The 72,089-nt window shown below is 45.4% G+C and overlaps 1 gene segment (V, D, J or C); it reads left to right on the top strand.

Moving 5' to 3' along the window:
- Positions 1 to 56,056: 56,056 nt before the first annotated feature.
- LOC138250141 (Ig kappa chain V region Mem5-like) lies at positions 56,057 to 65,077 on the top strand. The segment is given in 3 exon segments: positions 56,057 to 56,160; positions 56,326 to 56,658; positions 64,537 to 65,077. Coding segments are annotated over 3 exon segments (711 nt in total).
- The last annotated feature ends 7,012 nt before the right edge of the window (positions 65,078 to 72,089 follow it).

Raw genomic sequence — 72,089 nt, 5'->3', positions numbered from 1 at the left:
TTTTAGAAATCACAGACCTGCTTATAAATGTAAATACTGAAGTGTTAAAGCAAAATCTCCTGAAAATACTATCTATACAGAACTCATCACTTAAAGCAAACTCATTGCAACTGTTTCATACTCTCTCCGACCTGCACCGAAACATGCTCCCTCTGGAACAGTGAGGTGAGGTTGTATTTAGAAGTGGGGCACTGCTCATGGAGACGCCATCTTAGATAGCAGTGCTCTGGTGGGTTCAGGCTCCCAATACACCTCTACAAAAGGATGGTTCCAGTTTGGCGCGCAGTGGACGCACGCAGCTGGTGCACTCCTGGCACGGCAATGGTAGGCCGAAGGCAAGCCCATCTGCACCCATCCACATCCTAAATGCGACCAGTGCCAGGCACCATGCTGGTAGGAACACAGAGGTTAGTTTCCTAATCACATACCAAGACATATCTACTGAAGCTGAGATCCTTAGATAAGCATTGCAACGGCCCTGAGCTCATATATGCTAAAGATCCAGTATGCTGCCACTCCTGTAAGACAGTGATCTACCCTTTAAACCTTAAAGTCAAAGATAAAAGGGGGCAGCTGAACATCCAAAGAAAATTGAAAGCTATATTAATAAATGTCGGCTCTTTATCTAAGGGTGCCTTAAACATCTACAACCTGATTAAGTGGGGTCCAATTAACTGTCCTTCTCATGATGGAAACTTGGTTAAATAAGGACTCCTGTCCTGACCTACAAATGGTGCTCCCCCAGAATACACCTGCGTACACATAGACCCAGTTGCTTTTAAAAAATCACTAAAATGCACCACTTTCCAGGGGGAGGACCCAGTAAACTCTGAGGCCCTAGGTTTAATCAACTCACCCTCTGTCCAATGCTCTTTAGTGGAGTCCTATTATATTCTTCCCCGGGCTATGCAGGAGATTTTATTTACTCCATCTCACAAGCATTGGACCATTAAATTATTCACCATGCTCATTTTACCGTCTTGGGTGATTTTGACATCCAACCAGACAACCCTTTGAACAACGCTCTAATAAAACTGACTGAGGCACTGGCTGATGTAGATCTCTCTACGACTTTAGAAGGACCAACTCATAAAGGTGGCCATACTATTGATCCCATTTTCAGTAACACCTCATTTGACCTAAATAGGCATAAAGAACTCCCATGGTCAGACCACTTCGTCTCACCCTTCTCCTGGTCTTGGTCTCCCACCAAGCCTTCAGGAAGATTGGGACCCACCACTAGAAATCTTGCATGGAATAAAGTCAATTTTCCCCTATGGAAGGAGGCCCTTGCAGCCACCAAACCCAGGCTAATAGGCAATACTCTGTCTGATACAAGCAAGATTAACAATTGGCTTGTAGAAGCTGACTCTATAGCAGCCCCTGCAGCTAATAATTGGATGCCTAGAGTTAAGCCATCTGCCTGTGGTTCACTAGGGAACTAATGGTAGAGAGGAAACACTGTAAACTGTTTGCATCTACCACACCAACCTGAAGTGTGCTCACTGCACCTTTTACGTTAATATCATTAAAAAAGCCAACAACAATGCAAAATAAATTTTTAAACCTGTATCTGACTTCACAGATCCTAAAAGCTCTGCACCTCCCATTGAACATAGCACTACCCTATGCTCTCAAATAAGCGCTTTCTTTGAAGTCAAAATTCAGAAAATTCAGAGCACATGGAAGCACAAGCTATTGGGCCATTAAGAACTGAATGCCACTCAATGCCCCAGGCCCAGGGCAAGCTCACACAGTCCCCCCACCAACAGTCAAAGACATGGAATGCTTTTTCGCTAAATGTAAAACTGGTGCGCTCCTGGACCCTATTACCCCTCACATCACAAGCCTCATAGGTGACTGTTTAAGATCTTTTTACTAACTCTCCACACTCAGGGATAGTACCTACCTCATGGAAAAAGCTAAATGTCACCCCCCTGCTAAAAAAAAAAAAAAGATGCAAATCCTAATGTCCTCTGGAATTTCAGACCTAAATCTCTGCTCACCCGGAACCCTAAGATTATTGAAAAAGATAACACTCAATTAATGCAATTCCTGGACACAAACAATCTCTTACATCCCTTTCAATCAAGTTTTAGGGCCCTCTATAGTATGGAGTCCTTATTGATGGAAATCACAGATTCCATCAAAGTCATGCTGGACACTGGTCATAATGTCACATTGATTTTATTAGACCTTCTAGCAACATTTGACACGATCTCACATGGGATCTTACTTCACCGTCTCACCCGTATTAAAGTGGAAGGGAAGGCATGAGGCTGGCTAAGGTACTTTCAAGAGGATAGGGAGCAGGCAGTTTGGCTTAAACCCTAATACTCGAATGCCCAATAACTCAAGTATGAAGGGCCATATTTATACTTTTTGACGCAAAACTGCGCTAATGCAGTTTTGCGTCAAAGAAATTAGCGCCGGCTAACGCCATTCTGAAGCAACATGCGGGCGCCGTATTTAATCAATGACGTTAGCCGGCGTTAGCCGCCGGCGCTGCCTGGTGTGCGTGGAAAAAAACAACGTACACCAGGCAGCGCCGGCGTAGGGGGATATGGAGCTTGGGCGCCAAAAAATGGGGCAAGTCAGGCTGAGGCAAATTTTTCGCCTCAACCCGATTTGCGCCATTTTTTTCGACTCTCAACCCCCATAGAAATGACTCCTGTCTTAGCAAAGACAGGAGTCATGCCCCCTTGCCCAATGGCCATGCCCAGGGGACTTCTGTCCCCTGGGCATGGTCATTGGGCATAGTGGCATGTAGGGGGGCACAAATCAGGCCCCCCTATGCCACAAAAAAATAAATAAAATACTTACCGGAACTTACCTTAATGTCCCTGGGATGGGTCCCTCCAGCCTTGGGTGTCCTCCTGGGGTGGGCAAGGGTGACAGGGGGTGTCCCTGGGGGCATGGGAGGGCACCTCTGGGCTCCTTCCGAGCCCACAGGTCCCTTAATGCCTTGTCCAGGTGCTAAAAAACGGCGCAAAAGCGGCAGTACGTCATTTTTTTTGACCCGCCCACTCCCGGGCCTGAATTTTGCCCGGGAGTGTAAATACGGCGCACATGCCTCGGAGTAAATTTTTTAGACGGGAACGCCTACCTTGCATATCATTAACGCAAAGTAGGTGTCCACGCTAAAAAATGACGCAAACTCCATGGACTTTGGCGCTAGACGCGTCTAACGCCAAAGTATAAATATGGAGTTAGTTTTGCGTCGGAATTGCGTAAAAAAAACGACGCAATTCCTGCGCAAACAGAGTATAAATATGCCCCGAAGTACCTTAGGGCTGCTCTGAGCCCCACCCTTTGAAAGATATTTATGACACCACTGGCATACCTAATCAACACATTTGACATCTATGCCATGTCGCATGCAGATAATACGCAACTTCTGCTGACTTACAATAACAATGAGTCAGAGACAAAAAACACATTTTGGTGCTTCTGTGACAGCAGTGATGGGAAGGCTTAGAGCAAATTCCCTGCAAAGCAACCCTGATAAAACTGAGGCCCTGCTGTTTTGTAATAACCCCCTGCCTGGCTAGTTTGAAGCTTATCCTACCACCTTTGTGGCACCCTCTCCCCAGCCAAGGTGGCTAGATACTCAAGAGTTGTTTTTGGTACAAACCTATCCCTTAAGCCTCAGATCTCATTTGTGTTTAAATCGCGTGCTGGATCCTTGGAATTTGGAATGGTAAAGAAATTCCTTAAACTCCTGCCTTAGGAAACTCAGAAAACCGTGCTACTCTGGTCTCATACTATCCAGACTCAACTAAGTTAACATCTTATACATAGATATCCCAGACTATCTCACTCAGAAACTACAAAAGGTCGAAACATGACTGTCCGCCTCTTGTTTAAGCTTCCTAAAACATGCCTCAATATCTCAGTTTCAAGAAGAGAGTTATTTTTAAAGTTCAGCTGCCTACACTGCTGCTTTTCCTGCAACACCGGCCCAGCAGTCCGCACAGGAGCCCGCACCACTCCTGCCCAAAAGACCAGTAACAAGCTGGAACTGCTCCACTGCATCTTTATCAATGCCCGATCCCTCTGCAAGCACTCCACAGAAGTCTGGGACACCATCACAACCCTCGTCTCTGACGTAGGCATCATCGAAATCTGGCTCAGCCCTTCCTCAAACCCTGACATCACCTCAGCAACGCCCGCCAGCTACAAGATGCTACACCGGGACCGCGCCAAGAAACATGATGAAGGTATCGCCATGGTCTTCAAGGAAACCATCCGATGTATCACCACTGATGATGACCCCACACCCTTCATGGACCACCTCAACCTCCAATTACAGACCAACTTCAAGTCAATAGTAAGAGGCACACTGGTATACAGACCCCTGGGACATCAAAAGGATTTTTACAACACCATCTCTAACCTCATTGCTCATCTAGCCATCAATTCGAATCACTACATCCTACTCGGAAGCCTCCATTTCCACCTTGACAACCCAACAATGCAAACTTGACCACTAACCTTGAGAACATGAACAACATTGGCCTCACCCAACTGGTCACCAAACCCACGCAAAAAGTTGGACATACACTTGACCCTATCATCACCTCAAATGTGTAGGAAAGTACCATCTTGTCTGGAATGTTACCCCATTTTTACTTGTGTTTCAGTTTGTTTTTGCCTGTGTCACTGGGATCCTGCTATCCAGGACCCCAGTGCTCATAGTTTGTGGCCTATATGTGTTCCCTGTGTGGTGCCTAACTGTATCACTGAGGCTCTGCTAACCAGAACCTCAGTGTTTATGCTCTCTCTGCTTTTAAAATTGTCACTACAGGCTAGTGAGCATTTTCACCAATTCTGATTGGCACACTGGAACACCCTTATAATTCCCTAGTGTATGGTACCTAGGTACCCAGGGTATTGGGGTTCCAGGAGATCCCTATGGGCTGCAGCATTTATTTTGCCACCCATAGGGAGCTCAGACAATTCTTACACAGGAATGCCACTGCAGCCTGAGTGAAATAACGTCCATGTTATTTCACAGCCATTTTACACTGCACTTAAGTAACTTATAAGTCACCTATATGTGTAACCCTCACCTAGTGAAGTTTAGGTGCAAAGTTACTAAGTGTGAGGGACTTTGTGAGTGCGGGGACACCATTACATGCTTGCACTACATATAGGTCAATACCTATATGTAGCTTCACAATGGTAATACCGAATATGGCCATGTAACATGTCTAAGATCATGGAATTGTCCTCCCATACCAAATCTGGTATTGGGGTGCCAGTCCCATGCATGGACCCTGGGTACTGCCAAACTAGCTCTTTGGGTTTTTTTCTGCAGCTACCGCTGCTGCCAACCCTCAAACAGGTTTCTGCCCTCCTGGGTTCTGGGCAGCCCAATCCCAGGAAGGCAGAACAAAGGATTTTCTATGAGAGAGGGTGTTACACCCTCTTCCTTTGGAAATAGGTGTTAAGGGCTGGGGAGGAGTAGCCTCCACCAGCCTCTGGAAATGCTTTGAAGGGCACAGATGGTGCCCCCCTTGCATAAGCCATTCTACACCAGTTCAGGGATCCTCCATCCCCTGCTCTGGCGCAAAACTGGACAAAGGAAAGGGGAGTGACCACTCCCCTGTCCATCACCACCCCTGGGCTGGTGCCCAGAGCTCCTCCAGTGTGTCCCAGGTGTGAGGGCACAGTGGAGGCCTCTGAGTGACCAGTGCCAGCAGGTGACATCAGAGACCCCTCCTGATAGGTGCTTACCTGGTTAGGTGGCCAATTCTCCTCTGAGGGCTATTTAAGGCCTCTTCTGTGGGTTTCTCGTCAGATAACGAATGCAGGAGCTCACCACTTTTTCCTCTGCATCTCTCTCATCGACTTCAGCCAAGGATCGACCGCTGACTGCTCCAGGACGCCTAAAAAAGTGCAACAAAGTAGCAAGATGACTACCAGCAACATTGTAACGCCTAATCCTGCCGCCTTTCTCGACTGTTTCCTGGTGGTGCATGCTCTGAGGGCTGTCTGCTTTCACCCTGCACTGGAAGCCAGGAAGAAATCTCCCGTGGGTCGACGGAATCTTCCCCCTGCTAACGCAGGCACCAAACTTCTGCATCATCGGTCCTCTGGGTCCCCTCCCATCTTGATGAGCGTGGTCCCTGGAACACAGGAGCTGGATCCAAGTGACCCCGACAGTCCAGTGGTCCTTCTATCCATATTTGGTGGAGGTAAGTTCTTGCCTCCCCACGCCAGACAGTAATCCTGTGTACTGCGTGATCTGCAGCTGCTAGGGCTTCTGTGCACTTTTGCAAGGATTCCTTCATGCACAGCACAGCCCAGGTCCCCAGCACTCCGTCCTGCATTGCTCAACTAGCTAAGTTGACTACCGGCTTCGTGGGACCCTCTTTTGTTGTGTTAAGATGACTGCTGTGCTCAGATTTCTTGAACGCCTGTTCAAGTGCTTCTGCGGGTGCTGCCTGCTTCTGCATGGGCTCTCTCTGTTGCTGAGCACCCCTGCTGTCTCCTCCTCCAAGGGACAACCTCCTGGTCCTTATTGGACCTGGGCAGCAACCATTATCTTATACCGTGACTCTTGCAGCTAGCAAGGCTTGTTTGCGGTCTTTCTACATTGAAACAACTCTGCATCTTCCAGCACAGTGGGACATCTTCTGACCAGAGGAGAAGTTCCTGGCACCTTCCGTTGTTGCAGAATCTTTGACTTCTTCCACCCAGAGGCAGCCCTTTTGCACCTTCATCCGGGGTTTAGTGGGCTCCTGCCCCCCCTGGACACTTGCGTGACTCTTGGACTCGGTCCCCTTCCTTTGCATGTCCTCAGGTCCAGGAATCCGTCTTCAGTGCTTTGCAGTCAGTTGTTGCCTTTGCAGAATCCCCTATCTCGACTTTACTGTCTTTCTGGGGTAGTAGGGTAAATTTACTACTACTTTTCAGGGTCTTGGGGTGGGGTATCTTGGACACCCTTAGTGTTTTCTTACACTCCCAGTGACCCTTTACACACCTCGTTAGGCCTGGGGTCCATTCGTGGTTCGCATTCCACTTTTGGAATATATGGTTTGTGTTGCCCATAGGCCTATTGTCTCCTATTGCATCCTATTGTATTCTAGTGTTTGCACTACTTTTCTAACTGTTTAATTACCTGATTTTGATTTGTGTGTATATTTTGTGTATTTTACTTACCTCCTAAGGGAGTATATCCTCTGAGATATTTTTGGCACATTGTCACTAAAATAAAGTACCTTTATTTTTAGTAACTCTGAGTATTGTGCTTCTTGTGCTATAGTGCTATATGATATAAGTGGTATAGTAGGAGCTTTGCATGTCTCCTAGTTCAGCCCAAGCTGCTCTGCTATAGCTACCTCTAGCAGCCTCAGCTGCTACAACACTACTAATCTACTAATAAGGGATAACTGGACCTGGCACAATGTGTAAGTACCATCAGGTACCCACTATAAGTCAGGCCATCCTCCTACACAATGACAGAGTCAAATTCAGTCATGTCACAGAACCCACCTGGTCCGACCATCCCATTGTTCACTTCACCATCCTTGACTCGCACCAAGCACCACAGCTCTTCCCACCACAGATAAAGAAAGGTGACAGAGACACTGTGGACTCAAGGCCCTCAGCACCACCCAACCCAAAGCCTCATCAGACCTGAATAAGCTGTCCACAACTTCTCCACCAGGGTCACCGAATGTGCCAACAGCGTCACCCCAATGAAGCCAGCAAGAAGCAACAAAACCTCAAGACAAGCATATGGTGGACCACAGAACTCCGAATCACCATGCGTGAGTGCCTCCGACTTGAGAAACATTGGGGCTTCACCAGGAATCCCTCAGACAGAGGCACTCACAAAGCAGCCCTGAACAACTACCACCTGCTTATCAAGGAAGCCAAGAGCGCAGCCTTCACTGCCCGCATTGATACAGCAGCCAACCACGCAAAGCAACTAATCAAAATAGTCAATTAATACTTCAACCCGGCACCAACAGAAAACACAACCCACCCTTCCCAAGAACTCTGCAACACCCTTTTGGGCTATTTTCACAGCAAGACTGCCACCATCTACAACAACTTCGACCTCCAGCTCACAGTTCTCAACCTCAAAAACCTTGGCCAAACTAGACACACTAGCCGTACGATCATTGAGTGGACTCTGGTCACCACACAGAGCACCATTGCCATCATGTCCTCCATCCACTCCAGGGCACCCACCAACCCATGCCCCCACTATTTCCTCAACCTTGGAACCAATCAAATCAGCACAGAACTCACCAACATTTTCAACACATCCATCACCATGGCATTATCCCGGAACAGATAGAAACACGCAGACCCTCCTAAAGAAACTCTCCTCGGATCCCAGCAAACCGATCTCTCAGCTCCCTTTCCTGGCCAAAGTACTCAGGAAGGCAATTAACCAACAGCTCACCAAATATGTGGAACATAAAAACCTGTTTGATGTCTCCCAAACAGGATTCTGAGCCAACCAAAGCATTGAAACCGCTCTGATCACAGTCACAGGCAACACCAGAACCCTCCTAGACCGCAGGGAGACTGCAGTCTTGTTCCTCCTCGATCTCTCTCGCTGCATTTGACATTGTATCTCACCACACCCTCAACAACAGACTCCACAGCATCAGCATACAGGAGAACTCCCTCAAGTGGATTGCCACCATCCTCACAGGATGCATGCAAAGCATCCGTCTGCCTCCTTTCACCTCTGAACCCAAGAACATCATCTGCACATTACCACAACAATCATCCCTCAGCCCCACTCTGTTCAGCACCTACATGACCCCCCTTGCGGACATCATCAGATCCCATGGACTCAACATTATATCCTACTTTGATTTCACAACTCATCCTCTCGCTCCTTGAAGACTCCACCACCACCAGAACAAACGTCAGTGATTCCATGACCCATGTAACCAACTGAATAAGAGCCAATTGCTTCAAACTCAACTCCAACAAGAAAGAAGTACTGATCTTCAGGAGAACCACATCCATATGGGACTACAGCTTGTGGCCATCTGAACTCGGACCCATATCCACGTCAACAGACAACGCACACAACCTCAACATCATCCTCAACAGCGAACTGACCATGAAGCAACAGATCAATGCAGTCACCTCCTCCTGCTTCCACATCATCCACATGCACTGCTGAATCTTCAGATGGATCCCTATATGCACCAGGAAGAACATCACCAAGGCCTTAGTCACCAGCTGCCTTGACTACAGCAACGCCCTCTGCTCCGGCATCTCCACCCAACTCCTCAAAAGACTCTAGACCATACAGAACGATGCAGCCATAGTCATCCTGGACCTCCCCAAATGGACCCACATCACCCTCATATCAGAAACCTCCACTGGTTCTCCATTCAGAAGAGATGCCAGTTCAACATCCTCATGCATGCCTACAAGGCCTTTCATGATCAAGGACTAGCTTATATCAACCACCGACTGAACTTCCATCAACCCCCCTGATACCTGCACTCCTCCTCATTATCCCTTGCAAGCACGCCCCTCATCCATTATAGCCGCAGTGGCGGCCATTTCTTCTCCTATATTGCTGCAAGACTTGGAATGACTTCCCTCTCAACATCCAAACAGTACCCTCCCTAGCATGCTTCAGAAAGAAACTCAAGACATGGCTTTTTGATGGAGAGACCGCACCCCAGCGCTCAGATATCCCTAGGGTGACATTGCTGCAATTGATTGATTGATGACTGAGTGATTGATTGATTGACTGGAGCATGCAGTCATCTACAGGATAGGTCCTAAATACGTATGGGACACATTGACTGGGTACTGTCCTAAAGATCCTTGAGGTCACAGTCAGCTCATCTGCTGTCTATTCCATTTCTTGATGAAAGAAATGGGGCAACTCGGCCTGCTCAGTACTGAAATAAACTTCCTTTGACCCTCAGATGTATTTCCAACAAAAAGATTTTCTGCAAACTACTGAAACCCAGCTGTTCAAAGACTAAGCTGTTTTTCCCCTCCTTCAGCTTTATGCCTAGTGCTGAGACTCTCCCTTAGTAGCTGTGTGCTTTACAAATTCCATTATTAAACTGTTATTCAACATGGAATGCCTCCCTTGCACAGAGTAGGCCGATGCAGTGATTTGCACTGCCTTGCCTTACCACACATCTATGAGGCCATTTAAAGTGAACTGGTTGCAAGGTCTGCACTGCCATTGCATCACAAAAAGTGATGATACAGTGGCACAAGGGGCTCATAACCAACGTTCCCTCTAATTAAATGTGTCGCTGCACGGCATGAGACCCTCAATGTATATGATTCCCCTAGCCATGTGCAAACTTTGTTTCCCTAAGCTAGCTGTACACTTGAGAGCAAGATAGAAATGGTCTTACTAAGCATTTCCATTCTTCATTTAAATAGTACAATTGTAAGGTGCTCTCACCAAACAATTTAAAAAAGCATAGTTTTTTTTTAACATGAATATCTTTATGCACCTCAAAACAAGCACAACTTCCTTCCAGATTGCCAAACATTTTTTGATTCTCTGGCTGCTTTCTAGCTACCCAATAAATACGATGTTATTTTAACACGTAGCACTAACTCAGTTACCAAATGGGAATATTTTCCACTATGGCTTGCTAAAAGTCAAGGAAGTACAAAAGATGCTAAAATGACAAACACAGCAGAAGCAGGCAAGCCTTTTTGATATAGCCTACACTGTGAGTGTTGTGCCTCAAATCTAGACAGCTTTGCTGTGTAACTTACTTGGGGTGATATATTAAAGGAGTTTGTGCATCATGCCCTTGGTGAAGTGTGTGAGAAAGTAGCCTCTTTCTTGCCTTGTTACCCCCACTTTTGCCCTGTTTGTGAGTATATGTCAGGGTGTTTTCACTGTCTCACTGGGATCCTGCTAGCCAGGGCCCAGTGCTCATAGTGAAAACCCTATGTTTTCAGTATGTTTGTTAGGTGTCACTGGGACCCTGCTAGCCAGGACCCCAGTGCTCATAGGTTTGTGGCCTATATGTATGTGTTCCCTGTGTGATGCCTAACTGTCTCACTGAGGCTCTGCTAACCAGAACCTCAGTGGTTATGCTCTCTCTGCTTTACAAATTGTCACTAACAGGCCAGTGACCAATTTTACCAATAAATATTGGCATACTGGAACACCCTTACAATTCCCTAGTATATGGTACTGAGGTACCCAGGGTATTGGGGTTCCAGGAGATCCCTATGGGCTGCAGCATTTCTTTTGCCACCCATAGGGAGCTCTGACAATTCTCACACAGGCCTGCCACTGCAGCCTCAGCGAAATAATGCCCACATTATTTCACAGCCATTTTACACTGCACATAAGTAACTTATAAGTCACCTATATGTCTAACCTTCACCTGGTGAAGGCTGGGTGCAAAGTTACTTAGTGTGTGGGCACCCTGGCACAAGCCAAGGTGCCCCCACATTGTTCAGGGCAAATTCACCGGACTTTGTGAGTGCGGGGACACCATTTCACACGTGCACTATACATAGGTCACTACCTATGTATAGCATCACAATGGTAACTCCGAACATGGCCATGTAACATGTCTAAGATCATGGAATTGTCACCCCAATGCCATTTTGGCTTTGGGGAGACAATTCCATGATCCCCTGAGTCTCTAGCACAGACCCGGGTACTGCCAAACTACCTTTCCTGGGGTTTCACTGCAGCTGCTGCTGCTGCCAACCCCTCAGACAGGTTTCTGCCCTCCTTTGTCCAGCCAGGCCTAGCCCAGGAAGGCAGAACAAAGGACTTCGTCAGAGAGAGGGTGTTACACCCTCTCCCTTTGGAAAAAGGTGTCAGGGCTGGGGAGGAGTTGCCTCCCCCAGCCTCTGGAAATGCTTTGATGGGCACAGATGGTGCCCATCTCTGCATAAGCCAGTCTACACCGGTTCGGGGATCCCCCAGCCCTGCTCTGGCACGAAACTGGACAAAGGAAAGGGGAGTGACCACTCCCCTGACCTGCACCTCCCAGGGGAGGTGCCTAGAGCTCAGCTCATCCAGCGCGCCCCAGACCTCTGCCATCTTGGATTCAGAAGTGTGCTGGCACACTGGACTGCTCTGAGTGGCCAGTGCCAGCAGGTGACCTCAGAGACTCCTTCTGATAGGCTCTTACCTGTGTTACTAGCCTATCCTCCTTCCTAGGTAGCCAAAACTCATTTTCTGGCTATTTAGGGTCTCTGCTTTTGGGAATTCTTCAGATACCGAATGCAAGAGCTCACCAGAGTTCCTCTGCATCTCTCTCTTCACCTTCTGCCAAAGGATCGACCGCTGACTGCTCAGGACGCCTGCAAAACCGCAACAAAGTAGCAAAGATGACTACTGCAACCTTGTATCGCTTCATCCTGCTGGCTTTCTCGCCTGTTTCCTGGTGGTGCATGCTCTGGGGGTAACCTGCCTCCTTCTTGCACCAGGAGCTCTGAAGAAATCTCCCGTGGGTCTACGGAATCTTCCCCCTGAAACCGCAGGCAACAAAAGACTCTATCACCAGTCCTCTGGGTCCCCTCTCAGCACGACGAGCGTGGTCCCTGGAACTCAGCAACTCTGTCCAAGTGACTCCCACAGTCCATTGACTCTTCAGTCCAAGTTTGGTGGAGGTAAGTCCTTGCCTCCCCACGCTAGACTGCATTGCTGGGTACCGCGTGATTTGCAGCTGCTCCGGCTCCTGTGCACTCTTCCAGGATTTCCTTTGTGCACAGGCAAGCCTGGGTCCCCAACACTCTAACGTGCAGTGCACAACCATCTGAGTTCTCCTCCGGAGTCGTGGGACTCCCTTTTCTGACTTCAGGTGGACTCTGGTTCACTCCTCTTCCAAGTGCCTGATCCGGTACTTCTGCGGGTGCTGCCTGCTTCTGTGAGGGCTCCCTGACTTGCTGGGTGCCCCCTCTGTCTCCTCATCTAAGTGGCGACATCCTGGTCCCTCCTGGGCCACAGCAGTACCCAAAAACCCTAACCGCGACCCTTGCAGCTAGCAAGGCTTGTTTGTGATCTTTCTGCGTGCAAGCTTCCTCATGACGTGGGACATACATCCTCCAAAGGGGAAGTTCCTAGTCCTCTTCATTCTTGCAGAAACCAAAGCTTCTTCCATCCGGTGGCAGCTTCTTTGCACCCTCAGCTGGCATTTCCTGGGCATCTGCCCACTCTCGACATTGTCGCGACTATTGGACTTGGACCCCTTGTTTCACAGGTACTCAGGTCCAGAAATCCACTGTTGCTGCTTTGCTGGTGTTGGTCTTCCTTGCAGAAACCCCCTATCACGACTTCTGTGCTCTCTGGGGGTTATAGGTGCACTTTACACCTACTTTTCAGGGTCTTGGGGTGGGCTATTTTTTCTAACCCTCACTGTTTTCTTACAGTCCCAGTGACCCTCTACAAGCTCACATAGGTTTGGGGTCCGTTCGTGGTTCGCATTCCACTTTTGGAGTATATGGTTTGTGTTGCCCCAATACCTATGTGTTCCTATTGCAATCTACTGTAACTTTACATTACTTCCTTTTGCTATTACTGCATATTTTTGGTATTGTGTACATATATCTTGTGTATATTTGGCATCCTCATACTGAGGGTACTCACTGAGATACTTTTGGCATATTGTCATAAAAATAAAGTACCTTTATTTTTAGTATATCTGTGTATTGTGTTTTCTTACAATATTGTGCATATGACACCAGTGGTATAGTAGGAGCTTTGCATGTCTCCTAGTTCAGCCTAAGCTGCTCTGCTATAGCTATCTTCTATCAGCCTAAGCTGCTAGAAACACCTCTTCTACACTAATAAGGGATAACTGGACCTAGTACAGAGTGTAAGTACCCCTCGGTACCCACTACAAGCCAGGCCGGCCTCCTACATTGGTTGTGCAGCGGTGGGATAAGTACTTGTACCTACTTACCACTTTGTCATTTTGTACTTTTCATAAGAGAATAATATACAAAACAAGTTCAGTGTATGTACACCTAACCAAAAAGTTTTGCTTTTCTTCTCTTTCACTATCTGCTAAGTGCTGAAAAGTACTCCTAAACTTTCTAAAAGTTTCAAAAAGTTAAAAACGTTTTTTTTTTTTTTATCTGTCCCTAAAACTTTTTCTATCATGTCTGGTGTAGGAACCCCTCTTAATTTGGTCAATACTACTTATGACCACCTTAACTTTAAGAGCCTAAGGAGTCTCTGCATTGATAGAGGTTTAGTGGTAGGAAAGAACCCTTCTAGAGATTTTCTATCTAATATGCTTATCGAAAATGATAAGACCCAGTGTGGCCCCTCATCTGAAAAGTTGATAGATAGCTCACACTCTGACTCAGGGGATGCCCTTGAGGGAGTGTTACAGGGTTCCCTTCCTAACCTGCCCCTTAGCAGAGCACCTAGCAGAGCTGGTAGTAACAGAAGCTCCCATCACAGTAGGGATGTTTTTGTTCCTGGAGGCCAGGTTGTTAGAGTGCCAACTGTTAGGGACAGGTCTCCCTCTGCTCATTCAAATCTTTCTTCTGTGCCAAAACATTCCCAACCCACCCACCCTGATGACAAAATGTTAGAAAGGGAACTCAATAAGTTGAGAGTGGAAGAGACCAGGCTGAAGCTTAAACAGCAACAGCTGGCTCTAGACAGGGAATCCCTAGACTTAGAAAAAGAGAGACAGAGGTTGGGGTTTGGACCCCATGGTGGCAGCAGCAGTATTCCTGATAGCAATCCTGTTAGAGAGCATGATTCCAGGAATCTGCACAAGATAGTTCCCCCTTACAAGGAGGGGGATGACATTAACAAGTGGTTTGCTGCACTTGAGAGGGCCTGTATGGTACAGGGGGTCCCTCAAAGGCAGTGGGCTGCTATCCTATGGCTATCTTTCAGTGGAAAGAGTAGGGATATGCTCCTTACTGTGAAGGAAAGTGATGCCAATAATTTTACAGTTTTGAAGAATGCACTCTTGGATGGATTTGACTTAACCACTGAACAATACAGGATTAAGTTCAGAGAAACCAGAAAAGAGTCCTCACAAGACTGGGTAGACTTTGTTGACTATTCAGTGAAGGCCTTGGAGGGGTGGTTACATGGCAGTAAAGTTTCTGACTATGAAAGCCTGTACAATCTAATCCTGAGAGAGCATATTCTGAATAACTGTGTGTCTGATTTGTTACACCAATATCTAGTGGACTCAGATCTGACCTCTCCCCAAGAATTGGGAAAGAAGGCAGACAAATGGGTCAGAACAAGAGTGAACAGAAAAGTTCATACAGGGGGTGACAAGGATGGCAAGAAGAAAGATGGATAAGCATGGGTATAAGGGTAAAACCAAAGATCCTTCTTCAAATCCTAAACACTCTTCAGGGGGTGGGGATAAATCAAATTCTTCCTCATCTTCACAACATACACACATTAAAAAGCCTTGGTGCTTTGTGTGTAAAAATAAAGGCCATAGGCCAGGGGATAACTCCTGTCCAGGTAAACCCCCTGTAGTGTGGTCAGTTTTATGTATCCTTTGCGCGTTAGCTTCAGGCTTTAGGCCTTTGTGCACTTTGCCCTGGATGCATTTTATTCCTTTGCTCGCAGCTTAGAGCCTCTGTGCACTTTGCTCTAAATGCTTTTTATTCGGCTTCGTATTATTATTTTTCAAATACCCAGTTCTACGGTCTTGTTTTATTTTTTATATCACACACCGTTTAGCCTACTTCAGCACTGGAGTTCTCAATAACACATTCTTGTTCACTCTGTGCTTCAGTCAAGGATACAGTCTGGTACATTGCCGATAGACGTGGTAGGAGTTTAGTCTTTGGCATTGTTGCGTAGGGACATTTTGTGATCACACTGACATGTTGGTTATAAAAACACTTCCTTGTCCTAATACACGGAAGAGGGAGATTCCGACCAGGGAGCCACAACTAGACGCTGACCCAGATCACAGGCCTTTGCTCAGGTATGAGGGTTGATGGCTTCCCAGGGAATATGAAAGGCAAGTTAGAAGCTTAACATGCTGTGCTCGAAATAGAACTAGCTGAGAGAGAGTAGAAATTATTAACACCATGATAGCGTTATTCTTATGTTTTACTCTCCTCGTGACTATTTCAATCCTACTGTGTTGTATGGTTCTGGTTATTGCGGCTCACGCCTTAATATCTAAAATGCAGTCGTTTTATTAAAACAATCTATAAAACTCAAACTGCCTTTGTCATTTGTATATGAGATCATACTGTAAATGAGAGAGCTGGTTTGGATCTGAGTGACCACGACTTCCCTGAGAAGTTTCAAAGATGTCATGCGCTCGGCTGCCCAATCATCTTTTCCCCTTGGGAGATATGAGGCACTGCTAGTTAGCCGGAGCAAAACCGGATTTGGGGTGACAGTGGTCCTTCCGAGTGAGTAAGACTTAGTCCCCCACACCAGGAACAACCCTGCTACCTAGAAATCCAGTAGTCTCACTTAGGATAATGAGAGCCCACGCGACATGGCGCCGCCAACGATTGGTCTGGCTCTAATTTTCGGGTCCGACTGACTCTCTCGGTCTCATGTATATATTGACTCCTCGGTTCCGTTAACGGAGACGTCCGTGGCGCTGAGGATTTCCGCCACCACGAGATAGGTGCATCCTATTGCTTAGTGGTCGGTTGTTCAAGCTTGAACTTTGAAAGGAAAACCCCGATATTGGTGTGCCTTTTCTGCCCTAGTGCTATTTTTATAATGGAGAATCCTCAAGTAGTGAATATAGCGCTTAATATGCACCAACCGCTCACAGGACATCTAATAGCACATGGTCTGACGAACCAGGGGGGTCCGGTCACGTTTGTGCTAGACGCCCATGCAGCTTATAGAACAGAGCTTTTTTATTCTTGGGTCGTATTTCCATCAGTTGATGGGGGTACAAACACTTTTCATGATTACACTATTGTGAATGTCCCTGGACAATACAGGGCATTTGCATACTTAGACATACCTTTATCTTAGCAAGAACACAATAATTGGCTTGATGGCGCCCTTCCCCACACAGTAGCACAAGTTAGGTTAGGTCCACTGAGTAATGATGGTCCTACCTGGCCTTTATTGGCTACATACACACCATATACTGCGGTTGCTAACTTGACGGTGGCTGAAGTTTGTCGTTTATATATAGACTTGGCTACTACATATAGAAGACTGGTTCAATTTGTAATGCAGACTTTAAATACTAACGCAGCGCGTGCTTCTCCGGCGCACCCACATGCGGTGGTTCCGGGTATCAATCCAGCCACTGTACACTCAGTTATGGGTAAATTACCGGCTAAACGTGAGGAAACTCCATTTTGGCTGGCGCAAAAAATTAATATGCTGGAAGCAGTATTTCCCCATACGGGACCTCAGGATAAACTTAGAATATTGACGATGTGTTTGCCGTATGGAATGGTTCCTACTGTGGATCATTGTAATACTTGGGGCACGGTGTTTGCCGCGCTCTTCAATACTGCACACGGTACACCTACTTTGGCTAATCTACCGGAGGTGCTAAAACAAATTCAAGATGAATATGGGGCTCCCCCAGCCTTAGATTTAGGGATGCAGCTGTTGGGCAATTTTGCAGCAGTTTCTTCTATTATTTTGAGTAATCTCAAAGGAAAGGCAGTAGCGCTAGCAGTGCGTATGCGTCTTCGAGACGTCCCGCAAATGAATCAAGAGCGGGAGCTGGCGAGAATAATAGCAGAAACATATTCGAGTATCGGTCGTGATAGCCTTGGGGCTAGACCGCAAAAACCCCAGTTACAGGGTAAGAATAGTAAAGATACTACTAAACAACAACAACCTGAGGGTACTAAAAAGCGCTGGGAGAAAAAACAACAGACACCTAAAAAAGATAGGGGACAATCTCCGCAACCGGAGACCCCGCAGAATAGGTATAATCTCAGGAATAGGGATAATTTGAAGACGCCTGATAGATATCAATATGCTGATACACACCAATCTCGTTCCTTTCAGGACTCATCGGAAAAGAGAAATGAGAGAGGTGGGCGGTCAGAGCGGAGAACAGAGTACGTGAAACCAAGACAGGAATCACAACGCTCAACGGAGGTTTCTGTCAAGAAAGAAGAGAAACCGATCCAACAAAAACAGCAATTTAAAAAGAAGAAGGTGGCGGCAGTCTCAGTTAGAAATGCTACTCAAGAAGAGAGTTCTCTTGAAGAACAAGACATGGGCGTTAGCACTGTCAGACAGCGCGCAGAGGTCACAATAGTTCGCCAGAATCTTCTAGAGCATCAGGAGGTGAAAGCAACTGATGACTTCATACAAGTCGAAACAGCAGATATGCGTGTCTCTGATCCCGATAGAGTTTATACAGTAACTTTACAATTAGAAGGGGACATTGAGCACACTATAAACGCCATCTTTTGGGACCGTGTGGTCAAATTGTATGACATTCTGCTGGCAGAACAGGATTGGCCCCCTGACTTTGTTCGTGACTGTCCAGTTGGGGAGAAGGTTATGACACCTTCTTTCTCACCACTTGTTCCGGGAGAACTAGCAGAGTCCTATAGTAAAACATGGGCTCTGGCACAGGCACCCGCCTTATATAGAAATAATGTGGGGTGGGATAGGGATTCACCTTATCATGTAATTCCGATAAAGGGCGATCCTCAGCCACAACCGCAATATCCTATCAAATTTGAAGCAAGGGCATCGGTAAGGAAAATACTTACACAATTGGAGTACCAGGGAGTAATTGAACCCTGTGTCTCGCCGATGAATAATCCCTTATTTCCAGTAGCTAAACCAGACCATTCTTATAGGATAGTAGTAGATTACAGACATTTAAATGGACATACACACACATATGCAATACAATATTCACACAGCGCAGCGCTCATGGATAACATTGTGCGTAAGAAGTACAAAACAACATTAGATATCTCGAATGGATTCTTCTGCCAAAATATAGCGCCCGAAAGTAGGGACTATACGAGCTTTAGTGCATTTGGCTCTCAAAAAAAGTTTTGTCGTCTGCCTCAGGGGTAGAAGAATAGCCCAGGACTATTTTCGGCTCGTGTAACTGAAATTCTGCACAAGTTGGACCCTGAAGCTTTATCATATGTTGATGATATATATCTGACGGACGATGAGTTACTGCAACATTTAAGGCGGGTAGCGTGCATTGTTGTGGGATTTGCTGAAATTGAGTACAAATTTAATTTAAAAAAATCAAAGATTGCCTTCCTCAGCATCATTTTCCTGGGATATGAGTTGTCGAATGAGGGCAAGAGCTTAGCGCCACACTTTTTGGAAAAATGTGCACAGTTGCAACCTCCTAATACGATTCGGAAACTCCAGTCATTATTGGGGTTTCTTAATTTTGGCAGAACTTACATTCATGATTACGCTACACGTATAAAACCATTATACGAGTTGATTCGGCCAAATTTTTCGAGTAGATTTTGGATGAATGAGCATACACATATTCTTCGCGATTTGCAAACTGATCTCTTAGCAGTAAAGCATTTACACACGGGGGACAATAAAACGCATCTAGTCATCAGGGTAATACCTTGGGCCGTTGGGTTTGCATATGTCACCTTTAATGAGGGTGAGACAGTCCCGATAGCATACCAGTCCCACTTGTATTCTGCTGCAGAACAACGTTTTGCACAAATTGAGAAAATACTCACTGCTGTACAGATGGCTGTGATTAAAGAACAACCTCTTGCCCAGGGCCAACGCATCATTGTTGTTTCCCCGATTCCAGCCTTAGAGGCTGTTACGAAAGCGAGTGTTCCTAATTCTAAAGCTTTACACCCGCGATGGATACAATGGGCAACGTCTTTGACAGCCACTGATGTAGATTATGTATTTGACCCTAAACTGCAGACTCAAGAATTTCTTCAATATGAAATGGAGTACCCAGTTCCCGCTGGCACATTGCCTATTGATCAATATCAGGTGGTCATGTACACTGATGGCTCTGCGCAACCAGCAGTTGGGACTAAACAACAGTATTCTGCTGCATGTGCGGTGGTGAGCGGCTATATGGAGGGGGAAGTGTTCTGCCCCCAACATACTTCTACACAGACCTTGGGAGACTGTACGGCACAGTTGGCTGAGCTGAAAGCTCTGTTGTTAGCATTGGAGCATGCAGATCCGGCAATAGTTACACTGCTGGTTTGTGATTCCTACTACTGTGTTCAGTCTTTCAATGAATATTTACACTACTGGAGACTGAATGGGTTCAGAGATTCCAAAGGTAACACCATTAAACACAAATTGCTGTGGGGGAAGGTTGCGGATCTGAAGGAAACGCTTCCTAAAGACCATATTGTGCATACACTTGGACACCAGCACGTTGGAATACACGTTGCTGGGAATACTTTGGCTGATGAAGCCGCAAAATCGGCAGTGGCAGTTGCCACTGTAGCCGCAGTAACTCGTTCGAGTTCCAAACCAGACACAGAGATTTTGGCTGCCATTAAGGCTACGGCTGATGGCACGCCATTTTCTAAAGGATTCCCTTCTAAATATAGTTACTGCATGGGTGGTATGTTAAACGCTGTAGTTAAAATCCCAGGCGTTGGTGTATGTGAAATACCCAATAAAATTGAGCGACCTCGATTAATTACTGCAGTACATGAGGGGGCGGCATCTGCACATGCCGGCGTGGCTGCCACCATTTCACTGTTACAGGCTCGTTATTGGTGGCCTGGTCTCTATAAGGAGACAAAGCAGTATGTCCTTTGTTGTGATGTTTGCCAACAAATTAAAGTTTCCACGGCTAGACGCCCGCAGCAAACGCCCCTTCTGATATCAAATAAACCTTTACAGTGTGTGTACTTGGATCATTGTGGTCCGCTGACACCAGATAGTGCATACAAATATATATTGGTTGCTGTAGATTCGTGCTCCAGATTTGTGTGGGTCTGGCCACAGCGCTCGGCTGACGCTCAAACTGTTATTAAAGATTTGCGCATCTTTGTCGGTACATATGCAGTTGCAGCTTTTCCTTCGGACCAGGGCCCTGCTTTTGCCTCTAAGGCATTCAGGGACACCATGGCTTCGTTGGGGGTCCATCTCCAGTTCTCGTCTCCATTTCATCCCGATGGAAATTCTGTCGTGAAGCGTTTAAATCGCGATTTAAAGCAATCCTTAACGGCCAGAGTTATAAGTACGGGTCGTAGTTGGCTAGCCCACCTGTATGGAGTATAGAGAGCACTTAATAACTTGCCTAGAAGGTCCCTGGGGGGTCGTACTTCATATGAGTGCCTGTTTGGAACACAAATGTATGTTCCTGATCTAGATGGTCCTGGTGTGGAGACGGCAGATACGCCCTTTGACATAAATGATCGTGTCACTGTTTTGCAGGATTTACAACAATTCCGTGAAGATAACTCTTCTGCCAGTGCTGCCTCCACAGGAATTAAGGATGAACCAGTAACGTTTACTGGTTGGATTCCCAGGATTGGGGATCTTGTGCGTGAAACGTTCGCAGTGAAAAAATAATTTGGTCCTTCCTATCGGGTGCCTGTCCCTGTGCTAGGGATCCACGGCACAAGAACTGTAATTTTGCCACCGTTGAAAAGGGCCAAAGGAAATCGCTTTGTTTCCATTGATAATGTCAAGTTACAACATGTGGCCGATTCTGCACAGCAGACCGAGAGGGACGCCCAGTAGTTCCGGAATCCCTCTCACTACTGGGGAAGAAGTTCAGCTGCAGGTGATTTGCACTGACACTATTTCCTCTCCGAGCTTGGGGAGGGTGGAAGCTGATCTTGCGATTGTTCCACAGACGGCGAATAATTTGAAATCTTTTTATCAAGTTGCTGTACGTTCTACTGATATTGCTGAACATGTGGTTTATAGCGTGCCAAAGCGAGAGCCACCATCAGCTTCTTTGTTTACGGTTGCACCTTTTGCGAGAACTGCCTCCGGCTGCTTCAATACCACTGATAATACCGTGTCAGACTCCTCGTCCTCTTCAACATCAGCCCTGGGTCCGCGTAAGCTGCTGTGTTGGCTCAAAAATACATATTTTGTTGTTCCTTGGAACTATCTGTGGCTTTTTATGACTGTGATGACTCTTTTCCTATGGTTGGGGTTTGTAGTTACCTTTTTCTGGTAATACATGGTCATTTTCTTCCTGAACGATCTGACATTGAGCACGTGGAGGCGGTGTTGAAACCACATTTTTCGTCACATATGGTTCGAAGAGTCTTGTCCTTTGTGAACATTTCTGCTGTACCGATTCCGGATGGGATTGTGTGGGATAGAGTAATGTTTGATATATATGGTCCCACTGAAATAATTCAAATACCGTATGTTCTCAAATTGTCAATGAATGATATCATTATTCCAGGCATTGTATCTGATGATTGGGATGTAAAGACAGTTGATTCTATGTTGACAGAATTACAATATTATACTGTCTATGAAAATGAAGATGCTTACCAATTTAGAGATAATTATGGTGACATGTTTTGCTACAATTATTATGGACACCACTTTATTCATAAAGTTAGTAGCCCTAAATCAATATTTGCATATATGCAATGGGAACATTGCCCGACTCCTCCACTGGGGAGTTCTAAAACTTATTCTGATAAATTTGCATATTTTTCTGGGCATAATCAACAGGGTGCTAAGTCTTACTATTATAAGGTTACTCCGCATACTAATAAGCAAATGTTATTGACTGATACTAAATTACTGTATTCAAATTTGTTTGTATCCAAACTTCCAGTTGAGGGGTATGAATACTGGTCCAAAACTGTTGATTTGAAAAGTGTCTGGGGAACGAAAAATTGGCAAATGCGGGGTAGGGACACATTGTTTAGGGCATGTATTATTCCTGTCCAAATGATTTTCCTGAATGACACTGTACAACAGACTAGCTGTTTGGGCTTAGCAACAATTAGAGACTTGAATTTGCCTAGCATACCTGTCCCTTCCAAATTGAAAAATTGGGAGCAATATATTAATGCCACGTTTAGTAAGCTTACGGACTGGGTCCAGAATAGTACGCTTAACACTTCATTGATACGTCCGGGCGGGTGGTTATTGTGGCCCATAGACACTAATGGGTGTCATCAGTGTTTTGTCACCTCTTCGGGGGGTTCAGGACTGGTAGGGCAGACCCTCGCTACATATCACCAGAACATGTTGATATCATTACTACATACAGCGTGGGGAAACTTTGTCAACAATGGTTGAAGTCATCCACGCTGGATGCAGTTAAGACACATCTCACGTTACCGCCTAATGATACTGACTTGCAAGATTTTTTGTCAGGACCAAGAGTACCACGGAAGAAACGATTTTTGTATGAAGTATATAATGAGATATGGAAACTTTCACAACAGGAGGCAGCGGCCCGGTTGAGGCAAATTGATCAGGAAAATTTGATACAAGCTTTGTCTGTTGTGGATAATGGGATGCATACCTTATCAGACCGTGTATACACAATTGACAACATTGTTTCCTCTGCTATAGACATTATTAGATCAGATATGTCTTCTTTATATCATGGGCAGAGTCAAACTCAGTCCATCATGCAGTTGGGTTGGACTCTACAGACCTTGAAGGCAGGTCGCGTTCCGTGGCAGCATATTCGTGCCAGGGAGATATTTATTTCCTTTAATTTGACACGTCAACAACAGCTGATGGCTAAGAAGGAAGCAACATATGTTATGTTAAATATTGAAAAGTTGGAGAAGTTGCCTTTTACTGTGGCTGAGATTCCGTCAGCTGAGTGGTTGATTCACGGGGTTATTAATTCGCCTATCTCCACTCTGCAATTTACTTCTTGTTTAAAGCACATTCCGGTGGGCAGATATGAACAGTTGGGAGACAGTTACATACATGAGGTGTGGGAGCTTCCCTTTCTATACAGATGTCTTAATGGTGTGAGGGAGGTTTTTCTTAGCGGTAGCGACTGCGAAACTTCAGTCAGCCATTCAATGGTTTGTAAACAGCTGTCTTTGCACGGGGCGTGTAACGCCTCGATTGCTAACTTAGCTTGTTATCTTAAGGGAGTTCCAGTCCCAGTAATTAAAAACACTTTCCAGGTGCTTTCAAACGCAGTTACGTCCTTCTTAACAGTGAACCCTGTTGTGGCATGCGTGCCGGAATAGTTTACGTAGTCATTGTCAGCAAGGCCGTTACATGCTGCGGGAATGTGTTGTTTCCCCCCACTCAAATTAGGGAGGTAGCGGACATCTGGCCTCATATTGCTACTTCCAAGGTGAATTTCGACAAGTTGAGTCGACTGAAAGCTCTATTGTTTCAAAAGCATGTGGCCCTTACATCTGCAAGCAAGACCTACGCACTTCAGGTGGCAAGGTCATCAGCGGAAATACAGTCCCTATTAAATACTAACTTTCCGAGCCACTTTGGTGAACTCGTGGGATGTATATTTAATGCGTCCAGCACTGCTGGAATTGCAAATTTTTTCAAAGCCGTTGGTGTTGGTTTTGCTCATACCTTCTCTTCCATATTCGGATTAATACCTTCGGCTATTCATTCTATTTTCAGAAGCATTTTGGGGGGATTTTCGATTACTTTGGCTTTGTTGGCTGGTGTTTTGCTGTTGCTGTTGTTCTTCCGCAATGGCTGTCCCACCGCGACGAGATCCCATATTGGCGCTCCCGTCAGCGCAGCTGTGTCGTGAACGCATGATGCAGCATTTTTGAACAACACTCCTAGGACAGTTGGAGTGTGACTGGTCTCTGTCATTCCGACCGGTTTTGGATTGTGTGCAACCCGTGTTTCGGTGCCTTTGGTGCTCGTTTGAACATGCACTGGCTCTCTGTCTCTCACTGCAGTGCCCCCCCCCGAGTAGTCGATACTGATCTGTTGATGTTCCCGATTAGGGCTCATTCCCAGACTTGTGCACTATGGTTGCGTTTGCTTTGCGAGGCAGTTTATGAGATTCCCTTCCTGGAGGAAGATGGTATTGTCTCATTCATAGGCCCTGCACGGGGTGCCGCCCTGGATGGTTCTGGGGCTTTGGAACACACCTGCTCCATGATAATTGTTGGCATGGATTTTCCGATATTGACATCTGTCGAAGTGGAGGATCTCCTGCTTTCCGTGGCTTCCGTCTAAGAATTTGATTTTTTTTTTTTTTTTTTCAAATTGACATTGTATCATATTTGGCTTTAACGTCAAATGCTTCCTAATTTAAATAAGTTTTCTGCTTTGCTGTCCTCTGGACTTGTCGAAAAACATTTGGTGTATTTTTTGTATCTAGGGCATATTTTTATATTATTAGAACCACTTGCTACCGGCAAGGGGAGGGTGTAGTGTGGTCAGTTTTATGTATCCTTTGCGCGTTAGCTTCAGGCTTTAGGCCTTTGTGCACTTTGCCCTGGATGTATTTTATTCCTTTGCTCGCAGCTTAGAGCCTCTGTTCACTTTGCTCTAAATGCTTTTTATTCAGCTTCGTATTATTATTTTTCAAATAACCAGTTCTACGGTCTTGTTTTATTTTTTATATCACACTGTTTAGCCTACTTAAGCACTGAAGTTCTCAATAACACCTTCTTGTTCACTCTGTGCTTCAGTCAAGGATACAGTCTGGTACATTGCCGATAGACGTGGTAGTAGTTTAGTCTTTGGCATTCTTGCGTAGGGACATTTTGTGATCACACTGACATGTTGGTTATAAAAACACTTACTTGTCCTAATACACGCAAGAGGGAGATTCCGACCAGGGAACCACAACTAGACGCTGACTGCCTCATTGCAGATGCTGAACCAGATCACAGGCCTTTGCTCAGGTATGAGGGTTGATGGCTTCGAAGGGAATCTGAAAGGCAAGTTAGAAGCTTAACATGCTGTGCTCAAAATAGAACTAGCTGAGAGAGAGTAGAAATTATTAACACCATGATAGCGTTATTCTTATGTTTCACTCTCCTCGTGACTATTTCAATCCTACTGTGTTGTATGGTTCTGGTTATTGCGGCTCACACCTTAATATCTAAAATGCAGTCATTTTAATAAAACAATCTATAAAACTCAAACTGCCTTTGTCATTTGTATATGAGATCATACTGTAAATGAGAGAGCTGGTTTGGATCTGAGTGACCACGACTTCCCTGAGAAGTTTCAAAGATGTCATGCGCTCAGCTGCCCAATCATCTTTTCCCCTTGGGAGATATGAGACACTGCTAGTTAGCTGGAGCCAAACCGGATTTGGGTGACAGTGGTCCTTCCGAGTGGGTAAGACTTAGTCCCCCACACCAGGAACAACCCTGCTACCTAGAAATCCAGTAGTCTCATTTAGGATAATGAGAGACCACGCGACACCCCTGAGCCTACCACCACTAATACATCAAACTCTAGTGCCCCTAGCAGTAGTGGTAATAGTGGTGGGACTGCTGGCAACAGTCAAACTAAGGGTGTAGTTGGGTTCACTTATGGGTCCATCATAGAAACTGGGGTAGTCAGTCCCAAGACAGTTTCTGTCACACCTAGTGGCATTGGCCTTGCCACACTGGCTGCTTGTCCCCTCACAATGGATAAGTACAGGCAGACAGTTTCAATAAATGGTGTTGAGGCCCAGGCCTACAGGGACACAGGTGCCAGTATCACTTTGGGGACTGAAAACCTAGTGCCTCCAGAACAACACACCATTGGACAACAGTACAAGATTATTGATGTCCATAACTCCACTAAGTTTCTTCCCTTAGCTATAGTTCAGCTTAGTTGGGGTGGAGTTACTGGCCCTAAGCAGGTGGTAGTATCACCTAGCTTACCTGTAGACTGTCTCCTAGGTAATGACCTAGAGACCTCAGGTTGGGCTGAGGTAGAGTTTTATACCCATGCAGCCATGCTGAGTATCCCTGAGGAATTGTTCCCGCTCATTTCTACTGAAATGAAAAAGCAAAGGAGAGAAATAGGCCTGAAAACTCAGGATCCATCTCCAACAACAGGTACAAAGGGTATCACAGTATCCCCTAACCACCCTGCCATTCAGGATACCATTCCTGTGGTGGGAGAAACCTCTCCTGGGGAGGCACCTGTACCAAGGGAATCATCAGCTGGCATAGCTGTACTCCCTGAGGTAGAAGTACCCCTCTGTGGGATAACTAATATTGGTGAGAAAAAGAGCACCATTTTAGTACAATATAGAGCATCCCTCCAACCCTCCCAGAGAAACTTTAGTGCAGAAACCCTGCACTGCCTCACAACACTTAGGACAGCAGCCCTGCCCTAGTGTGGAGCTCATAGGACAGCATCCCTGCCCTGCTCCAACTAAAGAGAAACAGCATCCCTGTTCTCTCTTACAGCCAGATGGACAAAGTTATTGCCCAGCCATGGCTTTACTGAGACAGCATCCCTGTCTAGCATTCTCATCACTAGAAATAGGTCGAGTGGACAATTCCCACTGTTCTAAACTAAAACTTACTGATAGAAACTCTGAAAATATATCTTCACATTGTTGGTTAGCTAAAGAACTTCAAACAGGGTGGTTTACATCCCCACAGGGAAGTAACCATATAGTGGATGACAAAGGGAGTAACCAGTCTATTGCAGAGATACTCTCCACTTATCACCACTTAGACAATAAAGACTCAACTGGCCAAGGTTAGCCTTATTGTCCTTCGTTTGGCAGGGGTTGTGTGAGAAAGTAGCCTCTTTCTAGTCTTGTTACCCCCACTTTTAACCTGTGAGTATATGTCAGGGTGTTTTCACTGTCTCACTGGGATCCTGCTAGCCAGGGCCCAGTGCTCATAGTGAAAACCCTATGTTTTCAGTATGTTTGTTATGTGTCACTGGGACCCTGCTAGCCAGGACCCCAGTGCTCATAAGTTCGTGGCCTATATGTATGTGTTCCCTGTGTGATGCCTAACTGTCTCACTGAGGCTCTGCTAACCAGAACCTCAGTGGTTATGCTCTCTCTGCTTTACAAATTGTCACTAACAGGCTAGTGACCAATTTTACCAATTCATATTGGCATTCTGGAACACCCTTATAATTCCCTAGTATATGGTACTGAGGTACCCAGGGTATTGGGGTTCCAGGAGATCCCTATGGGCTGCAGAATTTCTTTTGCCACCCATGGGGAGCTCTGACAATTCTTACACAGGCCTGCCACTGCAGCCTGAGTGAAATAATGCCCACATTATTTCACAGCCATTTTACACTGCACATAAGTAACTTATAAGTCACCTATATGTCTAACTTTCACCTGGTGAAGGCTGGGTGCAAAGTTACTTAGTGTGTGGGCACCCTGGCACTAGCCAAGTAGCCCCCACATCGTTCAGCGCAAATTCCCAGGACTTTGTGAGTGGGGGGACACCATTTCACGCATGCACTATACATAGGTCACTACCTATGTATAGCGTCACAATGGTAACTCCGAACATGGGCATGTAACATGTCTAAGATCATGGAATTGTCACCCCAATGCCATTCTGGCATTGGGGAGACAATTCCATGACCCCCCGAGTCTCTAGCACAGACCCGGGTACTGCCAAACTACCTTTCCCGGGGCTTCACTGCAGCTGCTGCTGCTGCCAACCCCTCAGACAGGTTTCTGCCCTCCTGGGGTCCAGCCAGGCCTGGCCCAGGAAGGCAGAATAAAGGACTTCCTCAGAGAGAGGGTGTTACACCCTCTCACTTTGGAAAAACGTGTCAGGGCTGGGGAGGAGTAGCCTCCCCCAGCCTCTGGAAATGCTTTGATGGGCACAAATGGTGCCCATCTCTGCATAAGCCAGTCTACACCAGTTCAGGGATCCCCCAGCCCTGCTCTGGCGCGAAACTGGACAAAGGAAAGGGGAGTGACCACTCCCCTGACCTGCACCTCCCAGGGAAGGTGCCCAGAGCTCCTCCAGCATGCCCCAGACCTCTGCCATCTTGGATTCAGAGGTGTGCTGGCACACTGGACTGCTCTGAGTGGCCAGGGCCAGCAGGTGACGTCAGAGACTCCTTCTGAAAGGCTCTTACCTGTGTTACTAGCCTATGCAGGTAGCCTTCCTAGGTAGCCAAACCTCCTTTTCTGGCTATTTAGGGTCTCTGCTTTGGGGAATTCTTCAGATACCGAATGCAAGAGCTCACCAGAGTTCCTCTGCATCTCTCTCTTCACCTTCGGCCAAAGGATCAACTGCTAACTGCTCAGGACGCCTGCAAAACTGCAACAAAGTATCAAAGACGACTACTGCAACCTTGTATCACTTCATCCTGCTGGCTTTCTCGCCTGTTTCCTGGTGATGCATGCTCTGGGGGTAGCCTGCCTCCTTCTTGCACCAGGAGCTCTGAAGAAATCTCCCGTGGGTCGACGGAATCTTCCCCCCTGCAACCGCAGGCAACTAAAGACTGCATCACCGGTCCTCTGGGTCCCCTCTCAGCATTTCGAGTGTGGTCCCTGGAACTCAGCAACTCTGTCCAAGTGACTCCCACAGTCCAGTGACTCTTCAGTCCAAGTTTGGTGGAGGTAAGTCTTTGCCTCCCCACGCTAGACTGCATTGCTGGGTATCGCGTGATTTGCAGCTGCTCAGGCTCCTGTGCACTCTTCCAGGATTTCCTTCGTGCACAGCCAAGCCTGGGTCCCCGACACTCTAACCTGCAGTGCACAACCTTCTGACTTGTCCTCCGGCGTCGTGGGAATCCTCTTCCAAGTGCCTGATCTGGTACTTCTGCGGGTGCTGCCTGCTTCTGTGAGGGCTCCCTGACTTGCTGGGCGCCCCCTCTGTCTCCTCATTCAAGTGGCGACATCCTGGTCCCTCCTGGGCCACAGCAGCACCCAAAAAACGTAACCGCGACCGTTGCAGCTAGCAAGGCTTGTTTGCGGTCTTTCTGCGTGGAAACACCTCTGCAAGCTTCTTCACGACGTGGGACATCCATCCTCCAAAGGGGAAGTTCCTAGTCCTCTTCGTTCTTGCAGAAACCAAAGCTTCTTCAATCCAGTGGCAGCTTCTTTGCACCCTCAGCTGGCATTTCCTGGGCATCTGCCCACTCTCAACATTGTCGCGACTCTTGGACTTGGTCCCCTTGTTTCACAGGTACTCAGATCCAGAAATCTACTGTTGTTGCTTTGCTGGTGTTGGTCTTCCTTGCAGAAACCCCCATCACGACTTCTGTGCTCTCTGGGGGTTATAGGTGCACTTTACACCTACTTTTCAGGGTCTTGGGGTGGGCTATTTTTTCTAACCCTCACTGTTTTCTTAAAGTCCCAGCGACCCTCTACAAGCTCACATAGGTTTGGGGTCCATTCGTGGTTCGCATTCCACTTTTGGAGTATATGGTTTGTGTTGCCACTATGCATATGTGTTCCTATTGCAATCTACTGTAACTTTACATTACTTACATTACTTCCTTTTGCTATTACTGCATATTTTGGTATTATGTACATATATCTTGTATATATTTGGCATCCTCATACTGAGGGTACTCACTGAGTTACTTTTGGCATATTGTCATAAAAAAAAAGTACCTTTATTTTTAGTATATCTGTGTATTGTGTTTTCTTATGATATTGTGCATATGACACCAGTGGTATAATAGGAGCTTTGCATGTCTCCTAGTTCAGCCTAAGCTGCTCTGCTATAGCTACCCTCTATCAGCCTAAGCTGCTAGAAACACCTCTTCTACACTAATAAGGGATAACTGGACCTGGTACAGAGTGTAAGTACCCCTTGGTACCCACTACAAGCCAGGCCAGCCTCCTACAAAGTGCAGAGAAAATAAGAAGGCTGAGGGCTTGGCCTAGCACTTAAATTAAAGGCAATGTTTAACACAGCACTCTAAGGCCATACTATTGGCAATTGAGTGCTAAGCATATTCTTTTAACTTAACATAACACAGGAAAGAATTTCCTTGTGGAAGCAGGACTATGGAGACGTTTCAGAAATTGGCAGCTTGCCCCAGAAATTTCACGAAACGTTTCTCAAGTCAAAACTGTGCTGATAAATCCTTTAGATGGCTAGAACTGCAACTTAAGTACCTAAACTGAAAAACAAATATTATTATCAGTCGGAAGAAATAGCTAATGTCATTCTTGGACTTCTTAAAATGAAGGATATTGTCAATTAAAACAAGTGGCATGAAAAATAGTTAAATAAATTGGGAAGAATTGCGATAGTGTTATCTGCCATGGTTAAGATACAACTCGGTGGTCTATAAGTGCTAACTCATTACTATCAACTTATCAAAGGAGTAAGGAGAAGAGACTTGCTCTAGAGTTAGCGGGATGGCATGTGAGACATGATAATGCTGCTTGAACCTGGTGATTCATAGTCCAATACCTCTTAGCCTCACTGTACCCTCTCAATAAAAATAAATGGTGTTTCTTCTGTTATTTATAATTTTGGAGAATTAATTTCTAAATCTGTAGGGCCACATTATGAGTTGCCTGTCAATTTAGTAAGAAATACAGCACTTAGAAAATACAGGTACCATTGGTGCAATAATTACTGGGTGACGAATCACCTTCCCATGCTGAGTTTTGCAGCGCAGACTTGGGGACAATGATATAATATTCCCATTCAGAGCTGCAGAATTATGAATGTGCAGTTTTTTCCCTGTTCAAATTACGTTAGACTTCACCCCTCCACATTTGTGCAAGAGTTTACTTTACTTTAGCCTTGTCAATCAATATTTGGGTACAGTGTACCTTCTTCACACACATTTGCACAGAATCACAACTGGAATGCAGGACCGTTGTTGTGTGTGCTCCGCAGAGAGGCCAAGGATGGGATGACCAAGTGTTCTGAACACCTTTCTAACCCAATGACCGGCGCTCGGAGAAAGAAACGGACAATGCCTTCAGCCTCAAGGACAGAGCAAAGGGGTTATAAAGACCCAGAGTCTACCTAATGCAAAGTATGCATTACACAGAAGTAATAGGCTACACATATAGAAACACAACATCCTGGAAATAGCTTACTTAATGGTGCATTCCCTAAACGTGTTAAACGTGAAATGTAATCAGAAACTAAAAGGACAACATGGATTACTTCAACATTGCTTATAAACATCCATCGGTGTTTTTGGCAATTAGGTTAAGGACATGAATATAGGGACCCATTTCAATGTACGTTTTTATTCGCTAACAGGTGTGAGACCCTACCGACGTTCTTCACTTAAAGCTCTGCTCAGATGAGTGCAGCACTACATTCGGGTGCTAAGTAGGAGCGGGGCAGTTACGGACCTGGTCCTCATTCAGCAACCTATGGAAAGCCATATAAAGTTATCTTGAACGGGAAATGTTCATTGCTTGCTTTAGTCTGTCACTGTCTATTTTTTGCCAAACACTGTGAGCGTCTGGCCAACAATAAATCACATATTTTTCAAAGGACAAATGATGGCCTTGGTTTTGCTCCCCTCTAGGTTCAAGGTCTCCTTCCAGCAATTATTAGCATTTCAAGGACAAAAACGCATTTCTAAAACCCCCATTCAGGCAACACCCTCTGTGCTGCAACGCCTTCTAACAATTTACATTGAAACAAAGGTGCCTTCTCACACCTCTTCAGGTAGGCTGGTCTGGCATTGCGGAGTGCCTTGTGAGCATGGGTGAGGAGCTTGAAGGTGATCCTCTTGTCCAGGGGGAGCCAGTGGAGGTCTCTCAGGTGGTGGGAGATGTGGCAGCGGCGGGGTACGTCGAGGACCAGTCGGGCGGAGGCGTTTTGGATGCATTGGAGGCGTCGTATATTTTTTGCTGCGATGCCTGTGTAGAGTGCGTTGCCGTAGTCTAGCCTGCTGCTGACGAGGGCCTGGGTCACCGTTCTTCTTGTTTCTGTCGGGATCCATTTGTAGATTCCACGGAGCATGCGGAGGGTGTAGTAGCAGAAGGAAGAAACTGCATTGACCTGTTTGGACATGGAGAGGGGGGAGTCGAGGATGAAGCCCAGGTTGCGAGCGTGGTCGGTGGGTGTTGGCGGGGGTCCCAGTGAGGTGGGCCACCAGGAGTCGTCCCAAGCGGAGGGGGTGTCCCCGAGGATGAGGACCTCCGTCTTGTTAGAGTTCAACTTCAGGCGGCTGTATCTCATCCATTCGCTAATGGACTTCATTCCTTCGTGGAGGTTGGCCTTGGCGGTGCGTGGGTCTTTGGTGAGGGAGAGGATGAGCTGGGTGTCATCGGCGTAAGAGAGAACGTTGAGGTTGTGCCGACGGGCCAGCTGTGTGAGGGGGGCCATGTAGATGTTGAACAGCGTTGGGCTCAGAGAGGAGCCTTGGGGGACGCCACAGATGATGTTGGTGGCTTTGGAGTGGAAGGGTGGGAGGCGGACTCCCTTTTGGTTCTGCCGGAGAGGAATGAGGAGATCCAGCTGAGGGCTTTTTCCTGTATTCCGGCTTCGTGGAGGCGTGTTTTTAAGGTGCGGTGGCAGACCGTGTCGAAGGCGGCGGATAGGTCCAGGAGGATGAGGGCTGATGTTTCGTTGTTGTCCATTTGCTGTCTGATATCGTCTGTGGTGGAGAGAAGGGCAGTCTCGGTGCTGTGGTTCCGTCTGAAATGGGACTGGGAGGGGTCCAGGATGGAGTTGTTCTCGAGGTGGTGGGTTAGCTGAGCGTTTACAATCTTCTCTGTGACCTTCGCCAGGAAAGGGAGCAGGGAGATTGGTCGGAAGTTTTTGAGGTCGTTGGGGTCAGCTTTGGGCTTCTTAAGGAGGGCGTGGATTTCGGCGTGCTTCCAGTTTTCCGGGAATGTCGCAGTTTCGAAGGATAGGTTTATGACCTTTCGAAGTTGGGGGCGATGGAAGAGTCGGCTTTGTTGTAGATGTGGTGGGGGCATGGGTCTGATGGAGTTCCTGAGTGGATGGAATTCATGATCTTGCGAGTTTCTGAGTCGTCTACGTTGGTCCAGGCGGTCATGCGGTTGGAGCAGGTGGTCTTTTCGGGGGTGGGGTCCGTCGTGGGCATGGTGTTGAGGCTGTCGTGGATGTCGATGATCTTTTGATAGAAAAAGGTGGACAGGGCATCGCAGAGTTCTTGGGATGGAGCTGGGGTTGGAGCTGGGGTTGGAGAGCTCTTTCACAATGCAGAAGAGCTCTTTGCTGTCGTGTGCGTTGTTGTTCAGGCGTTCTGTGAAGTGTGATCGCTTGGCTAGTCTGATTAGCTGGTGATGCTTGCGAGTGGCCTCCTTGTGGGCTGTAAGGCTGTTGGGTGTGTGTTTGAGGAGCCATTTCTTTTTTAGTTTCTGGCAGCCGCGTTTGGAGGTGAGGAGTTCGTCTGTGAACCAGGCGGCTTTTTTTCTTTCTTGGTTGGCGGTGTGTCTCTTGAGAGGTGCGAGGGTGTTGGCGCAGTCGTTGATCCACCGTCGGAGGTTGAGTGTGGCGGTGTCTGGGTCGGTGGAGTCGGTGGGTGGGTTCTGGGCGAGGGTGCTGGTCAGCTGGTCTTTGGTGACTTTGCTCCAGTTACGGCGGGGGGGGGTTGTTGGGTGCGGTGGTGCTCGATGTTCTTCTTGAAGGTGAAGTGGACACAGTGGTGGTCGGTCCAGTGAAGTTCGGTGGTGTGGTTGAAGGTGACGTGGGTGCTTGCGGAGAAGATCGGGTCAAGCGTGTGTCCGGCGATGTGGGTGGGTGTGGTGACGAGTTGTCTGAGGCCGAGGTTAGAGAGATTGTCAATCAGAGTTGCGGTATTGGTGTTGTTGTTGTTCTCCAGGTGGAAATTGAGGTCTCCAAGGAGGATGTAGTCCGTCGAGGGGAGCGCGTGGGTGCTGGTGAGGTCGGCGATGGAGTCGCTGAAGGGTGCTTGTGGCCCGGGGGTTCTGTAGATGAGCGTTCCTCTGAGAGTGGTGTTGGGGTCTGTGTGGATTCGGAAGTGCAGGTGTTCAGCGGTCTTGAGGGTGTCGTCCGTGTGGGTGTGGATTTTGAGGGTGGATTTGTGGGCGATGGCTATTCCTCCTCCGATTCCGTTGGCGCGATCTCTTCTGGTGATCTTGTAGCCGTCAGGGATGGCTATGGCGATGTCAGGTGCTGAGGAGTCGTTCCACCAGGTGTCGGTCAGGAAAGCTACGTCGGGGCCGATGGTGTCGAGCAGGTCCCAGAGTTCAATGGCGTGCTTGCGTGCAGAGCGTGTATTGAGGAGTATGCAGTGGAGGTGGTTTGTACCGGTTGTTGCAGGTTTCCTCGTTCTGTCGCAGGTGAAGTTGCAGGCGGGCAGGAGAAGGGTCCTTTGTTGTTCCTCGGAGAGGCTTGGAAGCAATTTGTGAGGCGGTCGGGGTTGAGGGCGTTGAGCTGGTTGGCCGTGTTGAGGCGTCTGGTGGTGCGGGGGTCGTGCGGACCAGGGGGGGTGGCGCTGGGCACGGTCCAGACGTGGATGGGCGCAGATGGGCTTGCCTCTGGCGCGCCAGCGGCGCGGACGCTCAGCACCCGCCATTAAGAAGGGAGGGGGGAGGGAGGAGCAGCTGGGAGGTGGGAGGGATCGGCAAATGGGGGCGCGAGGGGGGCAGGGCCGCGAGGAGGCAGAGGCGGGGAACGCAGCTCAGAGGGCCGGCGGGGGAGCGCACAAGGGGCAAAAAAACAGTTGCAAAAGCAAGAACAGGCACAAAATGTAAACAATGGCACAATAAAGCAAGGCACAGAAAAACAGACACAAAATTAGAAAAAACGGCACAATGCACACGAGTCTAGCAACGTTTACCAGAAGCCCACTAGACACCAGGGATGAGGTGCAGGTGGGTGCCTGCGGGTGGAGGAGGGGCCACAATTAAGTGTGGGAAAGTTAATGTGGAATTGCGCTGCCGAACTGGCACGCACCTTAAAGTTTTAAAGCTTTCCTGTAGAATCATGTAGTTTTGCAAGAACATTTACCACTGATACACACTCTACATATCCACGTATATAACTGCCCAGTGCCTACATGTAGTTATTTCATATTGTCAGTGATGTATTATATGATATTTTGGTTGTACCTCTTAAATTGTTTTAGTTCTGTCATTAGTGCGGGTATTCCATCCCGAGTGAGGAATATCCATCCCGAGTGTGGATTCTTCACTCCAAGAGCAGAGAATCTGCCCCGAGTGTGGACACAAAGATACTACTCGTAAATGCCTTTTGTGAATACCGAAAGTCACAAACTTAGACTTTTGTTCTAAGTTTAGACCAAAAGTCTAAGTTTACCTTGTGAATTTGGCCCCCCCGTTTGGTCTTGTGGTTCCTCCTTTTACCAATTTATTTAATGGAAGTTTGGGGCATATGGAGCAGGAAAACATGAATAATATCTGCAAGCATGGTGCCAGCTTTAGGCCTAGGTGAGGTAGCATCTTCCTGCATGGGGCACCTTAATATCATACATCTCTTCCATTGATGCCAGACACTGAAGCCCATCAATTCACTTACTTTAGCTCAGTATATTCTGGCTCCTTTGTGTATGTTGAAGTGGCAGTGCAGATGTCACCACAGACATACAGGCATGGAGGGCTTATGTTTGTATCAATATCTACATTTAGTTGTGTCTCTGTTCTAGGCCTACAGATCCATAGCTGGTGTAAAAAAAGCAGGCACCATGGTGAAGTGGTGGTGGTGTAATTATAGCTGTATTTTATTACCCAACGAGAGGAGGGGAGCTCATATTCCTTTGGTGTACTGTGGCCCATGGCACCTTTGGTTTACCATTGCTGATTGGAGATCTTAACAAGACTTGGGTGTCCACCACCCATATGCCTGTCCACACTCATGATTCAGGGAAACTCCAATCTCTTGGAGTGCAGAGGTTACTCCTGGTCTTCACTCTTATAGGAAACGTAACATCTTTTACCACTGAGCACATTGTAAGACATGAAATGGATGAAAAGGACATTCTTTTGTTTGAGGAGGCAACCTGGTAGCCTACAGAAATTAATGCCTCTCTCACAGTAAACTGGGAAGGAAGGAGTCTGGAGTGCTATGTGCTTGTATAACCTTGACATTATGGGCAACTGTTTCCAACAATGTGGAGCTTTTAGAAATGCATAGCACATCACCCTATCTCACTGTCCCAAAATGTGCACTAATGGTGATATATATATCACTGGCAATCATTTTCAAAGAGTGACTCCATTTGGAGACTAACAGTTGTTATGATGATACTCCTTAGTGCAGTTTTTTAGAATCCTAAAATGTCCTTAAACGTTAAGTGACAGCTGAGTTTGTATAAACCCCAGCCAAAGGGTCCATTACTTCAATCTAGGAATCTTGTCAGGGGACAATGTATAGAAAGAGTTATAAATATTTAGCTTCCAAAGCACGCAATTGAACCCTATTGAACCTCAAAAAGGCAACCTAGTGCTTGCATTTGCTTCTCTCCTTCTTCTGGACATTGATGTCCTTTCACTGGTGTGGAATAACCTTATGCTGGTTAATAGTGCTATTGTGATACTAGTGAAGGAACAGGCAGTACTGGTAAGGGGAGCAAGAGAGATGGTACAAGTCTATGGGGAAAGGACATTTTACGTGTTTAAAAGTTTTAAAACCTCATATAAAAATAGCATTCATGAGAAAGCCGCTAACACTTATATACCATATAAATTGTGAGGAAAGGCAAGAATCAAGCGTATTAATTGCATTACCTCTGGAGGAAAAGTGCCAGCACCCAGTTTTTTGGAAGTTACAGGCATTGAGTAGGCAGCTAGGCACCTAGCATGTGGTTTTGTCAGTGGCCTTCGGTCCCTGCTTGTTCCAGCCTGATCCAATTGCCACAATTTGACCAAGTGACATCTCCGCTGTCCTTGATTTCCTGTCTGGGTTTTTCTGATTACCATTTTCCCACCAACAAAAGCCCTGAAAACCCCAGGACCTACTTAATGTAAGCTGCATCTGAGGGTGCTCCAAAGTCAAGCCACTCTACGCTCATCCGCACCTGGACAGTGCCCAGTAGCAGGAACCCTGGCCCCATGACCATCCAACGCAACACCACAACCACAACTGTATCCACCACTGGTGCCAACAAACACCATCACTACTCCTCCGGCATTATCCACAATCTCAACAACACACTGGCAAACACACTGTTGCTGCGCTTGCCCCAGCACCACAGTAGGACACGGTAGGACATTTTTTCTGCACCCACTGTGATTTCACCTGCAGTACCTCAGACGCCGACACTACTACTTCTGCCTCCAGAATCTCTTCTCCATCAGAGCTTTCCTGGTATAACAAGCAACATGCACACACATTTAATATTGACAAAATGTCCTGTCATGTAGAGAAATGAAACAAATTTAGAGAAATCTGTAATAACATAGGTGCTCCAGTGAATGGCACAATAAAACTGACATATGTGAATAGTTGTGCGCTATCACTGTGAACAAACAAATTAGAAACAATGAACTTGATTACGACCTTGGTGGATGGCATACTCCGTCACAAACCTGACAGATGTCCCGTCCAGCTCACTGATTGAGATGGTGGACTGATGTTAGGTGCAATACCTTGATTTCATAGATCTCTTTCTGTTCAGTGAAGCTCCTACATGTATTTATATAATCATATATGTATGCCATTTGGTTAAAGAATTGACATGTTTTTTAGAATTTATGGATAAAAGTATTGAGTGATTTGATTTCAACCAATTAGTTTCCAGGATTAGAGTCTGTAGTAATGAGTAGTATTAAGTCATGTACTTGTGGCATGCAGAATGTACCCATGACATATAGAATGCTAAATTAAAATGGTTGGCATGTTCTAGGATTTTAAGTGATGTATCGAATGTTGGGACAGAGGGAGCTGTCCAGTACTGATATGTGTGTGTGTGCTGGTTCACCTGTGTCATATAAGGCTGTTCGATAAAAAAGAATATATACAAATTTCTTGTGTCCATCATTACTACAGAAATTGGCAATGACCTGAGCAACCTCGGGAACCCAAGGATTTGGAAGCTATACTTTCCTGCAAATTGGTGCTGTTTGTTGGACTATTGTATGGGGTACTGGTAAACCTTTATTCTGAATTGAAATTCCAGTTTCTGTGTCCTCTGCACAATGCTACAACCACATCGCTTCCTGCATTTTACAGAGTGGTGGGACACGTTTTGAGCACTTTTTGGACATTTAACCTGGCGTTTTGTGTTCTAGCAAGTTAAGAAGCCACCCAACGCTTCAATACATAAGCCATGGTGGAGTGTGCTCAACTGCGGGGCTGCAGACTAGGCGCTGAAGAACTTGTGAAGTCAAAGTGGGAGTTGCATGAAAAGGGAACTTATCCATTGTGGCAGATGGTGCACTACGGAGCTAGTGAAGTCATGGTGGAAGCAACGTAAAGAGGTACTCCTCCATTTAAATAATGCTGTGTACAGGAGCAAAAGGTGCAGTTGGTACAGAGTTAAATGGAGCGCACATGAGGTGTGCAATGCTAATACTACGTTTGTGACAGGAGCGTGTTTACACATCACCACGTAGGGTCACAACCCTAGCGTGTGGCCCTAATCGATTCATCTCAATAGTACAGAGTGAATTGAAGGACAAAGAAGAACATGTTGAGTTGCTCATTTGTGAGACTGGTTACAAATAAAAAAAAATATAAATAATATTATTTTTTAAAATTATTGTTAGTGAGAGGCACGAAGTGTAACAATTTAAAAACAGAGATCATTAGTGATGTAATGCTTTAATTGAAGGCAACAAGTGTCAAAACAATATTAATATATTACTACTGCTATTTTTAGCTTACAATCTGTTTTTTATTTTTATTTTGTTTTCTGTGCTGTGTAAACATTGGAGATGGGAGTAGTGAAAGTTACAGCATGTGTACAAGTGAGTCTACCCCTATAGCTCTCAATTCTACATTGTACCTGAGTTCATCCAAAGAGTTCTTAGCAGCACCTGGTGATCCTGCCATACAGTGATGCGAGTGGAAAGAGCACTTTCTTAATTACATTGCATTGCCAATTTAGAGGAGTGTAATGGAGTCTTTTCACCGGAAAGAAAGAAAAGGATACTGATGTATTGTTTGGGTAGGTTGGAGAATATATTCCCAACTTCAAAATCAGGAGAGGAGTGCTGGTAATGGAGGTTTAGATGTGTTTACGTTGGCCATATTGGATGTATATGAACGTTTTTCACGCCCAAATGCATAGCAGTCATGAGACATGCCTTTTTCAGAGGAAACAAAAAAAACGTGTTCAGTGAAGACTATGGGCCTGATTTAGATTTCAGTGGATAGGTTAGTCCCTCACATCGGTGACGGATATTCCATCCACAAAAATATAAATCCCATTATTTTCTATGGGATATATCTTTAGGTGGACAGGATATCCATTATCGTTGTGATGAAGTAACCCATCTGTCAAATTCTAAATCAGACTCTTTGTGGCTGCTTTAAAACAAGTAGCTGTTACTTGTAGGTTTGAAAACCTGAATGATGAGTTGGTGAGAGACCAACTTGTCTTGTTTACAAAGAACAAGTCTATGCAAAAAATGTTATGGGTTGAAGGTCAGTCTGGTCTCAAAGACATTATGGCTACTGTAATAAAGGCTGAGTTATCCGGATGGTGTGTGCTAGACCTGACAGTCTTAGGGTGGTCAGCTCCCAATTTTGTGCCTGCCTCCCCCCTCCACTTTTCTCACACAGTTTTTGCTTGTTTTAGGACTCTGGACACCTTACCACAGGTGTCCAGTGCTAAAGTACATATGCTCTCTCCCCTAAACATGGTAACATTGGTACGTACCCAATTGGCATATTTAATTTACCTGTAAGTCCCTAGTAAAGTTCACTACCTGTGCCCATCGCCTGTAAATTAAATGCTACTAGAGGGCCTGCAGCACCAATTGTGCCACCCACATAAGTAGCCCCTTAACCATGTCTCAGGTCTGCCATTGCATGGCCTGTGTGTGCATTTTCACTGCCAATTCGACTTGGCACTTAAAACTACTTGCCAAGCCTTAAAATACCCTTTCTCTACATATAAGTCACCCCTAAGGCCATAGGTAACTCATAGGGCAGGGTGCTCTGTAGGTAAGAGGCAGGACATGTATTTATGTGTTTTACATGTCCTGATAGTGAAAAAACCCTAAATTATTTTTTCACTACTGTAAGGCCTGCTCCCCTCATGGACTAGAATTAGAATTGCGCTCCTATACTCTTAAGTGGTAGATTCTGATATGGAAGGAGTAGCCATGTCTTGTTTAGTATTGCCAGACTGGTAATAGAAAATCCTGCTTACTGGTGAATTTGGATTGAATATTACTATTTTAGAAATGCCACTTTTAGACAGTGGGCATTGTTCTGCACTTACTGCCATCTGTGCCTTACAGCCTGACTCCAATCCACGTCTGTTCTGTGCTGGTTGACAGCGCCCCTTGTGCATTCCAACCAGACAACCATAAACACAGGACACTCCGTCACATCTGCATTCATCTGCATATTGAAGGGGTCTTCCTGGGCAGGAAGGGTTGAGGAGCTCACACTTACATTTCAAAGGCCAGTGGTCTGCCCTCACACAAAGTACTGATAACCTCCCACCAGGGATCCTGCCGGACAGGACTGGTCGGAAAGGGGAAATTGTGCACTTCAAAACCCCTCTTTAAAGTTTCCCCCACTTCAAATGCATTTTTGGGTATATACACTGGTCTCTGACCCCACCGCATCAGACACTTCTGGACCTACACCTGTACTCTGTCAGAGGAACTGCCTGACTGCCCAAAGGACTCACCTGGACTGCTTTGCTGAGGCAGATTGCTGCCCTGCCTGTTGCCCTGCTGTCCTGCTAGCCTCTGCTGGAAGGACCCTGCCTTCCTCCTGAGCTGCTCTCCTAGGGCTTGGATTGAGCTTGCCTCCTGTTTCTGAAGTCTCAAGGCCATCAAAGATTTCTGGCCTGATTCAGACCTTGGCGGGCGGCCGAGGCTGCCCGCCAAGGTCCTGCCGACAAATGACCGCACCGCGGTCAAAAGACCGCGGCGGCCATTCATACATTTCCGCTGGGCCAGCAGAAATGCCCCTGCAACGAGGATGCCGGCTCCGAATGGAGCCGGCGGAGTTGCAGGGGTGCGACGGGTGCAGTGGCACCCGTTGCGTATTTCAGTGTCTGCATAGCAGACACTGAAATACTTTGTAGGGCCCTCTTACGGGGGCCCCGCGGCACCCCCTACCGCCATCCTGTTCCTGGCGGGAGACCCGCCAGGAACAGGATGGCGGTAGGGGGTGTCATTCTGCAGGGCAGCGGGAAACCGGCGGGAGACCGCCGGTTTCCCGCATCTGACTGCGGCCGAACCGCCGCGGTCAGAATGCCCTGCGGGGCACCGCCGGTCTGTCGGCGGTGCTCCCGCCGACCCTGGCCCCGGCGGTCTCTGACCGCCGGGGTCAGAATGACCCCCTTCATCTCTTTAAAGAAATTCATGTGCAACGCAAAGCCTGCAGAAATCAATGCAAATCCTGCATCGCGGCTGGGAAATCACTGCATCAACAACCAGAATGACAAAGCACCGACTTCCCGCCAGAGAATCTGATGCAACGCCTCCCTTGCAATGCAAAATTTGACGCTTCGTCTACCGGATTGACACAGGGCCTGCTCCTTCTACCATTGGTTCAAGAATTTTAAATGCATCGTCCCTGGAGTCAAAATATCCCCACATCGCAGTGAGGAACCAAGACTGAGTGCCTGAAAAATAACGCATACCTTTGCATCATGGAATGAAATGACGCATCGTCTGTGCCGTGCTGGAAAATCGGATGCAACACTTCATTTCTCCACGCATCTTCTCCTCTGTGGTCCCTATATGTGTTACAAAGAAACAACTATTGATTTCTAAGGATTGAGACTTTTTAAAACCTTTTAAAAGTGATATTTTGTGGTGTTTTCGCTGTGTTACTGTATAATTCATTGCACAAATACTCTACAGATTGCCTTCTAAATTAAGCCTGACTGCTAAGTGCCAAGCTACTAGAGGGTGTGCACAGGATAATTTGGATTGGGTTGTGACTTACCCTGACTAGGATTGTGGGACCTAATTGGACAATGGTGTACACCTCTGCCAACTAGAGACCCCATTTGTAACAGTATGCAAAAGTTACCTTAGCACAGAACAAGATAGACAGCTGTGGCTCAGTAAACAAAATATATCGGATGGTAAATCTAACTATACACAACAAACTGGACAGCACAATATAAACAAGAATAAGCGAAAAACTGATTGAACTTTATTTTCAAAGAACCCAAATTTGACATGCTATCATTGTGGCAGTGCTACACATTCTGCTAAATTTGACAAATGCCCAGCTAAATCAGCCAGATGTTTAGAGTGCAGTTTGGTAGGTCACTTTGCAAGGATATGCAAACATGTAGAGAAAAAGAAACATAATAGCAAAGTGGCAAGTGTGGAGGAGAGAGATAAAGAGGAATCCTCACCTGATGAGAGTGTAAATGATATTAGTGACAAATGTGATTACAATTAGTTCTGAAAATTTCTGGTGAAGGGAAAAAAGATGCTTTGTTGCCTTTCATTTGGTGGTATATCATTATAGGTATCAGCTGATTCTGGATCACCATACACAATTATTGCAGAAAGTGTTTGGCAGAAACATTTTGTTGCAGTAATTGGAGACCAATTGGAACCACCAGATGTTAACCCCAAAACCTATATGGGAGAAAAAAATGATTTGGTGGGACTGAGACAACTGATTTTCAGATTTAAGAATGGACATGCACTGTGTAGGTTATACATTGCCAAGGAGGTGGAAGGATCACCGAAAGGTAAACATCATTTTAGATCATAATAGTTTCAAAAAGGTACTAGTGCTTATTAGGGAGAAGGCACCAGAAAGTGGATATTGGACAAATTCACATCAGCTTTTAGGGAGTAAATAGGTAAATTGAAGGGTTTTTCCCATCAAATTAGACTAAAAGATAATTCCAGTCCTAAAATTCACAAAACTTGTATTTTAAAGGCAGCACATTCTGGTTGGCTGAGGCGAGGCCCTACACAGGCAGAACTATCAGGTGTGGGTGATTATACTCACTGCATAACCTGCGCTCACCTTTCGGAATCTTGTCAAAGAGCAGTCAGCATATTGCAGGGGCAATGTGTAAAGCACTGGCACAGCACTACCACAGAACAATTACACTGAGTCTCACAAAAGAGACTTCACACGAGGTGTATGTAAACAACGCTTTCCATCACACACATTAATTAACACAACATGAACATCATGTAAATTTGGGCATCCATCATATTTAGAAATATAACTAGTAGGACTAGGCCAAACTGTGTTAATGCAACATTAACAATATGTGCATGTTAGAAAAAATATTACTTTACTTCCCAGCACCCTCATGCTCTGCAACCACATTGGCAGCACGAGACCCACCCTAGCGATCACCCCTAGTCAATATCAAACAGTTATATGATGCATCCCGATTCCCAAATATAGCAGCAAGGAGTACATACAGAGAATATAAGCATTTTTAAAATAACTTGGCAGGCTTAGGCCACACAGGTAAACTTCAATGTCAACTGTAATAGTGAACAACATGTGTGCCAACCCAGCCATGCAGTGTAGTCAATCCCAGGCAAAATCTCCCACACATTTGCTCCGCACCGCTATGTGGTGCCACAGGTATCACAAAGGTATACACACACGCACACACACTTGCTTCCAGCACCTTACTGCAGTGCTCTGACACTGGGACCCCTCGTGGAACCAACTGCCGCACTCAAGAGCTACTGATGTAGTAACCTTTCCCCGGGTACTAAGGCAGCTCACAGCCAGTGGTTACACTTCTTCAAGATCCCGAGGCAAAGGAGGGGGAAGAAAGAGAGAATCGCTGATCAGGCAATAGTCATCAAATGGAGGTTTGGCCACAACCTGGGAAGTGCACTGAGGAGTCTCCACACCGGCCTTCCTGCACGGGCTCCAGTCTGCAAGCCACAGGGGGAGGGTCGCCATGGGTCACACGCTGTTCACAGTGGTGACCAGCCAAGCCAGACACTCCAGTCCACAAATAGTTATGAGTTCCACACCTCCTAGGGAAGGAGGCACAATGTCTAGGGCAATGTCTTGGGCCACCACAGACATCCCAGTTGCACACAAAGAGTTACCAAATCTACACCTCCCTAAAAGGAAGCACTACATTGGGTGTGCAATGACATGGGCAGACAATTCTGATCACCCATGAAGAGCTACCATTTTCCGTGCCCTCTTGGTATGAGCAAAATGTCTGGTGTGTGATAACCTGAGTTGCATCAGACAATTCCGCTCAGAAATGAAAAGTTACCAATGCCAGACATTCTTGGAATGAGGCACAACATCTGGTGTGCTATGACTTGAGTCACACCAGATAATTCTGAACACACGAATAGTTCCAATCCTGTACCTCCCTGGAATGAGGCACAAAGTCTGGTATGTGGTGACTTGAGCTGCACTAGGCAAGTCCGGTCACACACACAGAGACGCAAGTTCAGTGGTGCTGTATGAGGTAGAATATGGCACTGCTCCGAGTATGCCTCCACCTTCAAGGGTCAGAATCAGTGACACAGACACCGCACACACTGAGCATGCAGTCAGGTGTATCACAAGAGAAATACGGCACGCTCGACAAAAGCAGGCCATATGGGGTTCTGCCACTGGTCAATCTGCTCACTACGAACCAGACGCTTATGCATGTTGTGGCCCAATGATGAAGGGACATACTCCTTGAATGCAGGCAGTACTTTGAAGGCTCTGCACCAGGCAATGCAGAGTTCTACGCTCACTCCGCTACGATGCATTGAAATCCAGCAGGCTACGTAGATGCGTGGGAGGGCGCCGCTCTCTAGATGACACAGGTAGAACGAATAGGTCCCTCTCAGGAGGTCTTTGATATCCTTGAGACCTCCACAAAGAACAAGCCAAAATTTCATTGGACAGCACACTCCAGAGTGCCACACTGCAACAAGCAGTTTGCCCAGGCCAGCCACGATGCAGAAAGGGTGCACGGTCCCGTCCCAGTAAATACTCCTGTGCACAACAGATTCCTCTGGCAGTGTGCACCATGTAGTTCAGGGTCCATTAACAAATTGTCGGTAGTAACCAGTGAGGCCTAGGAAGGCTCTCACCTCAGTTTGGGTTTTAGGCGATTGCCAAGCCATAATAGTTTCAATATTGGCCTGGAGGGGCTGCACCTCACTGCCACCTAACAGGTGTCCCAAATACACCCAGGAACCCTGCACAATCTGGCACTTAATGGCCTTGATTGTCATTCCTGCCTGTTGCAGGACCTGGAGGTGAAGCAGGCGTTCCTCCCAGCTAGCACTATAGACGACAATATGGTCTAAGTAGGTGGCATAGAACCCCTCTTTACCAGCCAGGACCCTGTTAACCAACCATTGGAAGGTAGCAGGGGCATTTTTCAAGCCAAAAGGCATCACCTGAAATTGGTAATGTCCCTCAGGGGATCAGACTGCTAACCTCTCTTTGACCTCTCAGTCAAATCAAAAGTACTGAGGAATTCGGCAGCGCCTAGCATGTCAATGATCTCATCAGCTCTGGGGATGGGGTATGCATCAGTCTTGGTGACAAAATTGAGACGTCAATAGTCCACACAGAACCAAATTCTGGTTTGGCGCCCGGTGGCATAGCCTTTGTTAAGAATACCACTGGGCTTGACCAGGGACTGTTAGATGTTTCAATCACCCCTAAATCTAGCATCTTGGCAACTTCCTCCTTGATTTTGGCTTTCACCCTTGTCTGACAAACTGTAAATTCTGTTCTTTACAGGGGCAGTGTCTCCAGTGTCAATGTAATGGATGCACAGATGTGTGTGTCCAGGAGTGAGGAAAAACAGGGAGGAAAACTGTCCCAGTAACTGGTAACAGTTACATAACTGGTCTAGAGTCAGGGAGTCAGAGAGGTTGATACCCTCATCTGTCAGAAGGAACATGCTGACTTCGGATCTCTAAAAGTGGGGCGTTAGTCTGTTGACATGGAGAACCCTTAGGAATCTGGAGGTCCACTAAGTAAGTGGCCTCCCCCTTATGCTCCTTTATTTCGTACGGGCTAGTGCAGCGATCCTAGAAACCTCTGGGCTTTACTAATTCCATGACCCATACATTGTCGCCAGGTTGAAACTCCACCAGAGTGGCCTTCTGGTCATACCAGAATTTCATCCCCTCTTGACTGGCCTCAAAGCTGCTTTTGGCCTTTTTACAGAACCAGTGCAACTGGTTGCAGAGGGCCAACATGTAGTGGACCACATCCTGGGGGGCGTTCCTGGGAGCTTTCTCCCACCCCTACTTGACAATGCTTTAGGGGCCTCCAGACAGGGGAGCCGTAAAGTAGCTCAAAGGGACTGGACCCTACCCCTTTCTGGGGTACCTATCTGTGAGCAAGGAGAAAGCATGGTTAGAGGACATCCCACTTACGCCTCATGGCTTCAGGTAGGTCTGCAATCATGCCCTTCGAGGTCTTGTTTAATCTCTCAACTAGACCATTGGATGGAGTGTGATAAGGTGTGGTGAACTTGTAAGTTACACCACATGGACTTCATCTATCCAGACATGAAGTTAATACCTCTGTCAGACACTATCTCCTTGGGGAACCCCACATGGGTAAAGATCCTCATGAAAGTTCTGGTCACCACAGGGCAGGTCACCATCCTCAGGGGAATGCCTTTGGATAGCATGCAGGATGGTCCACCAAGACCAGGATGAACCTGTTGCCTAGGGGTATCTTGGGGTCCAATGGACCAATGATGTTGATGCCCATCCTTTCAAATGGGGTGCCAATGACAGGAAGTGGGATAAGGGGAGCCTTCGGCTTTTTCATTGACTTTCCAGTGGCCTGGCAGGGGGCACAGGACCTGCAGAATTCATCTGAAGTTGCCTTCATTCTGGGCCAATAGAAGTGGCCGACAAGCCTGGCAAAGGTCTTATCTTGCCCTAAATGCCCTCACAGGGGTATGTCATTAGCCAAACCCAGTTGGAAGGCCCGGTAACACTAGGGGACCACCAGCACATGGGTTGCCCCAGTACCCGGAGCATTAGGCTCACTATATAGGAGATCATTCTCCCAGTAAGGCTCCCAGAGGCTTCAGCTGCTGCATGGACTGAGGCCTGTTGCCTCATGCCCTCAAGAGTGGAACACTCTCTCTGTGCTGTGCAGAATTCCTCCCTGGTGAGCCCACCCTCAACTTACCATCCAGCAAGCTCAGGTAAATCACCTAGGGTGGCAATGTCCTCCCCAATTGGCTCTGGGGCCTCGTACTTAGGGACCCCATCAACCTCCACAATGGGAACCTCTAGCACTGGTTTACTGCACCCCTTGCCCCTCTCCTTGGCAACAGCCTGGGCCATTCTTCCAGGCTCCATACACCCTTGACTTCCCTCCCAGGCAGCCATGGACCATGTGGTCATACAGTCCCACTCAGGCCATCCCATCATCTCCAAGTGAGACCTGAGCTCTACCTCCCTCCAGGTAGTGTGCTCTAGGTCATTGCCTAACAGACACTCTACTGGCATGGCAAGACTCACAGCTACTTTCAGAGTACCAGAGACCAGCCCCCCACTCAAAGAGAACCAGAGCCACCAGTGTATGGTTCTCACAATTGTCAGTGACTAAGACTTAGAGGAATGTGTTCGGCAGGACCTGCTCTGCTGACACCAGCTGACCCTTGACAGTAGTTATGCTGGCTCCTGTGTCACGCAGAACCTCCAAGCGTTGCCCATTATTGGGAACCCACTTCCTATACTTGGAAGTATTAGCAGGAATGTGGGCTTTTGGTACCATTTCTTTATCATCCAGAGACACTGGTGTTACCTCTATCTGCTCCGCAAAGCTATCTAGTACTACCTCCTCTCCGAGCGCTACACTAGCCAACCCAGGAGTCTGCCCACCAGTGGGGGGCTGTGACTTGTTTGGACATTTGGATTCGCCCTTAGAGTGACCATACATAGAGAGTCTTTGACAATACTTCTCAGGTGTCAGCCCAAATCTTGCAATCAAAATGGTTTTCATAGGAGTATACTTTTTCTGGTACTTAACCTCTAATGTCAGGAGTGTATCCCTCCCAAATGTAGGCATGTGTTTCCACAGACCTGCCTCCCAAGTGCTGTTCAGGAACCATGTGTGCCCTCAGTGCAACTTCATAACCAGAAAACCACTTGTCAATGTCATCTCCCACCACAAAACTGTGTACCAAATCCTTGGGTATACAAACATTCTTGTCTCCAGCAGGTCCTGCATGTATCCTGCGTCCATCACTGTTGGATTCAGACTGCCTAGCCTTGAACTCCAGCTCTTTCAGACTCAGGCCATGAGCCAATAGAAGCTTCTTCTCAGCTAAAGCTCTTTCAGCCTCAGAACTCCTCTCATCTGCCTCTATTTTTAAACATGCGAACTGCTGCTGGAATTGTCTCACCTCTCTCCTTTCCTCTATGGTCAGGCCATGACTGGAGACACTGCTTCCTGGTCTCACAGGAGGTACAAACCCAGGGGTGTCATCCCTGCTGCTGTTGGCAGCTTCTCGGAAGAACCATGCTCAGGCTCCCCCAACTCATCATTCTCTTGGATGCAAGACTCTGCCCAGGCCCTCAGCGCCTTTTGAAATCTCCCTTCTTGTAGTCTCCACAGGCAGGTACCCCCATATCTTTGCAAAACCCCTTAAGCTGGGGAACTGTGTAATCCTACAGTTTTGTCAGGTCAAACTCCTCCGATCTGCTTGTGGACCCAGCCAGAGACATGATGTAGTAGATTGGTTCAAAATGTAAAGCAGGAAAAGCCTGAAAAAGAAGAGAAAAAAAACCTGAAATGGTCTTTAAATGCAGGTAGGTACTGCACACATAGCTATTGTATAGCACTGTACAAACATATCCACACTGCTGATCATCAATGTAAGAAATTGGGTCTCTAGTTGGCAGGGGTATACGCCCTTGTCCAAGTAGGGGCTACAATCCTCGTCAGGGTAAGTCACAACACAATTCAAATCATCCTGTGCTCACCCTCTGATAGCTTGGCACAGAGGAAGCAGGTTTAACTTAGAAGGCAATGTGTAAAGTATTTGTGTAAGAACTCATACAGTAACTGTTGGACCCGGCCCTTTTTGTGGGTTCATCCCCAGACTTTTTGCCTCCTACTTCCTACTTTTTCTGACCTCTTTGCCGTTGGCTCTAGGACTCTGAGCACTTTATCTCTGCTGATCAATGCCAAAGTACAGGTGCTCTCCCTTCTAAAGTTGGTATGATTGGCTTATACCAAATTGGCACACATAATTTACCTGTAAGTCACTTGTACAGTGATATCTCTATGCCCAGGGCTTGTAAATTAAATGTTACTAGTGGGCCTGCAGTCTGCTTGCACCACACACTGAGGTAGCCTTTCAAACCTGTCTCAGGCCTGCTAGCACAGGGCCTGCGTGCTCAGTTTTCTGCCACAGGGACCTGGCATCTAAATTTACTTGCCAAGCCCAGACTACATGTAAGTCACTCCTAAGGTAGGCCCTAACTAGCTCTATGGGCAGGGTGCTATGTATGTAGAAGGCAGGACATGTGCCTGGTTGTGGGGCCTGTCCTGGTAGTGACAAACAGCCTATTTGGTTTCTCACTGCTGTGACTGCTGCCTTCTTATAGGATTGCATTGGAAATGCCCTGCCTTCTGTTTAGGGGGTATTCTCTGAGTTATGAGAGTTAGCATAGGCATGTCTGGTATGGTTGTAATGGTAGTGAGAAATGATGCTTACTGGTGTAGTTTGATTTTCTATTACCTTTATAGAAATGCTACTTTTAGAAATTAAGCATTCCTCTATGCTTATGACTATGGTGTTTTGCAGCTTGACTCCAATCCAAGTCTGGGGCGGAGTGACAGGTGTGCATTGTGCCTACATTTCAGACAGCCTGTGGAAGTGGAGGTGTCACAGAGGTGCATCTATTTTTTGAATGGTCTTCCTGGGCTGAGAGAAGGGGAAGTGGGGGACACTTGCATCTGTAAAGGCTGTGCCCTGGCATCACACAAAAGGCTTGTTTACTCCCAACTGATGTCTGGAGCCTGTGCTGGAGGAGAACCAGCAGAACTCCTAGAACCAGTTGTAACTGGTTGGAACCTCCTCCCTCTCTCTTAGTTAAACCCTGTGCAAAACTGAGTATAAGTACAGGGGATTTTCCCCATCAAAAAGGAGACACTTGTTACAAGAAACATACCTGGAACTGGACACAGAATCCTGCTGGAGGGGCTCACCAGGAACCACTCTGGACTGTTGCTGCTGTGCTGACCTGTGACCTGTGGGTCACTAGGAGGAACTGTTACTGACTGCATTGCCCTTGTGCTGCCCTTTTGCTGGACCCTCCCGCTCTATGCCCCCATGTGTCCCCAGAGGCTGAGTGCTGTGGCCCCTGCCCTCTGCAAACTGTAGTGTTTCAGTGCAAAGTAGCACTTTGCCCTGATTGTCTAAAGGACCTGGTGAGCATTTTTCCTGCTTTCCTAAGTTCCTCAAGACCGCCTTGCCTGTTAAGTGTTTAGCGCCTTGAGAGCGCTTCACCGGTGTTCTCAACATGGGAATGTCACCGTCACGACACAGGCACTCGTAACTGCCAAGCGCTTCAGAAGTGCGATGTGTTGTGTGCCCCAGGTACATCAAGTTTGTTGTGTGTGTTGTGCAAACACTTAACACTTGCCTCTGGGATAGGCCTGACTGCTCATGTCAAGCTACCACTGGGGTCAACAGGGGTTATTTTGGGTGTGTAACTCCCTCACCCTGACTAGGGTGGGTGGGTTCTGTCTGGCTTAGGTGTATGCTCTAGCCAAACAGAAACCCCATTTATAACACTAACACAGTGAAAACACCAACCCTACCAGGGATGCGTAAAAAATAACGATGCACAGAGGCCGCAGAAGAGGAGATGCATTGAAAACTAAGGGTCTGAATCGGATTTGCTGGTGTGGCACAGATGATGCGTAATTTCTTTCCACGCTGAAAGGTGATGTGTCGATTTCCAGGAGCACAGCCTTGGATCCTCACTGGGATGCTGGGATATTATGACGCACAGGGATGGTACAGGAAAATCCTGGATGCACTTGTAGAAAGGAGCAGGTGCTGCCTCAATCCGGTAGGCGTTGCAGTGATTTTTCAGCAGTAAGGCAGGTGCTGCGCTAGATTTCCCGTCGCAAGTCCATCGCTGTGTCGTTCCAGTTGGCTGTGTGGCAATTTTCCAGCTGCGATTTCCTAATGGGGTGAAGTCTTTGTTCACCCTGATACTTCAGAAACAGGCGGCAAGTTCAATGCAAGCTGTTGGAGAGCACTTTAGCAGAAAGGCAGAGTCCTTCCAGCAGAGGCAGAAGCACCAGGCAGCAGGGCAACAATCAGGAAAGCAGTCCTTCGGCAAAGTAGTCCAGATGTGTCCTCTAGCCAGCCAGGCAGTCTCTCTGACAGACTCCAGGTATAGGTCCAGAAGTGTCTGACTTGATGGGGTCAGAGACCCAGTTTATATACCCAAAAATGCCTTTGAAGTGGGGGAGACATCAAAGAGTGGTTTTGAAGTGCACAAGTTCCCCGTTGAGCCCAGTCCTGACTGCAAGGATCCCTGTGGGGGAGTTATCAGTCCTTTGTGTGAGGGCAGTCCACTGGCCTGTGAAATGTAAGAGAGAGCCCCTTCACCCTTCCTGCCCAGGGAGACCCATTCAATATGCTGATGAATGCAGATGTGACTGAGGGGGTTATTCTAACTTTGGAGGAGGTGTTAATTCGTCCCAAAAGTTACGGAAAAGTGACGGATTTACCACCAGCAGTATTACGAGTCCATTATATCCTATGGAACTCGTAATACGGCTGGTGGTATATCCGTCACTTTACCGTCACTTTTGGGACGGATTAACACTCCTCCAAAGTTAGAATAACCCCCTGAGTGTCCTGTGTTTATGGCTGTCTTGGTGAAATGCACAAGGGGAGCTGTCACCCAGCACAGACCAGACGTGGATCAGAGACAGGCTGTAAGTCACAGATTGTAGTAAGTGCCCACTTTCTAAAGGTAACATTTCTAAAAAAGTGATATTAAATCCAACTTCACTAATAAGCAGGATTTTCTAATACCATTCTGGCTATACTAAACAAGACAGGGCTACTCCTTCCAGATCCAAATCTACCACTTAAAAGTATGTGAGGGCAATTCTAATGCTAGTCTATGAGATTAGCAGGCCTCACAGTAGTGGAAAATGAATTTGTGGGCGTTTCACTACCAGAACATGTAAACCACAGACGCACAAGTCCTGCCTTTCACTTACATAACACCCTGCCCTATGGGTTACATAGGGCCTACCTTAGGGCAACTTATAAGAGGAAAAGGGGACTTTAAGGCTTAGCAAGTAGTTTTAAATGCCAAGTCAAAGTGGCATTGAAACTGCACTCACAGCCCTTGCAATGGCAGGCCTGAGACATGTTTAAGTAGCTACTTATGTGGGTGGCACAATCAGTGCCGCAGGCCCAGCATTTAATTTACAGGCCCTGGGCACATGTAGTGCACTTTACTAGGGACATATAGGTAAATTAAATATGCCAATTGGGTAGGAAACAATAGTACCATGTTTAGGGGAGAGAGCACTTGTACTTTAGCAATGTTCAGCAGTGGTAAAGTGTGCAGAGTCCTAAAACCAGCCAAACCAGTGTCAGGAAAATGGAGGGAGGCAGGCAAAAAGTTGGGTGATAAACTCCCTAAGGCTGTTAGGTCTAACCTAGGGCCTCTTCGCTTTCCTGCTCCAGGACTTCACCTTCTCTAGGTTCTGTTCTGGGAGTAGAGATTTCGGAACACTGAACCCTCAGACACGGGCCCTCAGGGTGGATGGCCACGGAAGCACGGCCAACAGGCTGGCGGTGCTTCATGTGGCATTCCGACCGCGGCGGTACAGCCGCGGTCGGCCAGCCGTGTCCGGCGGTTTCCCGCCGGATTTCCCCCGGCTGGGAGAATCCTCCATGGCGGTGCTGCTCCCGCCAACCTGTTTCTAGCGGTTTTTACCGCCAGGAACAGGATGGCGGGAATGGGAGTTGTGGGGCCCCTGGGGGCCCCTGCACTCCCCATGCCACTGGCATGGGCAGTGCAGGGGCCCCCTAACAGGGCCCCAGCATGCACCCGTCGCACCCCTGCAACACCGCCGGCTCCATTCGGAGCCGGCTTCTGTGTTGCAGGGCCTTTCCCGCTGGGCCGGCGGGCGCTCCCTTGGCGGGCGCCCGCCGGCCCAGCGGGAAAGTCTGAATGGCCCCCGTGGTCTTTTGACCGCGGAGCGGTCATTTGGTGGCATAAGTTTGGCGGGCGGCGTACGCCGCCCGCCAAACTTAGAATGACCCCCACAGTGTCTGAACTATCACTTGTTCCAAACTCCTTAATAGAGGATGAATTTAACATGTTCATAAATTTTAAAATAAATAATTTCGGGGTGGGTAGAGCTGGAATTCATCTCTTGTTTTCATTTTGTCTTCGGCTGGTACTGGGCAGGTTTTAAATGGTGGAATATATAGTGAAGATGGAGGAATTACTCAGGAGTTTTCCCCCTTAACCTGTGTCATCCACTATCCAGGAAACCCTTAAGGTTATTGATATGCTCCCCCACCATTAGTTTACTCTCATCAGTGAATCTGTCTTCTGAGATTACCTAAATGGGAATACATTGAGACTCCTATGCCTCTTGTCCCCTGGCATTACCTTTACCCTGGACCTTCCTTTCCAGGAACCCCCAAGAGGACTGGTTATTGACCATGAACAATTCATCCCCATTTTATTGTATTTGGTTGGGTATGTGTGATTTTGTCATAAGGGTGGGAGCCCCCTCACCCTATGGATATAAGTGCAAACTTAAAAATTTATAGTCATAGCTCAGTTCAACTCTGTGTTCAAAATGCATCATTTGCAGTTATCAAATCCATCGCTCCAATGCATACATAAGCTGATAAAGGACTGTTTGTGGGGAAAACAATGCCCATGTCTAAACATTTCAAAATAGCAAGTGGCAACAACCCCTGGTGTCTCTAGCCTTCCCATATTAACTTGTACTACACAGCGGATCATCTGGCACATTCAGCACTTCTTCTTTTCTGTAGAATTACAGAGCCTGGATTGGCTGATTAAAGAGAGTCATTTGAAAGGAGACATCATGATATCAGCATGCATGACACTGAAAAATGTAATTCCTTGGATCCTGAGAATCACATACTGAAACCGACCATGCTGGGGTGAAAGAACATATATTTCTGCATATGAGTAGTTTCATACATAGGTGAGCATCCATCTTGAATTACACTACTTTTCGTGTTGGAGGACGAACTATATTCTAGAAAGATTGGTCAGCTTTTATGAAATACTGCACGGTTGGCACTAGTCACTGCAAAATCTCAGTGAGGCAAATATGTCCATATATTTAATCTGCTGGCAATGTGGGGGCTTCACCATACATAGCATTTCATAGAAAGTGGTAGCGACAATAAATACTAATGGTGGGGTTTATCTGGGCAGTTCTCCAAAATTGGTTTTATTGCATTATGCAACCGATTTGACCAGACCGACTCACCGCTTGGAGAGGTGGGTAGATGCAAATATAGCAGTGGCAAAAATGTGCCTTTACCGGGGGTGGCTGCGAATTTCTCCATCATCACATGAAAACTGTATCCAGGAAATTCTTGTAATTGCAATTAATGAGGGTATAATCTAGAGGATGATGGACCAGAAACGCATCTTTGATGCAATATGTACTCTATATGTTTCTGATTCTACTATGTGAACTTTGTATGATGTTGTTTGTCACTGACAGTTGTCAGAGAGGTTTCTATCCCTAGCAGTGATATGGGTATCAGCGCTTTGTGAAAATGTACTACACAAACCTATTATTTGGTAAAGATGTTACTTTACCTCTCCCAATTTGCAAAAGACACCCTAAGCACGCCCCTTCCAAACTGCACATCAGTGTGCTTTGCAAACCCATTTTATGATTCACTAAGCACTGAATCAAGACACCGCTCCCAGCTGCCCCCATGTGCTGCATTAAGTACAACACACAGTCCTGCAGTTCTGGTAATAAAGGTATCCATCTTCGGAAAAGGAAAAGAAACCACTTCATTTGCTCAGAAATTCACTGAAATAAACATTAACTTGATCTTCAATAGTAAAATGTGAAACCAATAAAAGATGACTAGTAAGAAGTGCCTGGGCTACTCCTGCTTCACACCCGTGGCTACATTTGCATTGCAGATTGTGGGTATTTTGCATATCTCTGTCCAGGCTCCTCCATGATGTCCTGCCTGGTTATAAGTGTGTTGTCTGCACTGAAGGCTTCAGAAACAAGGCTCTGACTGATCAGGAACAATGAAGGTGATGATAACATCTCAGTTCTTCCTGATGCTGCTTCTCTGGATTCATGGTAAGAGCTGTGTCCGTGGGCTGTGCTTTATGGACCAGAGAAATACATCTATTTCAAAATACAGAACGTGTCTGTGATGGGCAGTATATTTATTTGTAAAGGATTCAGATTCTGTAAATTTGGTTGGCTGATTATTTGTTTAAATAATTGTCTTTCTGTGTTCAGAGTCCAGAGGGCAGATTGTGCTGACACAGACTCCAAAAGTCCTCGCTGTGTCCCTGGGAGCCACCATCACAATCAGATGTCAGGCCAACTCATCCGTCTACAGTAATTTACACTGGTACCAGCAGAAGCGCGAAGAAGCCCCCAAGCTTCTCATTTATGGGGCTACCAGCCTCCAGCCCGGGGTCTCAGACCGCTTCAGCGGCAGTGGATCCGACACTGACTACACTCTCAGCGTCAGCAGGGTCGAGACCGAAGATGCTGCAGATTATTACTGTCAGCAGACTTATAGCCTCCCGTGGGTTTTTGGCGAAGGAACCAAGCTAGAAATCAAACGTGAGTACATTTAATTTGATCTGCAAGGTTGAGCAGTGTACAACTTCCTTGGAATGTTTAAATGATAAACTAAATAGCTTTGGTATTTTGATGAATGAGGATGTAAGCAGAGGATTCTTTAAATTTCTAGTGAATATACATTTAGTGAAACCTACCTGTAGCTGAGATGTAAAAAGGTAGAAGAAGCATCGTTACCTAACAAAATGGGATTTTGTATAAATGTAGCTAACAATGGAAAGTTTTGTTTTTTGACTTGTACATTATGTGATAGTAAATGTCTTTCGCAGATCTCTTTGCCTGTCTCTGGTCATTTTTCAAAGTTATCACTGTCAAAGATGAAAAATGACTTTATGATGTAAAATAAAATGTTCTTAATACAAGCATGTCCCCTGGAAGGTATACATTTTTCTTGTATACAAAAGCATTAACTGTAAAACGTACTCAATTGAAGATTGCTCATTTCAACCAGTCCTCAGGTGGCATTTTCTGTCTCCTGATGCCTGTACAATACGTTCTCCACACTGCCTGTAGTTTGCATTTCTTTTTAGATGCACTTTTTAAAAGATTATCTCTATATGCTCAGCACATATGGAGCACATTATCAAAGCACCTTACTTGACCTGTTCTCAAAGACATAGCTTCTGACCGACACATATGTACATCTGTTTTTCAATGTATCACTGCACAATGTTCTAAAATAGGTTTTTAATAATGGGGGTAGTAAGCATCCATAGTTACCTACTCCTCTGCTACTTTGCAAAGGGTTTTAGTACAGTGCACCAAATACAGTGAATTACTGTGGTGAACTTTTGGCGAAGGAACCAGGGTAGAAATCAAACGTGAGTACATTTAATTTGATCTTCCAAGTTGTTGAGTGTACACCTTCCTTGGAATCTTTAAATGATTAGCTGAATATCTCGGTATTTTGATAAATGATGATGTTAGCAGAAGTCTATTTGCTTTTCTAGTGAATGTACATTTAGTGAAGCCTACCTGTAGTGGCAAGGTAAAAGGAAAAAGAATCAATGTTACAGAATAAATTGAAGTTTTGCATAACATAAGCAAGCAAAAAAAGAAGGGAAAGTTATGCTTTTTGTCTAGTACAGAATGTGACTGATGGCAAGAATATATTTTTACATTTTCTAGTAAATGTCTTTCTCAGATCAATATACCTGTCTCCAGTCATGTTTCAAAGTTATCACTAACAAGGATAAAAAATAACATTATGATTTAAAATAAGACACTTTTAAGACAGCATGTCCCCTAGAAGATGGAGCCTGCTGAATTTCCAGCTGACCAGTTGCACATGGTTTCTTTCTACAGTAAACAGTTGTACATAAGGATGTTTAAAGTATACGTGTGTCCCATCAAAAGGACATGGGAAGCTGTACTGGTTGAAAAAAACAATTAAAATAAATAAACACCATGAGAAACTGATGCAGGTCAGATCCTGCTAAAATATTTGACATATTAGTTATTATATCTGATAAACTGATAAGCTACTGAGAGGACAAGCACAATTGATTAATAATGCTAATTAGCTGAAATTGTCACCACACAGGCCAGCTCATAAAACTAACTGAAAATCTAAAACATAGATTGGTTTAATGTCAGCACTAAGGGCCATATGCACGAACACTTTTTCCCATAGACACAGAATGGGTAAAATTATTTGCTACATCTGGCCCTAAGATCTGATTGTGCTTAAATGTCTCCTCTAAAATATGCATGTGCATTATTTAGATAATAGAAACCTGCATGACATGCATAGTGGGATACCTGTAGGTTTTTGTAAGAGTAGTGTGTCTGCAGCACACACAGTGGTTCACTTTTGGAAAGGGTACCAGAGTTGAGATAAAACGTAAGTAATTGTTTTACTTTTCACAAACACAAAATATTTCTTAACATCCTACTTTGAGTAAAATATGAAAGTAAAGCAAAATATGAGTGCCTTAGACTTCCTTTTAATCTGATAACACCATCTTTGAAAGTGTACTTTTAAATGTTACTTGCATGTTCCATGTCTCATGCAGAGAAACATAACTTGTAGATGTTGCATTTTGGACCTCCATCCATGGTCAAACAGCTGATTTTATTCTTTAGCAGAGTGTAGGGTATAATTGTGGTTCAATTGTGTAGAAAGAACTATAGCTGAAATAAAATGTAAACAGCATTCTGTATCTTTATGTTCAAACTTTTGAAACATTCTAACTTTTTTATGAGACAAAAATTAATCATTTGATATTTTTTGTTTTGATAAATAAATTATTTTTTCAGAATCCCTTTCTAAAATATTTTCCCCTCCATAACAGTGTTTGATTTCCCATGTTTTAGAATATGGAGTATGCATGTTTAACAGCGAGCTTAGATTCTAGTAAAACACTGTAGTTCACTTTTAGTAAAGGGATCAAAGTTGAGACAAAATGTGAGTACTTTTCTGTTCTAAATTAGTTTTAAGACATAAGCATACAACATAAGTTTTTTATAATAGAGTTTATTCTTGACAAATCCTTTTAAAATACTAAAACCTTCATATTGACTTTAGGTTTTCATGATACAGAATTAATTCTATGTGAATGTATCATCCACTTCTAATGTCACTCAATACTTTTTGTGGTATATCTGTTCTGCTCTACATTATCATTTTGGTTCATCTTCAATAAGGAAACCAAGGATAGTAGAAATAGTAAAAAATAGTACACGTTAACCTTTATTTTTAACAAATGTTCAAAAAGTAATACTTGTAATTGTAAGGATGTACAAATAGAGCAAAATATAGAAATGTAGACTTGTATTGGTCTAGTAATAAAACCCATCTTCACAAGTCCAGTGTTACGCTCCTTAGAATTTGTAGAGAGGATGGGTTGTAGTTAGACACTGTGGTACACCTTTGGTAGAGGAACCAAGGTAGAGATAAAAAGTGAGTACTCTTTTATGATTTCACTGCTAACCTTTTGAAAAGTAGGCATTTTATATGATGATGATAAACAACCCACTCTTTAGTCATTAAACACTTTTAACAGCCTACAGACATTATATTGTAGAGAATATGGACTAAGTGAGTTAATTATCTCGAGTTACATTCCTCTGATTAATTGCTGGACCTAATTTGTATGGTGGTTGTGCTCCTAGTAAGCGTTGTGGTATTCCATTGGTAAAGGAACTAAGTTTGATATCAATTGTAAGTGCATTTCTAGTGCATTCAAGTTGAATATTTTAAGCTGGGAATGCAACAAAACATAGACATTTGAAATAGTTTTGTTTTGAATAAACATTTTTTGTTTACAAATTCTCCAAAGTATGTTTGGATTTCTAATGTATTTCTGGAATACTTTCCACATCAACAAAATGTGAAGACTGTTACCTAAAATATTTTAAATAGTAAAAGTAAGAGTTTCATTGCCTGTGCCATTTAATCAAAAATTAATTTAGAATAATGCTGGTATGCCCTTTCGAAAAGTCACAAATTGAGGAGTTCAACAGCAGTCCCATAATCTGAACACTGTTAATTGAAAGCCCCACTGTTCTTTTGTAGTTTTTCATAAAAAATAAATCATTGAACAGTCCTGCTTGTCCTAGAAGATAAAATGTAGCTGTGTTTAAAGGAAGCAAATTTGACTAGTTCTAGTGTTTCCATCAAAAGGAAATGTAAAAAGCAGAAGTAATGGGGAAACTCAATGCTTTATTGCCTGCTTTAAGGTATTAAAAGGGCACTCAGCAGTAATTTTAAACATTTAGTTCAAAAACCATTTATTCATAGGAGTTTGACTGAAAAACACCTAGTTAAAAAAACCTTTAATTGAAAAACAAAATAAACTTAAACGTTCTCCTTTACCACACTTAACCAATTCTGCGACCTCACACTTAAATTGGCTAAGGCTGGAGTTCTATTAGTAAATCTGGTCATCTGAAGTAGTGGCATGATATAATAACGGACATTGTTGAAATTAAGATGTTATTGACATGAAAATACAGCCTTTTAGAAATAGTGTTTAGCTAAAGGTTTTTGAGCTTAATGTTTTCAAATGTAAGGCTGAATATAACATACTTATCCTAGCTAAATTATTTTAGCAAAATGTAGTTCACACTACAACTTTCAAACTACTCACCAGGATTAGGCAAAAAGAGAAACAAATGGTATGTGCATCAATTTTGCTTAGACTACAATGGCACTTAGAAACATAGTTTGCTACGGCCAAACGAATGTGGAAACATGCATTTTGTTTCACCAGATCAGCCAGCAAGACTATACATATAGTTAAGGAAGCACAAAGCAAGCATTACAAACCAACAACAAAAACAAATATTTCTGCCAGTAATATTTAAATTATTTTCTTCGGAAACTGAAAGAAGAATGTAAACTAGTTTTCTATGCAGAAAGGCTCCATTTAAGGATATAATTAGTGATCAAATACTATATAGCGTTGATTTGAGCTCAAAGATAATTTACTAACTCATTAGTCTGAGAGGATTCTGACTGGTTAAATGTATCCCAATTTATAAAACAAACAGACCTTTCTTAAGGGCACTTAACAGGCTATGCTATCATGGAATGGGGTTTATTTACAGTGGAAGTCACTTTTGCAGAACAAGGCACAGATGGGTGATCAAATTAGAGTACAATTATTCCACCTACATAAAACATGGTGATACTGCAGTCACTGGTGAAATGGTAACAAGGTTAGTACAAACATTGCCAAAATACGATATTGCAAATAGATGCAGTTGTTCATCTAATAAGAGAACACAGGCTTAAAATGGATTTAGGTTAACAGAAAATATTTCCATATTATGATTATGTTAGGGAACAATGCAGGCAACCAAGCATTGGCACATGCAGTACATATGTTTAGAATGTTTTATTTTGAAATCAAACAATCACATTTGGCAACCTGTAGATGTTCTATTGGTAAACCATGGGATGTTAGCTAACCAGCCTTGGTTTGAATGGAACATATAAAAAATTCAATCAAGCTTTATCTTGAGCAGTTTAGGAAGTAGCATAAAAATTAGGTAGCTTTTCAGTGTCATGCTCTTTGAAATATAGTTCTATTTTTCAGAATAAGAAACTAATCTAATATAGCACTACAAACTCCACTTTTTCAACTGGAGGTTATTATTACCCCATATACTGTACTCAGTTTACCAACCTTCTCGAAGAAGAAAGGCTGGTAAGGTTTGTTGGATTTACACTTGGGGCCTGACGAACACCGATTACTGTAGTTGCACGGGTGAAAGCTCAAGTCACCCGGCTATTCCCTGTGCATGAAGCATCTGGAGAGCCACTTTTGCATTGGTTATATGTGCTACTTTTAAATTTCCAAAGACATGGTGATATATTTTAGAAACCCATATATTATTTTGGTGCAAATCATCATTTTGGATTATGAAACGTGCTCTTTGGCACTTCAGGCACTTTCTTGCCCCACGGGTGTCCCTTTCCATAGGCAGCATTATCAACAAAAATTATATATATCTAATTGTAAGTGAAAGAAATTTTAAAGTAAAACTATATCAGTGGCTAAAATGATACCTGATGTGTCTTTGCCCCCCAAAAACAAGTGATCATGAGTGCTCAAACTCTAAAAGTGGCAACTAATTTCCTAAAAAGAGCACACCCACACCCCTGCTGTGAAGGGAGTCAGCTTCTTTAACTGAGATTTATAGTCTTAATGAGTGGTGCCCAGAGAATACCTCTTACTCAATTCCTGTTCTTGGCTCCTCTGCCTTTGTTTTTCAACCTCATACTCAGCCATCAAGAATCTCACTCTTCATATGAGTCCTCTTATTCCACCATCTTTTTTCCCTTAGAGCTTCCTTCTTTCCATACCCTGCTTCTTTTGTTCCTCTTTCCACCATCTACTCTGCATCCCACTTCCTATCCATCTTTACTTTCAACTCTGTGCTTAAAAGTGCCCTAAATTGACATTTAGCATGTTTGAACAGTCCTTTGGGGCATATTTATACTCCGTTTGCGCCAGAATTGCGTCGTTTTTTTTAACGCAATTTCGATGCAAAACTAACTCCATATTTATACTTTGGCGTTAGACGCGTCTAGCGCCAAAGTCCATGGAGTTAGCGTCATTTTTTAGCGTGGACACCTACTTTGCGTTAATTATATGCAAGGTAGGCGTTCCCGTCTAAAAAATAGACTCCGAGGCATGTGCGTCGGATTTATACTCCCGGGCAAAATTCACGCCCGGGAGTGGGCGGGTCAAAAAAAATGACGTACGGCCGCTTTTGCGCCGTTTTTTAGCGCCTGCAAAAGGCAGGCGTTAAGGGACCTGTGGGCTCTGAAGGAGCCCAGAGGTGCCCTCCCATGCCCCCAGGGACACCCCCTGTCACCCTTGCCCACCCCAGGAGGACACCCAAGGCTGGAGGGACCCATCCCAGGGACATTAAGGTAAGTTCAGTTAAGTGTTTTTTTTAATTTTTTTTGTGGCATAGGGGGGCCTGATTTGTGCCCCCCTACATGCCACTATGCCCAATGACCATACCCAGGGGACATAAGTCCCCTGGGCATGGCCATTGGGCAAGGGGGCATGACTCCTGTCTTTGCTAAGACAGGAGTCATTTCTATGGGGGTTGGGAGTGAAAAAAAATGGCGCAAATTGGGTTGAGGCGAAAGAAATGCCTCAACCTGACTTGCCCCATTTCTTGACGCCCAAGCCCCATATCCCCCTACGCCGGCGCTGCCTGGTGTACGTCGTTTTTTTTAACGCACACCAGACGGCGCCGGCGGCTAACGCCGGCTAACGTCATTCAATAAATACGGCGCCCGCATGGCGCTTCAGAATGGCGTTAGCCGGCGCTAATTTTTTTTTACGCAAAACTGCGTTAGCGCAGTTTTGCGTCAAAAAGTATCAATATGGGCCTTTATCTTTAGTCCCTCCTCCCTACTTTTGCAGCTGTTATTTCGCTCATGCGTCCTTCTCTACATATTCTTGCTATTTTCTGTCAGTGCTTCGAAGGATTCCATTGGTGATAAGATTTGGCCTTTCCATAGAAAACCCTCAGGAGAACAACATAGCGGTATCAGTGACAAACCTGAACCTGGGACACAATCTGTGAGCTACAGTCAATAAGTAAGGCAACAGAAAAAATGCACAATGAGGTTCTGTGTTACCTCCTACAAGTCTTTTAGATGTCGCTACCCAACCCACTAGCAGGCGCTGCCCCCGCAACCATTAAACTCTATGTTAAGCTGGCCTTGGAATGTACATTCTAAGACATAGGATGCTTAAAAGAAGAGATCTGAATTAGGAGTGGCTAAAATCACATACACATGTTCCTTAGATGATCATAATGAAATCAGTTCAAAACCTCTCACTCAATTAGCTCACTTATGGGACCCAAACCTTACAAACCATAAAGGAGTTGTGAAGTGTTTTTAGTGTTTTAGTGGGTTTTTTTTTTCCACTGGGTGCAATCTTTTTGTCTTTTTTCATTTATATTACAATTTGTTTTATGTATTTTCAGTTTCTTGATAGTCTACTCCTTTTGAGCTATTTTGGTACTTTATATGAGTTTAAGTAGCATCCCATAAGCATTCATGGTTATAAGAAAGCCACTTATTTTACAGTGCTAATTTTGCTTGACTGTGATGTGACACCAGGAGCAGTTTTGCCTACTGTGACAGCACAAAGTGTTGGCCAATGATCACTGATGGCATAGTGAAACTATCAAGATATGGAAAAGCCAACCATATGTATGCAAAATTAAATTCAATGCTAAGGTATATTGGAAAATTATTACAAAGATTAAAATCGAAGAAAGCAACACATTGGTAATGACAAACTGTGAAGACTTCTGAATTTGTAGAAGCATTTTTTTACTGTGTCATGCCAGTTAAACAAAGGTCTCTGTTTGTGTTAACAGGAGAGGATGCTGCTCCTTCAGTGTCCATCTTTTCACCCTCACAGGAGCAAATCAACGCGGGATCAGCCACCCTAGTGTGCATGATCAATGGCTTCTATCCAGCTGATGTAGAGGTTAGTTGGAAAGCAGATGGCAGGGTCATCACCAAGGACGTGAAAAACAGCCAGAACATGCCAGATATGAACAACACATACAGCCGGACCAGTAGGGTCACTTGGACGAAGGCAGAGTGGGAGTCCTTTGAAACTTTCAGTTGCGAGGTCACGCACAAGGCCTTATCATCGCCTTTCATAAAAACCATCAACAGGAGAGAGTGTTCCTAGAAGCAAAAGGGACAACAGTAGGAGCCATTTCTAGTCTTCATCAGCATATAATGTTACGTGAAGTGCAGTATCAATTCCTTTGCTATAAGTCAATGTTAGGTTCTTATATGTGCTTTGTCACATGAATACACCATCTGACCTAACTCTCTTCTTGACTGAATTTTCTACTTATATCAAATAATGTATAACCAGTAATAAAAAATATTCTGCTAATAACATTGCGTATTTCAATAGTTTGGAATTTCATTTGCTGGGACAATATGTAAAGTGGACAATTTATTGAATTATATTGTGAGTACAAAGCTCCACAAGGTGACTATCATGCAGAAAAAGCTTCAACCCCACACCCACAGATGACATTGAAAAACAAAGATGTGCCAGAGGAGGCCAGTGATCTATGCCTCCTCCCCCACATAAACTAGCACGTAGAAAGACCTCTTAGTTAAGAGTTGCCTAATAAAAGGCCAACATGATAGAAGCCGATCACAACAGAGAGAGTTCCAAATTAATAGTCAATAGCCTACATGGCTCATTAATTTGGCACAGAGATCATTTTTGTCATCTAAGCAGCCATTTGAAAAGTAAACTATTGTTGGTAAGGTTTCAGCTCTGTTAACATCAGTCACCTAAAGCTTTTACCTGTAATTTTGAACAAATTTCTGAGGAACACAAGTCCTCATATTCTCCTAGTCAGAATGCTGCGATTCGCTATTTATAGTACTTCGAAATGAAATGTGGAAGTGCTCCCGCTGAGCTCCATTGGAAAATGATTCCCACATTAATAGCTAATCCAATGTGTAGGAACCATACCTCACCCACATCACATCATATGCACTACTCACCTCACATCCACCGCCCTTAACTTGCATGTCCCCAGGGCCATTATCACAGAATCGTCACTAATGTCCTGTACACTGTTGCACGTTCAGTGTCACCAAGAAAGACCTATTCCCCTCTGTAAAAACCTCCCCATTAAGAACCAACCGAACACTGATGCTGCAAACCCTTGACCTAGCCAAGGTTCTCTGGTGGCCCCATTTCTGAAATACACTGTCCTACCATGTCAGGAACACCTCCAATCTCCTCCTATTTGGCGAGCTATCAAAGCAACAGCTACTCACAGTTGCTTTGGATTCACCACCAACACTATACCAACCCACATTAACTTCAACAGGTTAGCACTCAAGCCACATCCTCACTTTTAACATGCCTACACTCATTCATATGCCACTGCTATGGCACAGTGTGTTTTATGCTGAATTCTTGCAGATCCTGATTAAAAAAGAAAAATAACTTCAGCTGTGGCACTTTCTTCCTGAGGGTCTTCTCCCTGGTACGAATTTGACTTGACAACTAACAGATACAAAAATCACTCCACTTTATTACTGACTCTGCCCTTTGTAGCTCAGTATATTTGGACATTTTTCCCTCATTTTGACTTCAAAGAGCAGCAGGTAGCCTTTAACAGCAGGTGCTCTGAAGAACTTACAAATAAAAAAAAACTTCAACTGCCACTGTGAAAGTGCAGTGACTCCATACGTGTGCTCTGCAGCACAATGCAAAAGGAGGTTATATACATAAAATATACAATGTGTTAATAATTAACACCTGTGCAGGGGCCGGTGGCTGCATCAAAGGATGCCACCAACAAGTACAGTCAAAGTCCATAGCATAGAGGGGGCATTGAAAGCCATACAGTGCACCCACCCTTGTCGGTTACTTTGCATTCAAAAAAGAAACTGACTTTCACGAGAATTACAAACGCACAGTTTTGAGGAACATAGAACAAATCATTATGGAAAGTTATGAGACACATTTCAGTAAAGAAAGAGATAAGACAAAATATCAACTTAAGGGTCCGATATACAGTGCCATTATGCGGTCGCAAAAGGTGCATTTTGCGACAGCATAATGACCTTTCCCAATGTACCATCCCTATTTTGCGAGCCAGCATGCAAATACCAACTCCCAACACAGGGATTATGACTCGCAATTGGGAAGGCCCTGAGCGTGTCCCCTCCTAGTTTTGGTTGCAAAACTATTGCAGTTACCACCAATTTCAAACTGGTGGTGACTCGTTCTCAAACTGGTGGTGAATGGATGCAAAAATATTTTTTCAGAGCAGGTAGTGGTCCTATGGACCACTACCTCCTCTGAAAAAATTAAACTGATACGGTTCATTTTTCTTTTTTAAATGCATCCCATTTTCCTTTAAGGAAAACGGGCTGCATTTAAGAAAAAAACTGCTTTATTTAAAAAGCAAACTATGAAAAGACTACAATGCCCCCAACGGAGAACCAAAGTTATTTACTCATATTATAGCCAACATAAGTAAACATACAAAAATAGCCACTTTTATTCATTTACATATATAAACATTAAAATCTTATTTACAAAGTCATTCAATAAAGACACCCCATCACATGATCAAAAAAAGAGAAAAGGAAGGACAGACCAGTGTAAAGAAAAGTGCTCGTGATTAATAAGCAAAAGAGGAATAATCACTATCCAAATAATCCTAGAAATTTAATAAAGACAAAGAACAGCCGGTTGATTTTTCTTTTACTGCGTCAAATCAATCTCAAATTATATCTAGGAATATAACTCTTGCTTGTGCCCTTCCATAATATCCTGTGCAGAAACCAATCTCCAGAAGTGTAAATGGATTCATTTGTTCTGATAAAAAAGAATTAGCAATAGAGGAAAAGGTCAGAAGAATTAATAGGATAGATGACTCCCATCAGTTAGTCCTGAAGAAGACTGATTGTGGAGCAGTGATTTGGCCCAGGATATAAGGGTTCGAAACGTCAATGGATACTTTTTAGGCTGGATTGGTTTCGCCTTATACTATATGAGGTTTAGGGATCCTAGGCCCTGACGAATGCCCGAGACCTTCCTTGGCTCACTACAGCGGGCAAATACTTGTTGGCAATTGATTTCTAGATAGGCGACCCAGTGAGTCCTTGTTCTCACAGAGAGTTTTTTAATCACACCAGCAGACACCACGATTAAAAGTGTACTCTTACACAGGTGACTGTTTAGATGTGTTTTAAAGTATACCCTAGGTTAGCTGGATACCACATCTTTCCAGAACAGAAATAAATTCACGCACTCCCTCCTGTTTCTTTAACAGTGAGGTTGAGTCCGCCCAGGTGGCACTGTCCTACCTGGGTGGGGCTAGGTGGTCATATGATGAAGCATGACAATACAATCTCCTAGTCCGTAAAGGAAACACTCCCCACCATTGACACATGACTCTCCACAGCATTCAACAATCTTCACTCACCTAGTAAGGTCCAAGAGCTGCAGGGGATACTTCCCCTGTCACTAGCTCCTTAATAATAAGCAAACCCTGTATTCCTTTGTGTGTTTTTGGTTCCCTTACTCTTACAATGGTCTGAGTAAAGAATAAATTAGCAGCAAAAAGATATGTAGTTTATTTCTTCTGTAATTTGAAAAGTGATTTCCTAAATCAAAATGTGTCCCCCTAACCTATGTCTACGATATTCTACAATAAACGGGTCAACTATCATATAAACACAGTCAATGTGCTCTAATTTTAGAGATAATTATAGTGCATGGAAAAGGGATTTAGAAAAGAACAGAAGAGACTCCTGGGCAATTTGTCTCCTATAAAAATCCAAACGTTTGGCTACATTGTCAAATTCAGAGTACCAGGCATGGTTTATCTAGTAGAGAGCAGAAAGCAGGCATGTCTGAATGTTATCAGTCGTAGTGGTAACAATGCGCTACAGGCGGGTGTAGGGACTGGCCATACTAAAGTACTCTGTGCCTGGTGGCTGAAAGTCATGTGCAAAAGGAGCAGACTAGAGAAAAGCAAGAAGGCAAAAGGTGATACCTACTAAATCTTGAATGCACTTGATTGATCCAGTAGCAGGGTTTAATATAATGGGTGGATGCGCAGGTAACTTGTCAACTACCTTACATTAAAGTCATGGGTAAAACACAAGAGCAAGTCTAATACCTCATTCCCTACCATGCAAGTTGCACAAATACATCAACTCACCACACTCACGTGTATGCTCCTCAACATTCGTTCACTCGAAACACACCCCAGAGATATGGGACTGCTGCATGATTGCGTTCCTGGCCTGCTATTCCTTGCAGAAGCATGAATGAACCCAACCAACGGACTAGGCATAGCTACAGCCAACCCTACCAGCTACGGAATTGCCAACAAAGACTGCCAGGCAAGCCCAGAGATGGAGTTGCCATCATTTATAAAGATACCATGAGCTGCATCTTCTACATGGACAACCCCACCAACTACATGGAACTCGTCACGTTCAAGCCACAGATCATAGACAACTTCTCACTGGATGGAACACTTGTGTATAAAACACCACTACTCCGCACCAACTTTAGAAGCAACATCACAGACTTCATCACACCACACATCATCGACTCCAACACCTTCATCCTCCTCGGAGACCTGAACTTTGACCCACAAGACCGCACTGACAAAAACTCTATGGTCCTCCATGAGAGCATTGGAAAACACAGCCTCACTCAGCATGTGATCAGACAAACCTATGCCATGGCCATTAACTGGTCATGATTTCCTGCTCCATCACCAACCTCGCAGTCAACAAGCCAGTACTTTTGACCTGGACAGACCACATCCTCATTAGTTTCAGCATACCCAACCCACACCATCACAGACCTACTAACACTGGTTCCGGCTGCAGCAGTTGAAACAAAATCACAGAAGAAGACTGGTCTTCTGCCCTCTCCATGCAGCAGCCCAAGCACATGAGGAGCTTGCTGAAAGCCAACGAGAACTTCTACAGTTGGATCACTAAGGCACCAGTACCCCGGCTCCACTCAAGCGCAACACAACAGCAAGATCCCAGCCAGGCTAGCTGATATACAGAGGAACTCAGGCTAATAAAATGCCACTGAAAGCAACTGGAGCACAAGTGGAGAACAAGGTAAAACACTGTGGCCAAAAACATCTTAAAATTTGCCCTGAGATGCTGCAGTTAATAGATTCGGAACACCAAGTGGTCATCTCTTGCAAACCGTTTAACATATGCACAAACAGCACCAAGAAAATCATTGCAATAATCAAAGACTTCACCACACCTGCTGCTGCTTCTGCAATATCAATCCCTCACAAGACCTCTGCAACATGCTCTCAGAATATTTCTGTTACAGAATCTCCTCCATATATGGCAACTCTGACCCTCAGCTAATCACCCTTGTAACTCAACTTCCCATTAAGCTGAAGAACAAACCCTGAGCACTTAGCCTGCCATCATTTCTGACAACATTGCAGCTACTATAAAGACCATCCACTCGTGGGCCCTATCTGACCCTTGCCCCCATCACAAAAGACTCCTACCTATCACTGAAGCATTGACACCAGGAATCAACATCTCCATTGACTCAGAAACATTACTGGACACCTAGAAACATGTTGCCATCACATCCTTGCTCAGAAAACTATCCACAGACTAAACCAAGCTTGCCAACTACAGCTCCATCTCCCTCCTCCCGTACCCAGTCAAAATCTCATCAACCGAAAATCCACCGACAACCTCAAGTACCACCAGCTCCTAGATGCCACACAGTTCAGATTCAGGCCCAACCACAGTACAAAAACAGTGCCCATTGCAGCCACAAATTAAATCTGTGTAATTGATAAAGGATACACATCAGCTCTGACTTTCTCCTAAACCAGCTCTTTACAGACTCACACACCATCCTCATCAGACACCTGTGTGAGATCAGTATCCAAGGACCCTCTCTGCCCTGGATCTTCTTAACCCCTAGGGTGCCTTGGACGAGGTGACCTCCTCCAAGGCACCGGTTCCCATGTGCACATCATGTTCCCCGACCCCCCACCCCCCCTGTGACATCAGGGTGCGATCGCACGCTGATTTGTCACAGGGCCTCCTCCCATCGTGCTGGAAGCTCAGCTTCCAGCGCGATTGGAAGAGAAATGCTTTGCATTTCTTTTCCGATCACGTGGGGGAGGCCCAGAGAGGCTTCAAAGGGAAGGAAAGTTATTTCCTTCCCTTTGAAGTCTCTCTCTGCAATCCGGATTTTGAAACGCCCAATAGACACCAGGGATTTATTTTTTATTTTTGAAATTGTCATGAGGGAGCGACCCCATGGGCAAGGGTCACTCCCGGGGGGCATTTTTTTGGAAGGCCTTTTCTGCCCCCCCCCGGGGCAGAAACCTCTAGGCACCAGGGATCATTTTTTTTTTTTACTTTTTGTTTTGTTCTGTTTTTTAGGAGGTGGGAAGTTACCCCTTAGGCAAGGGTGGCTCCCCTAGGGGGCAAATTATATTTAGCCCATTTCTGCCCCCTTTGGGGGCAGATTGGCCTATTTTTATGAGGATTTTTTTTTGCGCCAATGTCACGCAGGGGGAGCAGCCCCGTAGGCAAGGGTCGCTCCTGGGGAGGGGGGTTGGGGGTGTGGTGTGAAAATTTATTTTAGGCCATTTCTGCCCCCCTGGGGGCAGATCGGCCTATTATTAGGCCGATCTGCCCCCAGGGGGGGCAGAAACCTATAGGCGCCAGGGCAATTTGTTTTTGTGTGTATTTTTTTGTTTGTTTTTTTAGAGATGGGGAGCGACCCATTAGGCAAGGGTCGCTCCCCTGGGGGGCAAATTATATTTAGACCATTTCTGCCCCCCTTGGGGGCAGATTGGCCGATTTTAGGTCAATCTGCCCCCAAGGGGGCAGAAACCACTGGGCACCGGGGATTTTTTTTTTGTGCCAATGTCACACAAGGGTAGCGACCCCGTAGGCAAGGGTCGCTCCCGGGGAGGGGGTGGGGGGCCGGCTGAGCTAGAGGCCAAAATCCACAGGTAGGAACTTTGCAAAAAACACCTTTGTTTTTCTAAAAAAAATGTGATGTGTCCACGTTGTGTTTTAGTCCATTTCCTTTTGTGGGCGCTAGACCTACCCACACAAGTGAGGTACTATTTTTATCGGGAGACTTGGGGGAATGCTGGGTGGAAGGAAATTTGTGGCTCCTCTCAGATTCCAGAACTTTCTGTCACCGAAATGAGAGGAAAAAGTGTTTTTTTGGCCAGATTTTGAGGTTTGCAAAGGATGCTGGGTAACAGAACCTGGTCAGAGCCCCACAAGTCACCCCATCTTGGATTCCCCTAGGTTTCTAGTTTTAAAAATTGCGCTGGTTTGCTAGGTTTCCCTTGGTGCCGGCTGAGCTAGAGGCCAAAATCTACAGGTAGGC

Source organism: Pleurodeles waltl, chromosome 1_2 (genome assembly GCF_031143425.1).
Source record: "Pleurodeles waltl isolate 20211129_DDA chromosome 1_2, aPleWal1.hap1.20221129, whole genome shotgun sequence".
Taxonomy (NCBI): Eukaryota; Metazoa; Chordata; class Amphibia; order Caudata; family Salamandridae; genus Pleurodeles; species Pleurodeles waltl.
This window is presented reverse-complemented; position numbering and strand designations above follow the sequence as displayed.